The sequence below is a fragment of the Prionailurus viverrinus genome, chromosome B3 (assembly GCF_022837055.1).
Source record: "Prionailurus viverrinus isolate Anna chromosome B3, UM_Priviv_1.0, whole genome shotgun sequence".
Taxonomy (NCBI): domain Eukaryota; kingdom Metazoa; phylum Chordata; class Mammalia; order Carnivora; family Felidae; genus Prionailurus; species Prionailurus viverrinus.
The window spans coordinates 133,964,736-134,036,020 of NC_062566.1; positions in this window are offsets into that span (position 1 = coordinate 133,964,736).

The window sequence follows — 71,285 nt, forward strand, 5'->3', positions numbered from 1 at the left end:
TAACTGGAGACGGGAGGAAAAGAGATGAGGTTTACCTACTGGCAGAACGGTTGGTGAGGTGGTTGCCTGTGCCAACTTGGAACATAAAAACCATAATTAATGGGAGCACCTGGGTGGCTCAGTCGGTTGAGCATCCAGCTCTTGATTTCAGCTCAGGTCATGATCCCAGAGTTGTGGGATCGAGCCCCACATTGGGCTCTGCAATGAGTATGGAGCCTGCCTACGATTCTCTCTCTCTCTCTCTCTCTCTCTCTCTCTCTCTCTCTCTCTCTCCCCCCCCTTCCCCTACCCCGCGCTCACTCCCTCTATCTCTCTAAAAACAACAGCAGCAACAACAGAAAGTACTTAATGAACTTACAGATCTGGCTAAGGAGGTTTGCAGGTGGAATGCTAAAAGTGCCAACTGGCTTCTTTTCGCCACGTGTGAAAAGATACGGATACGGAAAAATGAGCTCAACGTGAAAAGGAACTGTTCAGTTTTCAGACAGAATTTAGAGGAAGTAGAGAGAGCTCAGGGCAATCTGTCCAAAGGACCAGATGTTGTCAAAGTAAGAAATGGCCCCACGGCCAAGATCAAATCAGGAAGATGTCAGTGACAGGTGGTGTGTCAAGGTGAAATGAAGTCCGGGGTGCAAGCAAAAGACCCTTTCTTAGGATATCAGAAAGATTTGGGGCGCCTGGGTGGCTCAGTCAGTTAAGCGTCTGACTTCAGCTCAGGTCATGATCTCACAGTCCGTGAGTTCGAGCCCCGTGTCGGGCTCTGTGCTGACAGCTCAGAGCCTGGAGCCTGCTTTGGATTCTGTGTCTCCCTCTCTCTCTGCCCCTCCCCTGCTCATGCCCTGTCTCAAAAATAAATAAAAACATTAAAAATTTTTAAAAAAGATATCAGAAAGATTTGAGGATATGTAGACCTCTGCTAGACAGGAAAACTTTAAGAATCTTAGGGGGTTCCATGATATCATCTCTGCTAGACAACAAGGTCTTTAAGAATACAGCATTCCCATGAACAGCCCATGATATAGAAGGGTATATCCTAGAAAGAAATGTGTAGTTTATAATATGATAATAGGAAACCCATATAAATTTTAGAGGAAGTGTATCAGCTTGGATGGAGGGATGGACAGTTCAAAATGACAAGACACCTTTTGGCCCTGAAAATAGTCTAGGCAGGAGGAAGCCTGAGAAAGCTGTACACATGGGGCTGTTTTCGATGGAAAAGGCAAGATGAACCAGAGAGCAGAGCCAAGAATCCAGAGTCATGGGGGAGCACTCTCAGGGAGCAGGACTAGGCTTTCATCAGGGAATTGGTGATGTGTACCCAGCTGCATTTCAGAATTGCTATGGACCAGGGACCCCTGTGTATTTCCCACTCCCCCAAAGCCTTATTTCCCCCACCCCTCTGGATTGGGAGTGTCACTGCACATATTTTCTGCCTGTCTAACCATTGTCTGCTGGGAATGGGAATATGAAGGGGCCACATAATTGTCTCTGTAATCTTCCGGTCTTTAGATTGCAAGGAACATTACTTGAGCAGCTGGACCAGAAGAGCCTTGTCAATCTGCTCAGGCTGCTTTAACAAAATACCACAGACTGTTGGTGGTGGTTGGTGGGGGGGTGTTTCTTAAAAACAACAGACATGTATTGCTTACAGTTCTGGAGTTTGGCAAGTCCAAGCAAGGCACCAGCAGGGTCACATTCTGGGGAAGGCTGATAACTGATAACTGAAAGCTGGTAACTTCTCTCTGTGTCATCACATGGTGGAGGGGTCTGTCTGGGACCTCTTATAAAGGCACTAATCCCATTCATGAGGGTTCTACCTTCATGACTTAGACACTTCCCGAAGGCCCCACCTCCACGTATTATCCCCTTTAGGGGGTAAGATTTCAACACATGAACTGGGGGGACACCAACATTCAGACCACAGCCTGATTTATATGGTGGTGTTCTAGACCTTGAGCCTCAATCTGATTCCATAACAGGATGAAAGTTTGCATGTCTTGGCAGGGGAGGAATAAGTTTTGCTTGTGAAGGGATGTGAACTGTCGTGACTACAAACTGGATGGTGATAGCTTGCCTCCAAAGATGGTCACCGTTAATTCTCTTTTTCCCTGTGCGTACGTGCTGTTTTCCCATCGGTAAGTAGAGCCTATTCTTCTCACACCTTGAATCCTATTCGCGCTTTGACTAATAGATACGGTAGAGATAAGGGTCCAGGGTTTAGTCATGAGAAGCCTACTGGGAAATCCTTTTGGGAACCCATCCCTTAGGCTGTGAGCCGGCCCCAAGGCCATGGAAAGGCCCTATGGAGGAGTTCTGGTTGATGGCTCCAGCTGAGTGCTTAGCTGACAGCCAGCATCAGCTGGGGGCCCCATGACTGCACCATCTGGGACACCTAGCCTGATCCAGCCTTTAGGTAACTGCAGCCCAGCTACCGTCTGACTGAAACTGCATGAGAGAGCCCAAGTGACCACTTCTCAGCTGAGCCCAATTCACCCCCCAAATCATGAGTGATAATAATAGTTGTAAATTATTGAGTTTTACGGTGGTTTGATATGGCAATAGGTAACTAGAATGTCTGCTTTGCTTGGTATCATGTAGAGTTAAATTTCCTAGGCTCACTTGCCATTTGGGTTCCTGGTAGTTTGGGCCAATGGGAGGCACTGGTGGGAGACTGGAAGGTGGGAGGAGGGGAGGAGCCAGGGTATTTTCTTTCCCTTTCTCTGGGATATGGGTGGCATCTCCTGCGATGGCAGCATTCTCTCCTTGCCTCTGTCTCTTGTCAGAGAGACCCTCCCTCCGTGGTCCTGGATGCCTTCTAGCTCCTGCCAGCCTGCCCTGGCTTCTGGCTTCTGGGGCGCATCTGTTAGCCCTCTGGCCCCAAGTACGGTAGTGGCTCCCCGCTGTTGCTACACCGTCCTCTGGCTTCTCAGTATTTCCATGACCTGTGTAGTCAATGCTCATATTTGAATCCCTTCTTTTTGAAACACCTAGAGTGGTCTCTGCTTCCCTAAGTGGACCTTGAGGAGTACAGCAGGAAGGAGGACGATGTGATCCAGCCTCACAGGTTGGGCAGGCTTCCCTGGGGAAGGACGGGTCCAGCCAAGGTCTGATGAGTGAGGGGGGTTTCTGGGCATCAGAGATGAACAAGCGCAAGCGGTCGGTCCAAGGGGAAGGCGAGCACTGATGAGTGGTGCTGGAAACGCGGCCAAACCAGGGGTTCTCCATCCTTGCCGAACATTCAAATCACCCCACCCCAGCTTAACGCAATCAGAGTCTCTTGGGATAGGGCCAGCAGGATTCTCACCTGCAGTGTCGACCTGAAAATAAAGAGCCACAGTGAGCGGCAAGCCAGCGTTTATTTGGGATCAAAGAATTGCAACCCAGGGAGCACAGATTCAGCTGGAAACTCAAATAGCGTCTGGCCTGCGGGGTGGAAGCAAGGGGTGTTTATGAGAAGGACAATGGGGGTACGACTACATGACTTGGGTAAAAGGGCAAACAAGGTCAATTAGTATTAAGGAGATGAGCCACGTTGGCTGCACATCAACCATCTGATCTATGGGTGTTGCAAATATTCCCGTCGCGCGTGAGTGAACTAGGCTGCCCTCAGAAAGTTCACAGCAACCATTTTATGGTCAGGGTGCCAGCTGTCCCACTGGCTTAGGAGCAGCTGACTTGTGAAACAGTTGCCGCTTCCGGCCCAGTCCGAAGGTCTTTGTGGCCAATCCAAGAGTTCCTGAACCATTGGTTTTAGAAAGGAAGGTGGAGCTTTTCTCAGAAATGGAGTCCCTCACGTCCAGAGACTTTATACAGTTTCACAGCAATCAGGGGTTAGAGCCAGTGCGCCAGACCAGGCAGGGCCCGGGTCTCCATCTTGGTGAGAGGGAATAGGGAGGGCGGTGGGCTCCCTGATGCTGAGTCGGGGAGGAGGGGTACCCAGAGTGGGCAGTGCGACAGATCGGGGAGGACCGCCCAGCTCCTGGCCGGCCAGCAGTAGGAACAGACAAGAGTCGGTGGTTCAGTACTTGGGCTACGTTTTCTGAACACCCTCGCTCGCTTCTTCATGTCCCCTCATCCTGGTCCATTTTCCCTTGCAGCTGGGCTCTCTGGACTCGTGTCCACCTGCCCTGACAGCCTCCAGCATCTAAGCCCACCCCTCCTCCTCCTGGTTTGCCCCAAGGCCCTGTAGGAGCTAACTTTGGCAGAACCTGGGAGCCCAACTCCTAACGGACCCCATGTGCAAAGTAAGCGAGATGATTCATTATTAGAAATACCAAATAGGGGCGCCTGGGTGGCTCAGTCGGTTAAGCGCCCGACTTCAGCTCAGGTGACGATATCCTGGTCCGTGAGTTCGAGCCCCGCGTCGGGCTCTGGGCTGATGGCTCAGAGCCTGGAACCTGCTTCCGATTCCGTGTCTCCCTCTCTCTCTGCCCCTCCCCCGTTCGTGCTCCGTCTCTCTCTGTCTCAAAAATAAAAAATAAAAAAAGCATTAAAAAGAAATACCAAATAAAAGCTGTGCTGCCTAGTTAACAGTAGGTTTACAAACTATTAGAGATATGTACAACTCCCCCGCCCCCCACGTGCACACACACTGGAGTCCCAAACCCTTAGATACGTCACTTCCTGGTTCCTCTTCCCCTCTCCATTTCATGGGCTTATTTTTCACGGGCTTTGCAATGAGCATGCGCCAGAGACCTGAAGTCCCTGAGTCACCTCAAGGAATGTGCATTGGTTCCAATCAGACTACTTTTTGCCTTACATGGGCATAGGAGACTTCCGGGTAAGGCTGTGACCTCTGTAGTACTCAGCCAATGAGGAACCAGGGGAGGGCTTACCTCTGTAGTGCTCAGCCAATGAGGAGTCAGGGGAGGGGCTTCACGCTAGGAGATAAATTGTCTGCTGTAACCTGCCCTGAGTGTGCCTGTCTTGCAAGAATGTTGATTAAATCCTCCCTTCACTGTGCTCCAAGTCTCCACATCCCTCCTCTGATTGGGTCGGTGGGCTTATTTCTCACACCCTGAAATTTTTCAATCGCTTGAATTTTTATTGTGTCTTGGCAGCTTCGATCAGAAATGTGAAACGCGTGGAATTAGAACCTTTGGTCAGAGAACCCCTGAGTTTAAAGCCCCTGGAAATGACCTCTTCCAAAGCCTGAATTTCAAAATCAGAGGAGGTGCGTGAGCTCTGGAGAGTTCAAGGCAGGCCCCCAGCTGCAGAATTCTGCCTGCTTTCCTTCACATCTTGCTGTCCTAGTGGTTTTTACCATGAATTTGCACATGCTCTGCCTGAAGTTCATTGTGGACCTCTGGAGACCTCACCTCGGCCTCCCAAGGGCCATAATTGCCATAAGAGTGTCCCAAGGATAATCTCTTTGTAAATTTAAACCAATGCATTTTCACTTCCCTCTTTCAGGCAAGTTGCCCTGTAGCTGCTTCCTCCAGGGGAGCCAGAAGGTTTATTGCTCCCAGGCAGGAGAGGCTTTGCAACCCGGTTTGGAAAGCTCCCAAGGAGGGAGGATGTGCTAGGATTCCTTTATCTCCCTCATTAGTATATCAAGGGCAAAGCCTGGAGACTGTCCAGGGCCCCAGCGGTCTGTGTGGGCGGGGTCAGGCCCTCACGGAGAATGCAGGTTGGAGGATGGGTGAAGTAGGACAAAGAAGGCAGCGGGCCCTGGAGGACTGTGGCAGTGAAGGAACGGGGTGTGAGCCAGTGGGTGGAGGGCCCGAGGCTGGCGGACCCTGGCAGGTGTTGGGTCAGTGAGGACGTCAGAAAGGCGAAGAGGAGGCTGACCGCTGAGCCCCTGGTGCCCACCCTCCGAAAGATGCCAAGAGGCTCCGTTGAGGGGCACCCCGAGTTTTAGCACCACCAGAGAGCTTGTCCTGGGCAGGGCGAGGTGACGCTCGAGTCAGTGGGCTGGCTGGAGGAGGGAAGCCACGGGTGATGCCGGAGCAACCCAGGACCTTGAACAAACCCTGCCCTCCAGCAGCTTTGATGCTAGAGCTCAGAGGAGGTCCACCAACGCCAGGGGCTCATCCTTGGGCTCAGGACAGGTCAGGGCCTCTACCCCCATCTCAGTCCACTCAGGCTGCTCAGAGTACTGGGGGGGCTTCTAAACAAGAGACTTTGTTTCTCAGAGATCAAGGGGGCGGCAGATTGGGAGTTCAGAGAGAGCTCACTTCCTGGTTCATAGTCTACTTTCCTCCTGCCTTGTCCTCACATGGCAGAGGTGGCCAGAGATCTCTCTGGGGTCCCTTTTATTTAAAAAAAATTTTTTTTTTTAATGTTCCTTTATCTTTGAGAAAGAGACAGGGTGAGCAGAGGAGGAGCAGAGAGGGAGACACGGAACCTGAAGCAGGTTCCAGGCTCTGAGCTGTCAGCACAGAGCTCAACGAGGGGCTCGAACCCGCGAACGGTGAGATCATCACCTGAGCCGAGTCAGATGCCCAAGCAACTGAGCCACCCAGGCGCCCTCTGGGGTCCTTTTATAAGGGCACTGATCCCCTTTTTTTTTTTTTCAACGTTTATTTATTTTTTTGGGACAGAGAGAGACAGAGCATGAACAGGGGAGGGGCAGAGAGAGAGGGAGACACAGAATCGGAAACAGGCTCCAGGCTCTGAGGCATCAGCCCAGAGCCCGACGCGGGGCTCGAACTCACGGACCACGAGATCGTGACCTGAGCTGAAGTCGGACGCTTAACCGACTGCGCCACCCAGGCGCCCCACTGATCCCATTTTTGAGAGATCCACTCTCATGACCTAATCACTCCCACGAAGACTCCACCTCCCAGACCCATCACATTGGGGATGACGTTTCGGCATGCAAATTTGAGGGGACGGGAGCATCCAGTCTACAGCTCCCCCGACACCTCAGGGATGGTACGCGTCTCTCCCCCACTCACCAGATGTCACCTTAGGGAGACTGCAGAGGCAGAAATAGGCCAGCTGAGAAAACAGGTATTTCGGAAAGACTGAGACGTTAGTTGCAAGCTCAGAACTCTGAAAACTCCAGATCAGATCCCGATAATATTGTTGCCTGCTCACCAGGGCGTGGGGAGAGCTCGGGAGAAAAACTCAATTCATTCCACATTAAGTGAGTAAAAGCAGTTTTGTTTTTTGTTTTTTCTGGACAGCCTGATCTTAGTACAAGTTAAATTTGTAATGCTGATTCGGTAGCAGGATCCCCACCCTCCAAATATGCTTCTTTGGCGTAAGGAATTTTTGGAGCTGATCAGTTTTGAGCGGATTTATTTTGATTATTTTAGAAGCAGCTCTGAAAACCAGATGGGCATTACCCTCTTGTAAGGGGCATTTGTACCTATAAAGAAAACCTGACATTTCCGACGGTCAGGGTGTCTCCCTCGCTGTACCGGGAAGAGGAGAAGGACTCTAAATCCTGAGAAACTTACCAGTGGAGAAGGTACCGACCTGAACGCCACCACAACCTCGCCCTTGTTTACCAGGCTTTTTCACCTCCTGCAACTGCCCCCCACCCCAGTCCAGCCCCCTCACCTCTACCTTTTGTCTTTAACTGCAGATGGTGTTTAAGGTGGCGGCTTGGGCCATCTTGGGGATTTAGTTTCCCTGGGCATCTCCCATAGATTCGCGAGGTAGACGTGCTAATTAACTTCTGTTTAGTCTCTCATTAATCTGGGTTTTTGTTTTGTTCTGTTTTTTATTACAAGAGGTTTCAGCCAAGAAATTAAAAATGTATAGGGGAAATGATCTTTCCTACCCAACCCTACCGTTTACTGAGCGTCTGTTTTTTGCCGGTCTCTGTACCAGTATTCATTGGTTGGTGTAGTGACTGGCAGGTGGACATTTTGGCTTAAATGTCACTGTTACTGACATCATCAGTATCCGTATAATGATGCTTTCATCCTCCCGACGGCTCTGCACGTAAATGTTGTCACTTGGTTTTATTGAGGAGGAAAATATAGTCCAAGTGACTTTACCCAAGGTCACCTGTTCTCATCAAAGTCTGGGTTAAAAACATTCATTTACCTTAGTTTTTTCCAATTCAAAGACATACCCTCATTTCACGTACCGCTAAGAAAGAGAAACAGCTAGCAATTGAACCGTGACACAGGATTCCTGTAGCATTTAGAATTTTTTGGTAAACTTACCATAAGAACTCTTTTAAACTTGTTTAGACACAGACTGACCATTTGTTACCGTTTTGCAGACCCAGGAAAGAAAACGTACGTGAAATAAATTGGTGAAGCGTTCCTGAAATGTCTTCACACTCAGGCTCCAATTCTTTAAGTCGCTTTTCAACTCAGAGTGTTGCATCTCCTTTGTGCAAAGTGTGTTGTGACGGGACATTTTCTTTTTCTACGGAACTTTATATTTCGGAATAATGTCAAACTTAGAGAAAAGGTTCCAGAATAATACAAAGAGTTCCTTTATGTGTTTCGCTCAGATCCCCGAAGGTTTATTTACTTTATTCACATGCTATGTATCATTTTTTTTCTTTTTTTTTTTAACGTTTATTTATTTTTGAGACAGAGAGAGACAGAGCATGAACGGGGGAGGGGCAGAGAGAGAGGGAGACACAGAATCGGAAACAGGCTCCAGGCTCCGAGCCATCAGCCCAGAGCCCGACACGGGGCTCGAACTCACGGACCGCGAGATCGTGACCTGGCTGAAGCCGGACGCTTAACCGACTGCGCCACCCAGGCGCCCATCTATTTATCATTAAGTACATGTGCTCGTGCACCTGGAGCCTGCTTCGGATTCTGTGTCTCCCTCTCTCTCTCTGCCCCTCCCCTGCTCATTCTGTTTCTGTCTCTCAAAAATAAATACCAAGTATACAATACTCTATACCAGGTATACAATTCTATTACCTAGCCTACAGACCTTATTCAAATGCCCCCATTTTATCAATAAAGTCTTTTACCACAAAAGGAAAAAATGCTATATAAAATATTTCTTTTAAAAAATAGGCATTTTTCCCCTCTGTGATTAATAAACATCTTGTGGGCAGGTACTTGGAGACTGTGTAAATATCCTGTTTTTCATTAACTGTTCGCCCCTTAGTTTTATCCTTCATTGACGAGTCTCCCCTGAATCCGCTGTAACTGTAACGGATGGTAAATGGGGAGACGCGCCATATTGGTTTCCTAAGATGCTATGGCAAACGACCACAAACTCAGTGGCCAAACAAAATGAATGTATTATCTTACAGTTCTGGAAGTCGGAAGTCTAAAAACAGTCTCACTGGGCCAGCAGGAAGGTGTCAGCAGGGCTGGGTTCCTTCTGGCAGCTCCAGAGGGGAGTCTATTTCCTTGCTTCTTCCAGTTCTAGAGACTGGCCATATTCCTTGACTCATGGCCACATCCCCCCCCCCCCCATCTCTGTTTCTGTGGTTACAGCTACTTCTCTCATTCTGGCCCTCCTGCCCCCCTTTCACAAGGACCCTTGTGATTACGTCGCGCTCGCCCAGACAAGCCAGACGACCTTCCCGTCTTGAGATCTTCAGCTTAATCCCATCTGCAAAGTGCCTTTTGCCATGGAAGGTAGCATATTCTCAGGTTCCAGAGACTCACATGTGGACATCTTTGCGGGGGGAGTGCATCACTCTGCCTCCCGTATGTCACAGTTTCTTAAGAGGGCTTCGCTGTTGTCTAAGGGATTTGCTTCTGAGCAGCTCACCCACATTCTTCAAGCTCTGACTTTCACAAGCAGGGATGGCAAATGCCACTGGCCACGGTGATTATAAGATGCATCTTGATCTCAGAGATATTAAAATGTAAACATGGCGCCCGGGCCATGCACTGAGGGTGCTGTGAGTCTGTCTGCCATGGATATCTCGAAGGCCGGGGTTTGTTAAACTTTCACCAGTGTGTCTGAGCACCTCCCAGTTGCCAACAATTGTCCTGTCTGTTGAGTGTGCAGAGATGAGACACACAGCCTCTGCCCTTGCGGGAGGTAGGGGGTCTGTCTGTCCCCCACTGAGAGAGACAAAGACAAAAGTCCAATTAAAAGTGAGTCAGCAAAGAGCGGTGGCCTGGGAAGAATGGACATCAAATTTCCTTATTGGGCTGGGGTGGGGGGTGCTCACCTGGGAGGGGCTCTGTGCATCTCTGGACAGGTGGGAAGAGTCAGGGTAGCCCCAGAGAGGCCAGTGTTCAAATCCAGTTTAAATTTTTTTTTTAAACATTTATTTATTTTTGAGAGACAGAAACAGAGAATGAGCAGGGGAGGGGCAGAGAGAGAGAGGGAGACACAGAATCCGAAGCAGGCTCCAGGCTCGGAGCTGTCAGCACAGAGCCCGACGCGGGGCTCGAACTCAAGAACCGTGAGAGATCATGATCTGAGCTGAAGTCGCTCAGCCGACTGAGCCACCCAGGCGCCCCCAAATCCCAGTTTAAACAGCTGGGCATTAAGGAGAGCGCTTGTGGGGACGAGCACTGGGCGTTATATGTAACCGATGAATCACTGGGTTCTTCTCCTAAAGCCCGTACTATGCTGTATGTTAAATAGGGATCCAAGGGGCGCCTGGATGGCGCAGTCGGTTGAGCGCCCGACTTCAACCAGGTCACGATCTCGCGGTCCGTGAGTTCGAGCCCCGCGTCAGGCTCTGGGCTGATGGCTCAGAGCCTGGAGCCTGTTTCCGATTCTGTGTCTCCCTCTCTCTCTGCCCCTCCCCCGTTCATGCTCTCTCTCTGTCCCCCAAAAAATAAATAAACGTTGAAAAAAAAATTGAAAAAAAAAAAAAGGGATCCAAACGGGACCCACTGGAAGACACGGAATTATCAGAGATTCAACACAGGGTATTATAGTTGCTGCCAGAGAGTCTATTCCTGGAAGTCACAGCTCAGATCTGACCTCAGAGACTGTTAAAGGGCTAACCCCCTTATCCCGGCCCTCGATGTCTCCTCACAGCCGGGTCAGCCCCTCTCCCCAACACCGGGCCCCTGGCATCTCTAACAGCCCAGTTCCATCCTACATCCTAGGGCTGCTCCCCTCCCAGTCCGGAGCCCCCTCAGCCCCTCCCTGGGAATACTGCCTCCTTCAAGGAAGGTCCTCTGCCCACCTCTAGGATGAGATCTGCCTCCATAGCCCCAGGAGTGCCCTCTCACGTCTCACATATGGGTAGTTCGGCAACCCCAAGTTCATGCACAGGTACGTTTGAAAGCATTTCTGCTAGAAACGAACCAGAACCGTCCTCTCTGTTAGAAGCAGCTGCCGCTGGGCTCTGTCCCTTCAGGTGCGTCCTAGACCAGTGGGGCCAGCTCATCTTAGATGTAAGTGAGGAGGCTCGGTGCCTCGTTTCCCTCCCGGAGCCAGGACCCAGGCCCAGTCTCCACTCCAAACACTGTTTCCAAGTTCTAGAAGGACGGTATATCCTGCCGTAAAAATTCTTCTAGAGTTTCCTTTGGACACTCCATTGCATTTTGGGGGTGTCTATGTATCTGGAACTTGCAGAAGGATGCAGAAATGAGAATACCAACAGTTTTGGTTATCCTGGGATAGCACGTGACGTGGTGATGACAGTGTCTTTCTCACTTAAGCCCACAGCAGCCCATTCATTTTGTCACTTGCCACAAAGTGGGGAAGTCTAAGGTGCGGATATATACAGTCACTCCCCCAGATCTCCAGAGCCTACCGGGTGACAAACTCCACGATGCATTTAAAATATCAGAGTAAGGGGCGCCTGGGTGGCTCAGTCGGTTAAGCGTCCGACTTCGGCTCAGGTCACGATCTCGCGGTATGTGGGTTCGAGCCCCGCGTCGGGCTCTGTGCTGACAGCTCGGAGCCTGGAGCCTGTTTCCGATTCTGTGTCTCCCTCTCTCTCTGCCCCTCCCCCATTCATGCTGTGTCTCTCTCTGTCTCAAAAATAAATAAACGTTAAAAAAAAATTTTTAAATATCAGTAAATAAAATGAAATACGTCCTGCCCTTGCTCAGGGTGGGAAGTCAGAGGGTGAGGCAGGAAAGACAACAAGATGAGTAGGGCTTGACATGGCGTGGGGGGGTGGGGGGGGCAGTGAGCTGGCAGGTCTTAGAGAAGACACGGGGCCCAGTGCCTTAAAAAAGGCACAAAGCAAAGGCAGAGGGGACCAGGAGCCTTTGGCTCAGACCTGACGGTCATCGGCTGGGACTGCACCAGTGTGGTTTTCGAGGGAAGCCTGCTTTCGAGAATGACGTCTCCGACCAGAGCAAGGAGGTGGTGGTGATGTCCAGCCACTCACAGAGGCCAGGGGCACCTTGCCCAAATGATGGTTTCAAAAGTCGAGCGAACGAGCTCCGGATTGAGAGCGATGGAATCGGCCTCTCGGAATGAAGCGGGCGTCGGGCTTTCTCTGGAAGGGCGCCGAGTCCGGGGCTCTCACCCCAGGGCTAATGTCGTCGGGGATGGGAGGCCCGTGCGGCTAGCCTTCCGCCTGGAACCACACGGCCGCAGGCATTTAAAATCTGGGGCTACAAAAAAGAGCTGGCTCGTCTCCCAAGGCAATCTCAATGTGGGTCAACTGAAACCCTCAACTACCCTAGCCTGCTAACTAGAGGAATAAACCGCCTCTGAGAAACCAATTACGGTTCTGTAATTGCATCCTGGACACGGAACCCCAAGCCGCATAAACCCGCAGGCAGCCTAAGGGAGTTTCATAGCCGATCCATCCGTTCCCAGAACCACCTGAGCAAACGTGGGTGGAGCGCCCCCTAGAGGCTGAGTGCGGTCTGGGGGGCCACCGAGGGATGCTGAACGAGCCCAAGGGGGGCTGACTTCTCTCTGGCCCTTTGGAGCCGGACCAAGGCCTTTCTTTCCCTCCAGCGCTTCCCTCAGCCACCCTCGCTCCAATCTCCTCGTCTCTCTCCCGACGACCTCTCAGCAAACCCCATGACTTTGTTATTAAGCCCAGACGGGTCCAGTTAATTTTTTCATTTTGTTTTATTTTTCAGCTCGGTCCAATTTAAAGTGTCATCCTCGCAATCTAGTTTCCTGCTTGCTTACGCCCAGAAGGCTGCGGGTGGGGCCGGGCCTGCACTGCCCCCCACCCCAAACTTAGGGTAGATCTGGAGGTTTCCTGATACTCTGGAATGAGTACTAGCCTTGGAATTGGAAGCTCAGCCCTGGAACTTAGCAGCTGTGTTACTTTGTGGAGGTAACTCAGCCTCTCTGTTCCTCAAACCCCTCTGGGGAAAGAAAGGGAAAATAGGAGTGCTCCGTCCACGCCCTGGAGCTGTGGGGAGACTGAGGTTGCTATCAGGAATTTGCAAGTCTGTAAATTCCACCTGTCAGTGGTTTTCATCCCTGCTCCTCCTTCTTTTTTTTTTTTTTTAAACTTTTTTTTTTTTTTAACGTTTATTTATTTTTGGGACAGAGAGAGACAGAGCATGAACGGGGGAGGGTCAGAGAGAGAGGGAGACACAGAATCGGAAACAGGCTCCAGGCTCTGAGCGGTCAGCACAGAGCCCGACGCAGGGCTCGAACTCACGGACCACGAGATCGTGACCTGAGCCGAAGTCAGCCGCTTAACCGACTGAGCCACCCAGGCGCCCCCCTGCTCCTCCTTCTGATTGTGGGTTCCGGTGCCTCCTTATCAGAGCTCTGTCTCCTTAGCCGACAAGTGCCCCAACCTTCCTGATTTCCCACCCCACAGACCAGGCAGCACAGCGGTTACCGGCATGGAGGCTGGGATCCGGATGCTTTGATTCGCAGCCCGGGGGTGCGTCGCTTAACTGCTCTGTGCCTCAGTCTCCTGTGACGAGCGGCAAGAGCAGGGGCTCTCCTGCGGGCTGCAGTGAGCGTGGGTGGCTTGTTCTATACAGGTGCCTAGAGCAGTACCCGGGACGTAGTCACAACTTCAAGAGTTCTACCTTTGACTGTTACCAAAACTTGGGTTTCTATCAACAAGGCTTCATTCTTTTTTTTTTTTTTCTTTTTCTTGTTACTAAGTTTAAAATTTTAATTCCAGTATAGTTCACATACAGTGTTATATTAGTTTCAGGTGGACAATAAGACAGTGATTCAACAATTCCGTACGTGACTCAGCGCTCATCATGGTGGGAAGTGGGCTCTTTATCCCCTTCCCTGTGTCCCCCATCCCCCCACCCACCTCCGTTCTAACCATCAGTTTGTTCTCTATAGTTAAGAGTCTGTTTCTGGGTGTGTGTGTGTGTGTGTGTGTGTGTCTCTCTTTGCTCCTTTGCTCGTTTGTTTTGGTTCTTAAATTCCGCATGAGTGAAATCACACGGTATTTGTCTTTCTCTGACTGATTTATTTTGCTTAGCGTAATACTGTCTAGCTCCACCCATGTCATTGCAAACGGCAAGGTTTCATTCTTTGTCATGGCTGAGTAATATTCCATTGCGTATATACACCGCATCTTCTGTATCCATTCATCTCTCCGTGGACACTTGGGCCACTTCCATAATTCGGCTATTATAAATAATGCTGCAATAAACATAGAGATGCATGTATGCCTTTGAATTAATGTTTTTGTATTTTGGGCGGGGGGGGGGGGGGATACCCAGTAGTGCAATTGCTGGGTCGTAGGGTAGTTCTATTTTTAACTTTTTGACGAACCTCCATATAGTTTTCCAGAGTGGCTGCTGCACCAGTTTGCGTTCCCACCAGCAGTGCACGACGGTTCCTTTTTCTCCACATCCTCACCAACATTTGTTGTTTCTTGTGTTCCTGATTTTAGCCGTTCTGACAGGTGCAAGGTGATATCTCATTGTAGTTTTTATTTGCCTTTCCCTGAGGGTGAGTGATGTTGAGCATCTTTTCGTGTGTCTGTTGGCCCTCTGGACGTCTTCTTTGGAGAAATGTATGTTCATGACCTCAGCCCATTGTTAACTGGATTATTTGTTTTTTGGGTATTGAGTTGTATCAGTTCTTTCAGTATTTTGGATACTAACCCTTTATCAGATATGTCACTTGCAAATCTCTTCACCCGTTAAGTAGGTTGCCTTTTAGTTTTGCTGATTGTTTCCTTTGCTGTGCAGAAGCTTTTTATTTTGATGCGGTCCCAATAGCTTATGTTTGCTTTTATTTATTTATTTTTTTCAGGAGACATGTCTAGAAAAATGTTGCTATGGCCCACGTCAGAGAAATTACTGCCTGTGCTCTCTCCTAGGATTTTTATGGTTTCGGGTCTCACATTTAGCTCTTTAACCCATTTTGAGTTTATTTTTGTGTCTGGTGTAAAAAAGGGGTCCAGTGTCACTCCTTTGTATGCTGCTCTCCGGTTTTCCCAACACCATTTGCTGAAGAGCCTTTTTCCCACTGCGTATTCTTTCCTCCTTTGCTGAAGACTCGCCGATCACATCATTGTGGTTTTCTGTTCCGTTCTATTGATCTGTTATGTGTCTATTTTTGTGCCAGTATCATGCTGTTTTGACCACTACAACTTTGTAATGTAACCTGAAGTCTGGAATTGTGATGCCTCCGGTTTTGTTTTTTTCTTTTTCAAGATTGCTTTAGCGATTCGGAGCTGTTTGTGGTGCCATACAAGTTTTAGGATTGCCTGTTCTAGTTCTGTGAAACGTGCTGTGTGTGGAGGCGGGTGGGTGAGGGTAGGGAGGGGGAGGGGACGGAGCTGGAGGCGTGAGAAGGGGGAGCAAAGGAGGGAAGAGCACAGACGGTGCAGGGTGGGGGCCGGGCGAGGTAGGAAGGCACCCGGAGGGTCCAGCCCAGAGCTGGGGTGCTGGCGCCTGGGGACCGGTGGGTGGATCTGAGCGGTCTGTGAGGGAGAAGTGTCAGCCAAGGTCAGGGAGAGGAAGGAAAGGACACTGTGGGCAGGGAGGGGACAGAACGAGGGGGCAGGACAAGTGGGGGTTTCTGGATCAGTTTCGGCAGCGGGTCTTCTGTCATTCACTAAGGTTGGGGGCTCCAGGGGCTGAGCAGACAGGCGGGGAGGAGGACGTGGAGAGAGGTGGTGAGCTTGGTTTGGGACACGTTTGAGGTGTGGCACTGTCCAGCGGGCAGGTGGGCCTCCTGGGGTCCAGGAGATGTGGGTAATGGGCCACTGGATGGGGCCACCAAGGAGAGTGCGTGAGAAGCAAGGGGGAAGCATCCCAGGACAGAGCCAAGAGGATCCCAAGACATGGACCAAGGGCATACAGTGGACCCTCCTTCTTGGGCATTTGTAGTTTAACAGAGGGCCAAGCGTTCAATAAAAGGAGTAAGTCCTGCGTGAGGGCCAATGACCAGGTAAACAGGTGAGGGGTGAACTCAGTAGGGAGACAGGAGCAGGGGGCCAGCCCTTCGAGCTCCCTTGACATCCCACCCAAGGGGCTGTCTGTTCAGAAGACCCAGCCCCAGGGTGACCCCTGTCAGTAGGACTTTGATTTAGGCAAAGTCAGACCCTAGTGGCCTGGAGGGACTGTGGAAGGATCCCAGCAACAGGACCCCCAGAAGACAGCTGAGGCTAATGCTCCGTTCCCCTCCGATTAGCGGAGCACACGTGTCCTCTCGGACCTGTCTCAGCTGAGTCCACCTTCCAAGTCCAAACTGCTCTAAGGAAGATTCAGGAACAGACAGAGGTGTGCTAAGCCCTCCCGACCAACCTACGGGAGCTCGTGGCCGGATTCGGGGGGATTTTGCAAACCGGTTGTTCAAATGATTACTTGAATTTCTGTGCACTCAATTATTGAATTATTAAAACATGAATTCCATATTTTATTCTTACATAATTAAATCACATAAGCTTACAATTGATTTAAAAAAATTTTTTTTTAATGTTTATTTATTTCTGAGACAGAGAGAGACAGAGCATGAGTAGGGGAGGGGCAGAGACAGAGGGAGACGCAGAATTGGAAGCAGGCTCCAGGCTCTGAGCTGTCAGCACACAGCCTGACGCGGGGCTCAAACTCACAAACCGTGAGATCGTGACCTGAGCTGAAGTCAGTCGCTCAACCGACTGAGCCACCCAGGCTCCTCACAATTGATTATTTTAAAAAGCAAACTAATATACATTCAAAACTCATTGCTTTTCTCATCATTTCACTTCACTTTACTCTTTCCTGGGTTCTCGAGGTGACGTACGACAAATGTATCCGTAGGGTAGAAATACGATATGAGAGGGTGTACCTGTGTCTCTCTTCCCAACTCAGTGTTCAGGATGTCACGTTGCCTGCCTGAAATCGGTTGTGCTGGGCATGTGTACCCCACAAATATTGACAAAGAAACCAATGTTTTTTCTTCCTCCGCATGCCATTTATCAACACCACTGTTTATAAAGGTATGCCGAGACGAAGGAGGGTAGCATATATTCCTAGACATTGATGTGCTTTCTATTCAAATGTTAGAAAGGAAACATTTAAGATGACTGCTAGGGGCACCTGGATGGCTCCGTCGATTAAGCATCCGACTCTTGATTTTGGCTTGGGTCACGATCCCATGGTTGTGGGTTCGAGCCCCACATCAGGCTCTGGGCTGAGTGTGGAGCCTCCTTGAGATTCTTTCTCTCCCTCTCTCTCTGCCCCTCCTACGATTCCACTCCCTCCCTCCCCACCCCCCCCATCAAAGAAGATGACTTCTAATCGCTGCTTACAAATAAAACAATGAAAGATTTAAAGAAATATTAGCATCCCAGCAGCATCCAATGCCTTTTTGCATCCTTGCACATTACTGATCTTTTAGAGCTTTTCTGGGTTATCTCTGTCTCTCAGATTGAGTAAACCCGGAGTTCTAGCCTGATCTATGCTGTGGACCCCAGGGCTGAAACTTCAGCCTCTCCTCAGAATCAAAGTTTTACGTGCATAATATAAACAGCGTTGAATTCTAACAGAAAGCCATTATACCGAGATAAAGTTATCAAAGTATAAAAGTATGTGACACAGTCACTAATATGTGCTTCTTAGCTCTAGCGACGAATCTCGTAACGATTGTAATTTCCAACTCGAGCTTTGCAGGCATGATATTTAGAGAGACCAGCAACCACTGTAACCCGACACGAACACATCTGTGACTTCCACTCATGACAAATTCGGTCCTGGATCATACTGTTGCAGTTTGCTGCCTGTATTAATAATAAAAAAAAATTGCTAAATTTCCATGAGGGATTAGAGAAAATAAACGTGTAATGTTTCTCCATCAAGTTCACAGGCAACCCTGAATTCTGTCCACTCAGCCTTTTAAAAAGCAAACTAATATATAATAATATATTAGTTAATATATATAATATTAATATATAATAATATAATATAATATAATAATATATTATAATATTATATAATATAATATTATATAATAATATTATATAATATTATAATAACATATTATAATATTATATAATAATATAATATAATATAATGTTATTATATATAATAATATATGATATATAATATATAATATGTAATATTATATTATATTATAATAACATAATATAATATTATATAATATTAATAACATAATAATATAATTATTAATATATTATAATAGTAATATAATATAAATTATATAGTATATAATATAATAATATAATATATAATAATAATATTATATAATAATAATAATGATAATAAGCAAACTTAGACCCATGCAGGGTCTAAGGACTCCAGGTTCAAACCCTGGCATCCGAGCCTGTGTAGCCCCTCACACGTTTTCCCAAGTGTAGGCGGGATTCTGAGCAGTTTGGCGTCGAAGCTCATTCAGTGTCCCTCTGGTAGGCAGAAGCATTAATCGGGCTTGTTTCGGGGAGCCCTGCTCCCAGTTGCCAGCGCTCGTGATCTCTGCAGAGCCACAGAACAGTCTTTCTCTGCAAGGTGACCGCAGCCGTCCGTGGCGCTGGCTGTGTGGACCCCGGCCGGTGCTCACGCTCGCTCTCGCCTGCTCACCGTCAGGGGGCCGGGGACCGGCTCTGGCTGATGGCCTGTGATTGACGGGACACGTGCCACTTCCAGCAGGTGCAGTGAGAAGCCCCTCCCGACCCCTGCTCTCACCTCCCCAGCCCTGGGAGCCCTGCAGTGACACGTTGAAAGGTGCTTCACGAGAAAGGGCATCTCCCTCGACCGGGGATGACGAGTGACCCACTGGAGCAGAGTTGGTGCAGTCCGTGACGCGTGGGAGCACCAGAGGGACGGCACGTTTGCTCGGTGAGCTGCCCAGGTGCCAGGGTCACCCACGGGTTGCCCGACCCTCCCCACAGTCCTCCTGGATGGGCACAACCCGTGGTCACCTCCTCCCCGAGCGGCCCTAAGTGATCTGCATGCAGGACACGCTCTGCCCTGGCTTGTTGCTTGTGTTTGTCGCAGGAGCCTTGATCCCTCCCTCCTCGTGCTTCCTCGAGGGGAGCGAGCGTGGACCCCACTCCCAGGAGAGAAAGCTGGGGGGGGGGTGGGGACACTGCCCGGCTCTCCGGCTTCTCGGTCACTCCTGCAGGAGGGGAAGGGAGGCCGCTCAGGTCAGTGAGCTGGGAGGAGGGACAGAGTGAGTGTCGCTGCTCCGCAGAGGAACCCCACTCGGATCTCCGCTGTGTGCTGGGCACGAGGGGCCCTGAGTCTCGGGAGGAGGAGAGGCCCGCAGATGGCGAGCCGGTGGTCAGTTGGGTCTGGACAGCAGATTACATCTGGCACTAGGTCACCTGGGTCAATCAAGCTGATAGTTCAATCTTCTCTGTCTGTCTCCTGTTTCCCTTTTCATAGTTGGTTTTGAAGGCAAGAGGAGAAAGCAGAACATTCTTACTTAGTGCCCCCCGGCCTTCAAAATGCCCTTTCCCCACCCCCCTCTTCACCCATGCTAGTCAGTGAGCTCCCTAGAGGCCAGGGGCCCTGCCTCTTTTTCTCTGCTCTCCCGTTGTCGTGACCTGTGGCCTGGCATTTCAAGGGTGAGGCTGTCAGAGTTCCCTGAGGTGCGATGACATCACAGAGCGTGGGAAGCAATTCTGTACGAGCTCCCTCGGTACAAGAGTGCTGACGAGGGTACCCGGGGGTAGGGGAGGCCTCAGATCCCCTCAGCGTGAGGCCTGCCGGCCACCCCAGAGCACCTGCCGACTTTGCAGGTGCCCTCTCTTCCTCTCCAAAGGCAAAACGATTCATGGAACCACCTTAAAACAATGTATTTATTTATTTGGGGGAAGGCACAAGCGGGGGAGGGGCAGAAAGAGGAGGACAGAGGGTCTGAAGTGGACGCTGCACTGACTGACAGCAGTGAGCCCCACGTGGGGCTCGAACTCACGAACCGCGAGATCGTGACCTGAGCCGAAGTCAGATGCTCGACCGACCGAGCCACCCAGGTGCCCCCATGGAACCACTTGTTGCGGGCTCTGCTGGAGGGCCGGGAGGGAGGAGGGTACTTGGTGAGGCGGTCGGCTCCCATCCCGAACAGCGTCGATCCTAACAGTTCGTCCCAGGTCAGAGCCAAACTCTGCCTTGGAGTGCGTTCTCTCTCTGCCCTTTGGTCTCGACTCTGCCTTCTGGAACCACATGGAACAGATCCAAGCTGTGTCCCCATGGGTCTCCCTCAAATCAGCCGCGTTAGCCGGTTCAATTCAGAATAGAATTGAGCTCATGTCAGACCTTTAAAATGGCCTTAAAATGTTTTTTAATGTTTATATTTATTTTTGAGACACAGAGAGACAGGGTACAAGCAGGGGAGGGGCAGAGAGAGGGAGGGGGGCGGGGGGAGACACACAAACCCAAGCAGGCTCCAGGCTCTGAGCTGTCAGCACAGAGCTGGACGTGGGGCTTGAACTTGTCAACCGCGAGATCATGACCTGAGCTGAAGTCAGACGCCCAACCGACTGAGCCACCCAGGCGCCCCCTAAATGGCCGTTTAAAGTATATCTTTCAGAAACTACTTATCAATTACTGAAAGTCTAAGTAATTCAGTGGTGGAAAGACAGGGGGCCCTCCAGGCTCCGAAATTCAATTCCTCAGCCATCTGTGGAGGACCCAGCCTGGGCCAGGCTCTATGCCAGGTACCAGGGATGCAAGGACAGCAGGCTTTTGGGTTGGCCCTGGTCCCCAAGCACCTCGAGGCTCGCCGAGAAAGAACACCTACCTCCGTTGGCCGGGTTTAGAGCACGGCCCAGTTTAGCCCCACCTCCCCGTTAGAGCCGCACTGAAAACAGAGCAGCTGTCCCCTTGCTGTTTGCACAAAGCCGATCATTAAGTCACCTTCCCTTTCTGCAGAGCAAGCGTGAAACTTCAAGCGCTGTACGAGGCAGAAGGAGGACTCGGGGCTGAATCGAAGGCATCCAGCTCGATTCGGTGAATACGTGTTGGGGTCTGCAAACGAAGCCCCAGGACACGACCCCACCCCCAGGGACCCCACCGTCCGCTCATTCACTAACATCAGGTTAGGACGCAGTCAAGAGAAAAGTACAGTGGGTGTAATTCCAGGTCAAGCGGGAGAATTGCCAGAGGAGACAAAGAAATGCTCTGGCGCAGGCTGGAGGAAGGGAGCGGGCTCCTGAAGCTGGAAGAGTCAAAAGCCTCCTGGAGGAGGGTGGCCTTGGCCGTGGGCCTGGAGGGACTTTGAAGGCAGAGACGGGAGGCGGTGAAGGCCAAGGTCCTGGAGGAACAGAATCACCTGTGCACCCAGTGCTGCTGGCTTTACAGGTACAGCAGAGTTTCCCTGCCTTTTTAACATCAACTTTGGAGACTGATGTGAGAATCACTCCTTCCTCAAACACCCTGTGGACAGGCGCCCTGCGCTGGGATAGCCTCTGGGGGTGCAGTGAAACACCCTCACCGTGCTGTGCATTCACGGTCTAGCGGGAGGGCCACATGAAACGGAATCGTCGGGTGTGCTGACAAATGCAGCCGCGGCCGTCGCGCGTGGCCCCCACCCCCGTGGACGGCGCTTCCCGCTCTATCAGAGTCCACACCCTCGGCGCCTGCTGGGGATCCTGCCCCCCCGGCCTCTTCAGGGACCGGCTTCTTACAGGCACCCGTATCTCCCCGGACACTGAACTTCGCCTCCTCACTTGATGGATCCCTGGAGGTTGGAGACCAGCTCGACATCATTTAAATGAAACGAACCCTCCTTTGACACAACGTCGTCCGCCAGCGACTCTCTCCCTTCTCTGCTCCCGCTCACCGTAGGGCTTCTCGAACGAATGGCCTGGGGTTGCTGTGTCTACCTGCCCTTCTCTATACCTTCAGCTGACGCTCACGTGTCTCCAGTTGCCAGCATCCCCTGATGTGCTCTTGACCAGGGCAGCAATGACTCCTGGGGTGCCAAATCCGACAAGAACTTCTGTCTTTAGGATGTGCTGTGTCTTAGCAGCATCTGGCACGGTGAACGGCCCCTTCTCCCTCCTTGAATTTCTGCCTTCTCTCGGCTTCCCCATTTTCCTGGTCTCCTGTCCTCACTGTCGGCTCCTCGGGTCGCCCCTGCCCTGCCTGACTTCCTGTGGCGGGGTCCCCGGGACTCAACCCTCGGTCCGCTCTCTCTTCCGCACTCTCCCCGGCCAGCCCAGCCACGCCCATGGTGTTACACCCCCTCCGGTAGGCCAGGAGCCTCCAAGCTCTGTCTCCTGCCCTTGACCTCGCTATCGAACCTCACACCTGCACCAGCAATCGTGCACGTGACGGCTGCACACGGAAGTCCCACAACACCTCAAATGCCACGAGCCTCAAACAAAACTTCGGGTTCCCGTGGCCAGGCCAGCTCCTCGTCCGTCCTTCCCGAGCCAGCCACCATCCGCCACCCGGTGGATGAAGGCGACACTGGGAGTTACTTTTACTCTTCTCTTTCCCTCAAATCCAAGGCTGAGAAAGTCTTAGAGACTCTGTCTTCAAAATGTATCCCTAACAAAACCAGTCTGCCTCCATTTCCTCCCCTGGGTGCGTACTCCGAGCCCGTGCGCCCTCTCGCTGGGTTACCACCGCAGCCTGCGACCCGTTGTTTCCACTCTTGTCCCCAGTACAACCCCACCCACCCAGTGGCCAGAGAGACTTCCCAGAAATGTAAACCAGACCACGTCACAACGCCATCGCCTCCCCCACCCCCATTTAAAACATTCTGGAAATTTCCAACTGCATTCCTTCGTGGTCTGAGACTGGCTTACCTCTGTGCCCTCATCTCACACACACACACACACACACACACACACGTGCCTCGTCACCCGCCTCCCTGGAGCTCTCTGCTTTTCTTTCTTTTTTTAATTTTTAATGTTTATTTGTTTTGGCGATTGAGAGAGAGAGAGAGAGAGACAGAGTGCAAGTGTGGGACAGACAGAGAGGGAGACACAGAATCGGAAGCAGGCTCCAGGCTCCGAGCTGTCAGCACAGAGCCCGACGCGGGGCTCGAACTCACGGACCGTGAGATCATGACCTGAGCCGAAGTCAGACGCTCAGCCCACTGAGCCACCCAGGCGCCCCTTTCTGCTTTTCTTTCTCCGCCTCTCTCCTGTGGCGGTCTTTCCCGCCTCCAGGCCTCTGCCTCGTCTGTTCCTTTTGTCTGGAATGCTCACGCTCCTTCCCCTCGGCTCACTATCACATGACCACATTTTGATCCTCTGCGTCCTCCGTATGATGATTATTACTCGGATCTTTTCTCTTGCTTGCTTATATGTTTCTTTGCCCCTCTGCACCAGAATACAGTTTCCGTGAAAACACAGAGCCTGCCAATTTGTGTACGACTGAATTCCCAGTGCCTTGAACCGTGCCTGGCCTATGGTGGGCATCCAGGAGATGCGTGTTGAATGAATCAATGACTAACATGATGAGCGCCCTTGCAAATGCACCTCGGAAAGCCTCCGTGGCATATTGTCTGTGTTACAATCGTTCTCCGGCCCGTCTCCGTGCCCCGGAGTGGGCTTCTTCCACCCTGATTCTGGATGTGGGAGATGAGACCGTGGAAAATATGCAAGTGTTAGCCCCGGGGATCACAGAGACTGTCGTGAGATTGTGCCAAGCCAGGCATGGATGTCAGAACAGCCCCGTGGTTCCCGGTGATGGTGGCCTGGCTTCGTGTCCACGCCGTGGGGATGCGTTGAAGAATGCAGCACACGGGCAAGGTGGCCTCAGTGCGACTGTGCACTCAGGGCACGGCTGCCGGGCTCCTGGTGAGTTCCGCTTCCTGTAGCTGGAGATCCATGAAGTGTCTCTCCTGTATCAGCCCACCCTCCAGCTGCCCGTAGATACACGGGAAAGATCAGCTAAGCCGCCAGGATCGGAAAAACTGCCTGGCCAACTCACAGACTCATGTGCTACCTGTAACTCTTAAGCCACCAAGTTTTGGGATGGCGTATTTCACCGCACAAGACAACTGATAAAGTCTCTGATCGTTCCCTAATGGTTGATATCTGGGGAGATTGAAGGTACTTAGTACATACGGCCAAATCACTTTTTAGAAAGCCCGTATCCATTTATATATCCCCTGGCAATATACGAGACTGTTCATTTCACTCCATCTTCCCCAGCACTGGGTATGATTCTAAAAGGCATTTGCAAACTTGATATGTGAAAAGGGGCAGGCGTGGGGTTCAATTTGCATTTCTTTGACTGTTCCAGAGATTGACTCTTTTTGGGGGGTGGTATTTACTGGCCATTGGTGAGCTGTCTCCTCTTCTGCTTTTTCAAATCAGACTTGTAGGTACAATTCCTGTGTCGTGCGTTCCTCTTTCGGGCGGTGGCAGCCCAGAATGACTGCCCTGTGCTTTTGTCCGCTTTCAAGACCGTCCCTTCGTTTCTCCGGCAATTAGGAGCCGATTATCTCCCTAATGCTCTCTTTCAATACTTCCATGGTTAACCCCGTGGCTGGAGGGCTGCCTAACGACATTTTTATAGCCTGGTGCGCTCTGCTTCATTAAGTCCCAGCAACGGCCACAGCGGGGACTCCCTGCTAATCAGTCAGGAGCGGGCAGCGTGGTGAGGTGGCCGTGACCCGGGGTCGGCCGGTCGGGTCAGGAGGAGGCCGTGTGGGTCCCCCGGCACGGGACGCACGTGCTGCAGGGCGGCCAGGGGCCCACGCGGCTGGTGAGCAGTGGAAACGCGGGGAGTCCGGACCCAGGCAAGCCGTGATGACGTGATTGATGGCCTGTTGGAATGCTCTTTTGAATATATTAAAATATAAATATCTTAAATAAATATTTTAAAAATATTGTTTCTGTTTCCTTTTCCTAATGTGGGGCGTGTGGCTCGCATTCCGTGTCCATTGGCAGGTGCCGGTCTGGGTTTCACAGGGAGTTAGTGGCCGTGGCATGAGAGTGTGTGCGTATGTGCGTGAGTGTGTGTATGTGTGAGTGTGCGTGTGCGAGTGTGTATGTCTATATGTATGAGCGTGTGTATGTGTGAGCATGTGTCTTATGTGTGTTTGTGCATACATGTATGAGTGTGCACGCGTGTGTACGTGCGTGAGTGTGTGCGTGTTTGAGGGGATGCAGGGGTGGGGCGGGAGGACTGACTTGTGCACCTGCAGTCTGTCGCCCAGATCAGAGCCTGGGATGCTGTATTCTCACCACTCTGGCACCTGCTGTGTCAGGTACCCCCCACGCACAATCTCATTACATCTGCGGGAAAGCACAACGGGGCGGGCCATCCTGGCCTCAGTGACTGGTCGGGTCACACGCTAGGAAGTGCCGGGGGCAAGATGGGAAGCGGTGGGGCCCCAGGCCCCTGTTCTGCGTCAAGAGACCTTCTCCTGCAGAGGCCGGCAGAGGGTGAGGGGGGGACCAGAAGGGAGGGCTTCAAAGTGAATTTCCAAGTTGCCGCGACCTTGGCACAGGGCCAGCGCACCATCAGCCACCTCCCCCTCGTGTCTGTCCTCACCACCTCACAGCTTCTGTAACCATACCCCGCACTTGGCCCAAATTCGTAAACATCAGGGACACGGCAAGGTTTCAACACACCGTAGCAACGGATGCTTGCGTTATAAAGAAAAAAGAGCCCCTGGGCGTAGGAGGCAGACCTGATCTCAGACGCTGGTTCTGCCTCTGAGCAGCAGTGCGGCCCATGCCTCGGTTTCCCCGTATGTGTGGTGGGGGTCCGCTTGTGTTAGGAGTCAGTGAAGCGATGCTTGTAAAATGCTGGGCACAGACTAGATGCTCAGGATGTGTCACGTTCCGCTCCTTCCTCTCTAGCTGTCTCTGTTGAAAGTTTTCTTTAAAACTGCTCGGCTTTAATCATAGATGATTTCCTAGACAAGTCTAGGTATATGACACGCAAGCAAATGCAATCTCTTAGAAGAAGAATAACTTATCTACAGTAGCTGCTTTATACCCATCTTGCATAAAGCTCTTTACGTTGTTATCTCGTTTGACGTTACAATAACCTAGAATGTGTGCATGCATGCATTTGTGGGCATGTGCGTGCACGTGCCTGTGTGAGTGTGAGTGTGTGTGTGTGTGTGTGTGTGTGTGAGGGGCGGGGAGACTGATTTGTACCTGGTCCAGTGAGGAACCCAGATTGAGGCCCAGCATGTTCTAATTCTCCCACATCATACACCAAGTAACTTGAATCAAGACCAGTAGAATTCTAGAAAGAACTGCCAAAGGACTGGGGCACCTGGGTGATTGAGTCTGTTGGGCGTCAGACTTTGGCTCAGGTCATGATCTCGCAGTTTGTGGGTTCGAGCCCCACGTCGGGCTCTGTGCTGCCAGCTCGGAGCCTGGAGCCTGTTTCGGATTCTGTCTCTCCCTTTCTCTCTGCCCCTTCCCTGCTCATGTGCTCTCTCTCGCTCTCTCTCTCAAAAATAAATAAACATTTAAAAAAAAAGTCAAAGGACCTTGGGAATCATCTAGAAAGAAGCTGGGGATGGAGATTATAAAGAGCATGTGGCAGGTGTTCAAGAATATGAGTTTCTCGTCCTGACTGAATATTCTCCTGGGACCTGAAGAAAATGCAGATAATGTTGCCTCTGTTGACACATGTTTGACAAAAGAGGAATCTCTGAAGATGGGGGTGGGGGGGGTGGGGCACTGCTTCTCAGAAAAGAAAAGAAAAATGTATGTTTTTCCAATTATAACCCAATCAGCTTGATTTTGATAGAAGGACAGTTCTAGAATATATCACAAAACACTGTGAAGCGAAAAGTAGTGGTGTCAGGACTCAAAAGGAGTTGATCAAGAATGGAAACCCGGTGGCACCTGGGTGGCTCAGTTGGTTAAGTGTCTGACTCTTGGTTTCAGCTCAGGTCATGATCTCAAGGTTTGTAAGGCCGGGCCCCATGTGCACGTGTGCATCTGTGTGTGTTCGTGGAAAGGCAAACTTAGATGGAGTGGTCAAGAAATGCTCTCTGAGGAGATAGCATTTTAGGTAAGAGTGGAAGGAAGAGAAGGAGTCAGTCAAGGGCAGAGAATTCTGGGCAGGGAAACAGTGCAAAGGCACTGAGGCAGAAATAAGTGTTGGTGTTTGTAGGCAGCAGAAAGATCGGCGCACCTGGTACAGGATAAGGGAACAAGAAAACAGGTGGGTTGGGGGAGATGAAGTCAGACGGGTGAGATCAGATCACATTGCCTCCCAGGGTGGGGTAAGGGGCTTGGCTTTCTTTTCAAGCATGATGGGAGGGAGTTGAACAACAGACAGTGGTAAGGATTGATCTATGTGTTAATAGGACTGCTCTGGGCACGATGACTCAGGCAGGGACAGAGGCTGTGGCGATGGAGGAAAAGAGGAAGTTCTGGAATGCATTTGCTAAGGAGTCAACCTTGCAGGTACAGTGGAGAGAAGAAAGCGATTTAAGACAGGTCCTAAATCTTCGACCTACCCAAGCAGGTAGTTGGTGATGCCACTTAGTAACCTGGAGGAGGAGCAGTGTGTGTGTGTGTGTGTTTGTGTGTGTGTGTGTGTGTGTGGAGGGGCGCGAGGAACTGAATGCTCCCTGAGAACCCTGTTAGGCATATCCCGGTGGAGATGCCAAGTTGGGCAATTTTGGGGGCTCACTGGAGGCATCGGGGCTGGAGGCGTACATCTGGCATACGATGGCCTCCTGTGTTGCCTGCTCAAAAATGCACCAATTTTTGTATTTCAGTACCACACTGTACACAATCACTTTGAGGCAAGTGGCATTTGGGACACAGCTGCCCTTGCCTACGTGTGGGTGTCCGGGCCTAGAGAGAAAGTCCCAGTGAGCACAGCGGACACTCTTCACACATTCTATCTCCCCAGAGCACCAGAGAATGATTCTACGCACACAAAGGGGACACAGACGATTCTGAGCCGAAAGGTTTTCCCAAAACGTTGGGCTTTGGATGCAAAAAGATTTTAGGAATATCTTAACCAGTCTGACTTATATACTCACGAAATGTGTGCATGAGAGTGAGATGTGGGTAAATATCCACGCCAAAATAAGTCTAAAAAGCTCTCTCGTGCATCAGCCATAAAAACTCCAAATGCAAGAAAAAAACTCACTACCGCATAGTTTAACTGGCAGAAGCCTCACATGTGTTCTTTCTAAATGGCACGTAGTGTAATAGGGTGTCTTACACGTGATTCAGTAAATCGATAGAATGAATAGACTCAACGGAGTTTTGGATTTAAAGCCACAAGCCTGGATAATAATCATAGCAGCTAATGTGAACCGAGTGCTAACTGCGTGCCAGGAACCGCTCTGAGCCCTCTATCCACCAGCTTATTTAATCCTTGGGGGGTGTTGGTGGAGTCCCGCCTGTAACCCTCTCAGCTACACTACGTCAGGGTTCACCTCAGGCCTCTGTGACTCCGCCTGAGGCCCAGACCCGGACCTGTTTCTGCGCGCTCGATCCTGCTGTAGAGTTCACAAGCCACATCGGCTTAAGAGCCGGGAAAGGTGTCCCCCCGCCAGCCCTGTAGGAAACTGGGAAATGCTGTTCATCCTAAGGACTTCCGAAGCGTCCTGTATGGTCTTAAGGAAGCATTCGAGAATTCGGCGGATTCTATTCTGTTAGAACAGGAGTCAGCAGACTATGGCCCCAAGACCAAGTCCAGCCTGTGGCCTGTTTTCATACAGCCCTCGAGCCAAGAATGGTTTATACAGTTTTTTTTTTTAATTGTGGTAAAATGCATGAAATGTATCATCTTAACCATTTTAAGGGCAGCGTTCTCTGGTGTTAAGCGTGTTCACATTGTTGGGTCGCCTATCTCCAGAACCTTCGTACCTTGCAATGTTGAAACTCTATACCCATGAAAGAAGTGCCCGTTCCCCTCCCCTCACCCTCGGGAGACCCCAGTTGTACCTTTTGTTTCTCTGAGTTTGACTACTCTAGACGCTTTATATATAAATGGAATCACATGGTGTTTGTCTTCTTGTGACTGGCTTATTTCACTTAGCGTAACGTCCTCAGGTCAGTCCATAGCGTTGCGTTTGTCAGAATTTCCTTTCTCTTTAAGGCCAGAGTGCGATTCCGTTGTGTGGCTGGACCACATTTTGCTTAGCTCTTCGTCTACCGGTGACCCTTGAACTGCTCCCACTTCTTGGCTATTGCGAATAGTGCTGCTTTGAAGTATGAGTGTGAAGAGAACTCTCTGAGACCCTGCTTGCCAATCTTTGGGGTACATACCCAGAAACGGAATTGCTGGACCCTATCAAAATCCCAGTTCCAATCTTTTGAGGAACCTCCACACTGCTTTCCGCCATTTTGGAAATGGTGGCTGGACCATTGTGTATTCCCACCAGCAGGGAAGGGGGATTTCAATCTCTGCACGTCCCCATCAACACTTGTTATTTGTTGCCTTTTTTGGGTTTTTTTTTTTTTTTGGATGGTACCTATTCTAACGGATGTGAGCTGCCATCTCATCGTGTTTCGATTTGCACTTCCTTCATGGTTAGAGTTGTCGAGCATCTTTTCATGTGCGCACTGGCCATCTGCGTCTCGTTTCTAAAAAGAATGTCTTGGGTCCTTTGCCCATTTTGAAACTGGATTCTGTTGTTGTTGTTGTTGTTGTTGAGAACTTTACGTTTTTCCTTAATTTATGTTTCGAGAATGTTACAGTTTTAAGTGGCTAAAGGAAACAAAAGAAGGGGCACCTGGGTGGCTGAGTCAGTTGAACTTCCGACTCTTGATTTCGGCTCGGGTCATGATGCCAGGGTCGTTGGATCGAGCCCTATATCTAGCTCTATGCTGAACATGGAACCTGCTTGAGATTCTCTCTCTCTCTCTCTCTCTCTATCTCTCTCTCTCTCCCTCCCTCCCTCCCCCTCTGCCCCTCTCCTCCTGCCCACAATCTCTCGCTAAGATAAAAAAAAGAAAAAGAAAACAAAAGGATGTTTCATGACTTCAGATGTTAATGTCCGTAAGTATGTTTTATTGGAACACAGCTACACTCATTTGTCCACATTTTGCCTAGAGTTGCCTTCGAGCTACCGAGGCAGAGGTGAGTATTTGCGACAGAGATCATACGTTCTGCAAATCTTAAATATTTTGCTCTGCCATACAGAAAAAGTCTGCTACTCCTGTGCCAGGATGTGAGGGGTTAAGCGAAACCCAGTAAGGTCCAAAGGGAGGGTGTGTTTGCCTCTTAGAGACAGTTGGGGGCAGCAGAGAGCTGAGGTGCTGGAGATCTCCATAGCGGTCCTCCAGAATCCAAGGATGCACTCTGTACTCCGCACCAGGGCTCGTCAATTTGGAGGGGGCGGTGGAAGCCATGAGAATGTGTGTGAGACTGACCTGGGAGAGCAAAGAACTTTCCTGGATCTCCTTGTCTCCCCTCTGCCTTCCTCTCTCTGCTCTGTGTGGATGCCAGCCTGCTCTTCTGAATGCGCAAACCAAGCCCTGCCCCTTCCTGCTTAACCCCCTTCATTGGCTCTCTCTCTGTCCTCCTCGAGGCTGAGGAGCCTCTTCTTTCTGGTTCCCAAGGTCTTCTCTCTCTGCCTTTCTTCCTTGGGCTTCATTGCTTGGATCCAGCAGCCCGAGATGACCCCACACGTCATGCTCCGATAATCCGAATCCCATCCTGCCGGCACTCATGGGCTTTTCTTCAGGCCTCTGCTCACACCTTCTGATGGCATGCTCTCACACTTACCCCTCTCCTCTCCACCTCTTTCTCCCTGATAACTGCTCCTATCCTTGGGCTCACTCCGTCTCCTCCAGGAAGCCTTCCATGACCACTTACAGACACAGCTAGGTCTCCATCTTCCGGCTCCTTTCTCTGTGTCTACTCTGCCCCTGGTCCCTCAACCATGGCCACAGGTAAGAGCAGGACCAGGGCCTTGTTATTTTGGGGTCCCCAATGCCTATGGGAAGTCCCGGTTCACAGCAAGTACTCAGCAAATGTTTGGAATGAATGAATGAATGAATGAGCATAAAGTCCCATCAAGAAAGGAGTGAGATCTTTTCCGGTCTACAGCTGCTTAGTACTGTCCTTCATTTTCCTGGAGAGGTTGGACCTCGGGAAGAAGGGACACTACAGTTTCATCGGCGTGGATGTCTGGCCCCTGCAGATTTGTGAGCTGAACCAAATAAGAAATGTTCCTGCTGCTGCTGCTGCTGGAAAATTTCACGCAATGAGGTTGACAGCTCGAGGACCTCCCTGTCCCTCCATGTCTTAAAGGTCTCGTGTATGGGGCATTCGGCACCCGGGACGGACTGGTTCCCATGGGGAGCCCAGTGGACATGCTTCACACAGCCCTCGAGAGCTGAGCAAGGTGGTAAGGTTCTGTGACAGCCCGTGAGCTCCCATTCCGGCTCAGGAGGAAGCCAGAATAAGCTTATTCAGAGGCAGAAGAAGCCAGTGGGTTCTTTTCCCACCTCGCCCCCTCCTTGTCCCACGGTCTACGAGCTTGGGGTGGAGAGGACCCAACAGGGCCCTGGAGTGGGCATCAGAAGACCTGCGAGCAGTGGCCGTGTGACTCTGGGAAATCCCTTGCCCTCTCTGAGCCCCGGCTGCGACCCTCTGGACTCACCAGAAGACCACAAGAAGACGGGTCTACGAGGCCTTTCCGCAGTGGCCATGGCCCTGCAGATACGCAGATGCCTCCTGGGCAGGCCACACGGGATGCAGCCATCACATGCGTCTTTATCGGCCCTCCAGAACCAGCTGAAGGAAGAGAACCTTTACAATTCCAGCCGGTTCTCGGCTGTCCCTCCAGCTTCCTGAATGCTGCTGGCGCAGCTCAGCCCAGAGGCCTCAAACTCATTTTAGAATTAGCTGGAGGAATTACTCGCTACACAAACAGACTCCTCTTGTCAGATGCAATTTGTAAATATCATTTACAAAAGGAAGTCAATTAAAACTCTCCCTGCTGACTCAGGGCCTCCCGTCCCCACCCTCCGTGGCGCCCAGCAAAATGTTGTTGTTTGTAAAGCGGCATGTGCCTTTTAGGGCTAATACTTGGAGAATTCTCCTTTCCTCTATTAATTAGATAGGCTCTGGGTCGGGTAGAAATCTTTTAAGAGGCTGCGCTCTCGCCGATGAGTCATTTTCCCTTAGAAATAAATGAAATGTGGGTTTTTATGGTTCCGTTCACTCGCTCAACAAATGGATACAATCTACTCCCTTCTTTGGAGTCCGTGCTCAAACTCCACCTTCTCCCTGAGGCTTTCCCAACCACCTGTCCAATGCTGCAACCTGGTCCCCGCCCCCCCCCCCCCCAGCACTTGTGACCCCCTTTCCCTGCTCCGCCTTTTCCCCCTCAGACCTCAAGAACTTCGAACATACAAAATAATGTACTGATTTATTATTACATGCTTTTGGTTTACTTCCTGTCTCCTAGACTAGAAATCAAGCCCCACGATGGCAGAGATCTCTTATTCACGCATCTACCCAGATGCTGGGGCAGTGCCTGCCTGGCAAGTAGCAGATGATCAACGAGTAATTTTTTAGTGGGTGAGTGACAAGCCACAGACTCGTAGAAGACCTGAGCATTCTGTCTAAGACAGAGAAGATAGTGACACAGGCCAGTGTAAGGAAGAAGAAAGGAAGCAATATGTATTGAGTGCTCTCTATGAACTGAGACTTTGTTTTTTTAACTGAGACTTTCATGTAAAAGGTCTTTGGCGCTTCATCTGTACAGCCACGCTACAAATTTAAGCGGCTGTTCTATTTTTGCCCAAGGAAACGGCTGCCTAGACAGGTTAGGCTGTTTGCCTTAAGGGCACATAGCTGGAGAGAGGGCCATCCAGGGTTGTCTTGTTTTAAAGCTCTGTGCACTGCAGCACCCACGAAGAAACGGTAAATGCACCGGGGCTTCCCGGAAGACTTCCTGGAGGAGGTGGCGTCCACACCACCTTGAAGACAGCACGTGGTACGGACATGCGGGGATGATGTATAGGAATTGTTATTTGCGATGGTGAAAAGGGTGACCGGCCAGCCGGAGAGGGGGTTGTTCAGGGAAGGAGAGCCCAGCAAACCACTGCATAAGAAAGAACGTGGTGGTCAAGAAGGTCGGAAAGGCAGAGTGGGGTCAGGCACCAGTTGAGACGCAGGTTCGAAGCTATTCCTTTAATTTCTAATTTGCAAGGCTTTCATATTTGCTATTGAAAGATGTGTCATGCTCTCCAAGGCCCTTAAAATAGAAATCAGCATTTCTCTGCTTCACATCCCCTCAAACGACGCAGATCCAAGATGTACTGAAAGAAAATAGAATTACCTTTTGAGTCATATGGGCCAAACAGGTTATAAAAAGCCCATTCAGCTAAAAGTCCAGCTGTTGCCAAAACATTAAGGGAAACATTTAAAAGACCCTCAGTTCTAATGAATGCCTACTCCAAGCAAGACGTTTCGGATCTACCGTGTATGATTTAAGTGCTCTGCGGCAGGCAGCACAATGGCCGTTTTTATAAGAGGCTCAAAGGGATTAAGTTCCTTTCCCAAAGTCACAGGCCTAGTGAGGACAGGGGCAAAATTCCTGAGTCTATGCCCACTTCCTTGATGGCCTCTCCCCGAAAAAGCATGCCATATTCTTGGAAACGCTGCTTTAGTGGCTACCGACAGGGTGTCTACCGTGAAGAATAATTCATTTTAGATCGCTGTGCCTCGTTCTTTTAGGGAATGGTAGAAATGGTCCCCAGGAGCTCAACTTCATCCATTTAGCTGGGAACCTCCTGCAGAGTTGAGCAGATGAAGGGAGCTGGGGATCCACACTTCTGTCAGCTTTCTCGTTGGACGGTGACAGTCTGGGAAAGCTAACACCGAAGGAAGCATCCCTTACGATTCCAGCAATGTGTGCCCAGCTTGCCCTGCCAGGGTCAGAGAGACGCCCCATCACCCATTCATCCAACTCAGAGCAAGGCACTGAGCTAGGTTCCGGGAACATGAAGGTAAGATGACAGTCTGCACCATACCTTCAAATAGCTCCCAGCGTAGACGGGAAAACGGACAGAGAAAAAGAGTATTGTGACACAGCTTTTTTTTTCTAATTTTTTTTTAATGTTTTATTTAGCTTTGACACAGAGAGAGAGACAGAGCACGAGCAGGGGAGGGGCAGAGAGAGGGAGACACAGAATCCAAAGCAGGCTCCCGGCTGTCAGCACAGAGCCCGACGCAGGGCTCGAACTCACAAACCACGAGATCGTCACCTGAGCCGAAGTCGGCCGCTTAACCGACTGAGCCACCCAGGCGCCCCAGACACAGCTTTGCCCAGGCCGGGGAGCAGTGTTGAAAGATACTCCAAGGGGAGGGGTAAAAATTTTAGAAAACGGGAAGCTTTGAGAGCGCCCTCCACTCGTTCTGGCTCTGACCCTACTCCGAATGGCCCGACAAGGTAGCAAGATGGGTTGAATTCCTTCCCAAACTACCGTTTTGAGAACAACCTGATGTTCCCCGATCAGTTTGTTCCTGTCCACCCCATGGGCTCTTCATCACAAACCTTACAGTCTCCTAAAGGTGTGTGCAAGTGGCTTGGGGTTGATCTAAATCCAAAGTAGCTCCTGAGCACCGATCATTCCGCACGGCGCTGCCTATTGCTCTGATTTGAGAGGTCATTCAATAATACCTCTCTTTCCCAGCGTGAGTTCAGCAGGTGAAGAACAAAATACCACCTCTGAACATTAGTTGTATCCTGCATATCAAGACACCCCCGAGTCTCAGTGGCTTATGACAAAAAAGAAAAACAACCAACCAAGCAACCAAAACCTAGTTTTCTTACTGATGGGACCGTGTCCACCAAGGCAGCCCTGCTTTGGGCTGCAGGCAAGGCTCATCTCTGCTCTGTGTGTCTCTGATTCTGGGACTGGGGGGAGATGTTGCATGCTTTTCTCGTGGCAGGTAACAGAAGTGCATGAAGGGGTAGGGGGTCACACGTGATGCCTCTTAACATCTCAGCCCAGGGCTGGCACTTTCCCGTGCTTTCCACTGGCCAAAGCAAATCACATGGCCAAGGTCAGCCTCAGTTCCATCCACAGTGAACCATTCTGAGGACAAGGAGGGAAGAACGGGAAGGAAATCATACACTCTACGTGTGGACGTGGCTTTGGTGCTTGGAAACAAAGGAGACATTGAACCCTTTATCAGAAAGTCTCACCCACTGCTCACGGGCACAGTAGACCCCCTGCAGCATTCCCCACATGGGGACCTGCTCCTGTAAACTTAACACCGGGAAAGGCAGCCCCAAATATACATTTCCCGTGGGAACCTTGGTCCCGGAGGACAAGGAGGGAAGAAGAATGAGCTGGGAATGCCCACCTCCTCTTCCTCTGATCAGAATTCAGGAGTGAGTGAAGGGTTGGCAAGAGGCCAAGAGTGTTACGCTAATTGCTGCCCTTTGAAATGGAAACATGGCGAGCAGAAAGGAGGTTCCCTTCTGGTATCCACATGTGATACATACTGGGACTTGGCCCTCCCTGGCCCCCTGGTGTAGGTAAATGCTGTCAGTGCAAGCCTGGTGCCCTACAGGCTATTTGTTTTCAAGGAAAGACAGGATTATACTTCAGTGCTACATAAAATGCTCCTTATGTGCAAACGAAAATTTTGTAATTATTTTGAAGATGTTAGTCCCTTACAGTCCAAGGCAGTGGTTCTTGAACTTGGCTGCAGTTGGAATCACTCGGGCCCTGGGGGGCTCTCTAGAATTTGGATGTCTAGACTGCACCCCATACAGATTCAACCAGAATCTCTGGGGATGGGGCTCAGATGTGGGTATTTTGTAACCCCCCCCACCCCCACCGCCCTGCAGGTGATTTCAATGCGCAGTCAAGCCTGAGAACCAATGATCTAAGTCAGGGGTTTTCTCAAAAAGGGCCAGATAATAAATATTTCAGGCTCTGCAAGCCATCCAGTCTTGGTCACAAGTACTCAACCCTTTTGTGGAGGCATGAAAGCAGCCGCAGATGATATGTCAATGAATGAGTGTGGCTAAATAAAACTTTATTTACAAAACACTCCCGCAGGCTGGTTTTGGCTCCCATGTGTAGTCCGCGGATTCCTGGTCTAAAACGTGCTACAAAAGAAGACCTTTAAGAATAAAAGCAGAGACCTTCCCAGGAAGCACAGGCCATGATGTCTAAGAACTGGGTGCTGAGGATCTGACTCGGAGGCCCAGCTCGGCCACAATGGCCTGCGTGCCTTGGATAACTTCTCTGTGCCTCTTTTCCTTAGCCATGAAACAGAGATAATAAAAAGTCCCTACCCCCAGAGTTGTTTGAGGATGAAATAGGAGGTAATGAATATAAGAGCTAGGCACAGGGTCGGCTGGATGCGTAGTAAAATTCTTAGTAGTATTAGTATTTTTGTGTGTGATTATTGTCATTTTTCATAAAGGAAGAGGACCCTGTAGCTTTTCCCAGGCCCCTCAGATATATGCCCTTTGAGGAGATGCTGATTTGATTTTTAGTGCTAGCAGCCAAAGCAACAAGGAAATGCGTTGTGGGGAGATTACTTCTGTTTTCTGACAAGTGAAAGCCTGTGGAGTCAAAGTAAATTTAATTACCAGGGGTGTGATTAGCATGTTAATCGAGGTTTCTCGCTCTCTTTTCCCTTATTTTGAGAACCTCCACAAAGGGTGAACTCTGGCAAGAAAAACTCAGGAGCAAAACGAAACCTCTAGGGCCAAGAGGCCTCTGCCCAGCTCCTCCAGGGAGGCGGGACCATGGGCTGTGCTCATGTGCCATGGGCTTTCCATCCTGTATCTCATCATCTGTCAGAGGCTTCCCAGAGAGGGCCCTCCTGCTTGGTTTGAATGATCTTTTTTTAACTGTCATTATAATGTAAACAGTGACCATTGATTTCCTTAAATGACTCTCACTGCAGAGGACTTTCACCCCCCCCCCCCACGCTGCAAAGCCCCCAGTTATTTAAAAATATCAAGGTGAGGTTTAGGCATTGCCATGCTCCGCGACTTGAGAAAATGTGTTGGTATTAAAGACCTTTTCTCCCTCTATCTGAAGCGAAGCCTTCCCCCTTCTCCCCCGCAAGAGTGTAGATCAATCTGAATGACTTCACCAGTGGAGTTCCAGCCATATCTCACTTTCCACGTGGTTCCAAGAAAGTCAGCGTCGTTGCTGTGGCTATTTTTATCATTGCCCGATATTTCTGTTTCCTCTGGGGTCTATGGGGATGGGCATCACTTCCCAGTGACGCACAGGCCTCGCCGAGTTCTGGGGAGTCAGCATGTTTGCATAGCTCACCCCATCCTTCTTGCCTGTCCTACCCTTGAACTTTCTTCCCTGAAGCCCAAGCCCTATCTATTCTTGAAGACACAAGTCCACCAGTGTCCCAACTGGAAGCAAATGCCCCCTTCTGCCGGCCTTCTGCCATGTTTTGTCTGAATCTTGGAGGACAGGGAGCTCTCCCCCAATGGCGGTGCTGAAAGTCTTTCAAGGTCAGAAGGATCAGGCCGTCCTCCTCTTGCAGAAGGATGAGGCAGGGGAGAAGAAGCAGATGCTACAGGGAAAAGGGGATGTCCTTTGGAATCGGGTTCTAAGTCTGGCCAGGTGACTTTTGAGTGAGGTTAGACAAAGGGTTGCACCTGTCGGTTGCACCTCCTCTGTAAGCCAAGCACCAGAATCCCAACATCGGAGCTTGTGGGCAGGAGGCAGGAGGTACTCCGTACTCCGTACAGCCCTTGTGTGGCTGGCACAAGGGCTGGAGTGGGTACACCAAGATGTACTGATTCATTGATGTTTCCTCCTGCCAGAGAGGCTGAAGGCAGTCATGGAAATGTCTGTGGACAGACGAGAGGAAGGAAAGGAGAGAAAGAAGGCAGCTGGAGTGTTGGGGAAGACAGGGGAGCAGGTGAGGGTCAGACGTCCAGGCAATTTTTGTGGTTGAATCATGGAGGTCTGGGTCCTAACTGCCCACCTGGGTGGAGCAGAGCTCTCACTCAGTACACGGCAGGCTGGTTCCGAGCTGTGCTGGGCTGAGCTCAGTCAGACAGGACGTTGGCCTGGCCAGGTTGGCCTCCTGTTGGCTTTGAGGGAAGAGCCCTTGTGGTCTGGAGGCAGCAGAGTGAGGTGACGTCATCCCAGATCAAAACCCCTGGGACTGGTTCCCCAGACATCGTGGCTGTGTTTTTTAAGGTCCCGAAGTCCATTTGCCTCATTCTTTCATGGGGCATTTATTGAGTGCCCACTGTTTGCTGCGCTAGGTGCTGAGGATGTCAAGGTGCACAAGACATTGTTCCAGACTTAAAGGGTCTTCTGAGTCAGCCAGGGTCATGGGCAGCGTGAAGCAAACAGCATGCTCCAGTCCAGTGATAGGTGCCCTGCTGTAGCTGAGTCAGGGCATGCATGGGCAGGGGCGGGGGGTCAGGGGACGCAGAGGGCCCCAGCTTAGCCCTGAAGTGCAAGGAAAGCTTCAGTGAAGAGGTCACATCAGAGTGGTGTCTTTTGCTTGGCTGAAAATGATCAAAGGGTGTTGCACTTAGAAGATGTAGCACAGCTGCCCTGGGGGCGTGAGAGAGGCCATGGGGCCAGCAGCTGGGATGTGCTCTTGTTAGGACAGCAGGGGACGCTGTGGGTGAAGGTGCATGGATGCCGGGCTAAGGCCTTGGTGTTCTAGCGTGAAGGCAGGGAGGCGCCAGTGGTAGGTGGGTTTTGACCATAGGAGTGACTTGGTCTGGTTTCTTCCCTTCCCCTCCCTTCCCCTCCCTTCCTTTCTCTTCCCCTCCCCTCCCCTGCCCCTCCCCTTCCTTCCCCTCCCCTCTGTTCCCTTCCCTTCATTTCAAGCTTTTAAATTCTAATTAGTTAACATTTATGGGAAACTTGGTTTCAGGAGTAGAATTCAGTGATTCATCACTTCCGTACAACACCCAGTGCTCATCACGAAGTACCCATCCCCCATCTAGCTCCTCCCCCACCCACCTCCCTCCATCAACCCTCAGTTGTTCTCTGTCATTAAGAGTCTCTTGTGGTTTGCTTCCCTCTCCCTCTCTCTCTCTCTCTTTTTTCCCCTCCCCTACGTTCATCTGTTTTGTTTCCTAAATTCCACATGTGGGTGAGATCATACGGTATCTGTCTTTCTCCGACTGATTTATCTCACTTGGAGGCATCACAGTGGGAAGCTGAGAGTGGTCAGGACCACTTCTGGGCCTGGGGACCAATGAGGAAGTGATGAGAGCCTGCTGGAAGGTTCTACATTAGAAGTGGAAAGGAGGTCATGGAGAAGAGATATGGGGGCGGGGAGCAGAACTGGCCGTCTTTGGTGACCCAGTGGCTGTGTGCAAGAAAGAGAGAGGGAGATGGGGGGGGACACAGAGGCTGCAGGGGAGATCCGATGGGAAGGGGGCGCCTGTGGGGACGGAGACCAGCCGGAGCACATTAGTTCGTTGGGTCAACACATGCTGCTGGTCTGAACTGGAAGGGTGTGGACGGAAGGAAGGGCCATATTTCCAAACTATTTAGGACAACTTTCTTGCCCTGTGAGCTAGAAACCGCCTTGCACTATAGAAAATGATGCAAATCACACAGCCTTCATTTCCCAGGACCCTTTGCGCCCAGCCCACGGGCACATGACCAGCCTTCTGCCCTTTGAATCAGAAGTTTGTGAAGAAGCCGGGACGTGCTGGCGAAGGGGGTGGTGGCAGCAGCGACCCCTCAGGATCTCCGGGTCAGCAGCCGCTGCGGCCAGGGGTCAGCACTGGGATGACTGTGCCAGGCAGTGTTGGCCATGAGTCTGCACCCAACCTGGTCTGTGGGGTGGTTTGGGGTTCGGGCCCGGCTGTGTAGCCTCCAAGTCCCCCCTAGGAAGGCGACCTCCCCAGTGTCTTTCTTAATTTTTTTAAAAAATCGTGGTAAACCACGCATAACAAAATTTACCATTTTAACCATTTTTTTTTTATAAAATTTTTTTTTCAACGTTTATTTATTTTTGGGACAGAGAGAGACAGAGCATGAACGGGGGAGGGGCAGAGAGAGAGGGAGACACAGAATCGGAAACAGGCTCCAGGCTCTGAGCCATCAGCCCAGAGCCCGACGCGGGGCTCGAACCCCCGGACCGCGAGATCGTGACCTGGCTGAAGTCGGACGCTTCACCGACTGCGCCACCCAGGCGCCCCCCATTTTAACCATTTTGAAGGGTACGGTTCAGCGGGACGAAGTGCAGGCACACTGGTTTTCAGCCGTCACCACCATCCCCCTCCAGCACTTTTTCATCTTCCCCGACTAAAACTCTGTGCCTGCTGAACACGAACTCCCGTTCCCCACTGCTCTTCCCTGCCCCGGCAACTTCTTTCTACTTTCTGTCTTTTGTCACTGGCTGATTTCACTGAGCATCGTGTCTTTGAGGTTCAACCATATTGTGGCATGTGCCAGAATTTCCTTTTTCTTAAAGGCTGAGTAATATTTCATTGTGCATATATACCGCATTTTGTTTACCCATTCATTCATTCATTCATTCTTAAAATTAAAAAAAGAATTGTTTTGTTTATTCGTCCATTTTGAGAGAGGCAGAGAGCACGAGAGAGCAGGGGAGCGGCAGAGAGAGGGAGAGGGAGAGAATCCCAAGCAGTCTCCAAGCTGCCAGCTCAGAGCCTGACTTGGGGCTTGAACTCACGAACTACGAGATCGTGACCTGAGCCGAAAACAGAGAGTTGGATACTTAACCAACTGAGCCACCCCGGTGCCCCTCATTCTTAAAATGTTTAAGGAAACTATTTATTTTGGAATAATTTTAATTTCTAGGAAAGTTGCAAAGAGAGTACAGAGTCCTTCCATGCATCCCTCTCCCAGGTTCCCCTGCTCTGACATCTTACATGAACACAGGGCATTTGTCAGAACTAAGAACCAAGATGGGGGTGTTACCATCAACCAAAGCGCAGAAGACTTTACTTGGATTTCACCGGTTTATACACTAAGGTCCTAATTGTGTTCTAGGATCAATTCCAAGATCCCATATTGCATTTAGCTCAATGCCCTTTTAATAAGATAGATCAGGTTTCCGTTGCTTGCAGCAAAATGCCCTTCCTGACGGCGATGCCACTCAGGGTTCAGCTGGCTGCGTGGGCTGGGGGAGAAGTAAGGGTCGAAGGCGATGCTCGGGCTCCGGGCTTGGGCAGCTGGGTGGCCAGTGGGCCACATGGAGAGAGAGGGAAGGCAATGGGGGGAGGTTTGAGCAGGGAGAGGGACGGATATCCTTTGCAGGGATGTGATTCTTCCCTGATCTCTTCGCATGTCTGAGCCTGGCTGGAGGCAGGTGCAGGGGCAGGTCCTGGGAATTATTCTAGATGCTCAAAGCATCCATTCATCTGAATCCCTCTCTGTCAGGGACTGGCCAGGCTAGAGAGGAAACTCACACCCCGGAGTCTGGTCTTGCCCGTTAGACGATTGATTCTCCCAGGAGCAGACCTCACCTTCTTCCCTCCCCAAAGCCCTCTTCCAGGAATAAGCATCACCTCCCTTTGGTCAGTTCCCATGGAAACGCATTCATGGCCCCTCCTCATCAGCATTCTGCCTTAAGAACTGCCTTAGCCTGCCCGGGCGGGGGGGGGGGGGGGGGACAGTTAGAAAATTCTTCAGTGATGTCCCTGCCTGTCCTTCTCTCTTTAAGGAAAACCTTTTCTTTGGACGCTGCGAGCACTGACTTGGGAATGAAGATGGCCCTGGTCCAATCCCGGCTTTATTTAGCTCTCAGGGTGATCTGGGTGCAGCCTTCCCCTCTCTGGGCCTCAGTTTCCCCATTGGTAAAATTAGAACGCTGACGCCCCAGCCTCTCCCCCACCAAGATGTTCTCTGTTTGCTACCCAGAGAGGCCACACTCTTGAAAGATGTTGTCTGTCAGGTACAGCTTCTTTAATAGCATTAGGTTTTGCATGTATTATTAAAGACATCCATAACTTCCAGCCCCAGCTTCCGGTCACAGTATCAGCAAATTGAGTTGATGTGATTTCATGCTAATGCCGGTGAGGCCTCATCTTGGCTGGGAGGGCAATGTTCCCTTTGGCATTTAAAAATACTGAAAAGTATCCTGTCCGTTCCTGCACCTGGGGACAAAGAATCCGTCCCCCCACCCCTCCCGCCCCCATGATGCGGCAAGACCAGGGTAGGGTGTCTGCCTTTCAGAACCATCTCTGCAGTTCTGTGAGAGGGAGAGCCTGCACACCCCGTGGAGTCAGAGACCTGAGGGCGTGGGGCTTTGTTTATGTTTGTGTTTTAAAGTTTCAAGCCTACTGCTTAACCGAGTGTGATCTGTGATCATGGACAGCGTGGCCAAGCCCACAAGTGCCTCTACACGCCACCCTTCCAAAGGTGCGGCTCTATCCCCCGCCCCTTAAGTGTGAGCCAGACTTAGGGATCGAACCGGAGGTGGGGGAGACGCTGGTGTGTTTGGCCTGTGATGCTAGATCCTAGAAAGCATCGTGACCTCCTCCTTGCTCTCTTTCTTGGGTCACCTGTTCTGGAGGAAGCCAGTTGCCAGGTCGGAAGAACACTCAAGCAGCCTACAGAGGAAAGCCTAAAGCAGCCTAAAGAGGAACCGAGGACCGGCTCGGAAGCTGTACGTGTTTTCCGTGGCTGCTGTATGTAACAAGTCACTTCAAACCCAGCAGCTGCCAACACCACAAACTTATTTTTTTTAAGTTTATTTATTTATTTTGAGAGAGAGAAAGAGAGAGCACATGCAGGGGAGGGGCACCAAGAGAAGGAGAGAGAGAAGCCCATCAATGCAGAGCCCGATGCGGGGCTCGAACTCACAAACTGCGAGATCGTGACCCGAGCCGAAACCAAATCGGATGCCTGACCAACTGAGCCACCCAGGTGCCCTCCAACATCACAAACTTATCTTACATTTCTGGGCTAAAGCGAAGGTGTGGGCAAGGCTGTGTTCCTATGCGGAGTTCCTGTGGGAGAATCAATTTCCTGGCCTCTTCCAGGTTCTAGAGCAGCCCATGTTCCTCAGCTTGTGGTCTCCTTTCTTCCGTCTTCAAAACCAGCCACGTTGCATCCTTTTGCTGTCATCTCCCTTATTCTGACTTGCCTCTCCTGTCTCCTTTCTCTTGTGATAACACTAGGCCACGTGGATAATCCAGAAAAATCCCCATAAACTGGTCAGCAACCTTAGTTCTTGCGGCAACCTTCAGTACCCTTTGCCACGTACCCCGACGCATTCACACCTTGCAGGGATTCGGCCCCACATCTTTGTGGGGCCACTGTTCTGCCTTCCTCAGAAGTGTATCCTCCGACCCCGGTCAAGCCTTCTGATGGCCGTGGGTCCCATCAACACCTGGACCGCAAACGGATGAGAACTCTGGGCCAGAAGCATCCAGCTAAGCTTCTGCCTAACCCCTGGTGCACAGAAATGGTGAGAGGGCACACGTCTGTTGGTTTAAGTTACGAGGTGTCGGAGTAATTTGTCAGGCAGTAGGTGGCTACCACAGGCAGCGCACTTAACGTTTCTCAGCCTCTCTCATTTCTAAAGTGGGGGGTCTTTGCCCTGTGGAACTGTTGCTAGGACTGAAGAAGTTAACGTTGGGAAAATATCTGGCATGTGGCAGAGATGTTCATTAACGTTAGCTATTCTTCTCTTAGTTTTTCTCTTCCTTTCCATAGGGCAGCCCCCCATAGTGAGCCCGGGGCACAGAGATGGAAAAACCACAGATAAACTCTCCTTAGCATATTTGGCGTTCAGGGGTGCCTGGGTGGCTCAGTCAGTTCAGTGCCCCTCTCTTGATTTTGGCTCAGGTCATGATCTCATGTTTTGGTGAGTTCGAGTCCTGCCTCAGGCTCTGTGCTGAGAGAGTGGAGCCTGCTTGAGATTCTCTCTCTTTCTCTCTCTCTCTCTTTCTCTCTGCCCCTCCCCACTTGCACTCAGTCTTTCAAAATAAATAAAACATTGAAAACAAACGAACTTGAAAAAGAATATTTGTCTTGTAAACAATGAGGCAGCTGTGTCACACACACAACTTGGGAGTCACATTCTCAGTGGTGTGGCAGGGGACGAGGGTATATGTTAACAGGCGGAGAAGAAACACCTGCTCTGCAACTTTGAGGGGTTCTCAGCATTCGCTACACCAGACACAGCTTCCCGAGGTGAGTAAATGAGTTTTCGTCTTCCTTGGAGGCTCAACAACTTATGATATCAGTACATTCCCTGGGGTGAAGATGTTTAGAATATCGAATGTCATTATGGAAATTTTTTAAAAAGTGGTTCCTGAGCCTTCCCACTGATGGCAAATTTCACAGAGCCATGACAGAAGCGGAGCTAGGGCATGGGTGTGAATTTGTCCCCTTGAGAAAATAAATGGGCTATCTTAAGTCCTTTTTATTAAAAGGACTTAATTTTATTAAAATTTTTATTAAAAAAATTTTTTTTAACGTTTATTTATTTTTGAGACAGAGAGAGACAGAGCACGAACAGGGGAGGGTCAGAGAGAGAGGGAGACACAGAATCTGAAACAGGCTCCAGGCTCCGAGCTGTCAGCCCAGAGCCCGACGCGGGGCTCGAACTCACGGACCGTGAGATCATGACCTGAGCCGAAGTCGGACGCTCAACCGACTGAGCCACCCAGGCGCCCCCTTAAGTCCTTTTTAAAGATGCAGCACTGCTGAGAGGAGCGGCTTGCTCCCTGCAACTGTAGCAAGATGTGCAGGCAGGCACTGGGGCCCTGGGGGGCCCTTGAGGAAGGGCCGAGATGACCGGACAGACTCAGGAACTCTGGTCTGGGCTTGCAGTGGAGAGCTGAGGGCCGGGCGCAGGAGAAAATGCCAGAAAGATCCAGGGTGGCAGACCCCCGGCCCTGGGGGAAGTGTTGTAAGAGCGGCTGGTGGGGGGAAATCACAGGGGAGGAGATAGCCCCCCTAGGATTCCCTGCCAGGAAGAAGAGGGGCAGAGAAAGGAGGACGGCAGGGGGAGACCCGTGAGAAAGGCCGAGGTGTGAGATGCGCCAAGCAGCCAGGCCAAGGAGAGAGGAGGCCAGTGGTTCTTGGGACAGACTGCTTAGGGCTTGGCGGTCACCCTCACGCTGGGGCTCACAGAGCACTGGCTGTCTGCAGGCCAGGGAAGGAGGGTGGGGTCAGCACCCCCCGCCCCCAAAGATGCCCACAGTCTAATCCCCAGGCTGTGGATACCTTAGATTGGTGGCAAAGGGGAATTAAATGTGCTAATCAGTTTTCCTTTAAGTAAACAACATATCCTGGCTTATCCAGTGACCCAATGTAATTAATTAAAAGGGTCCTTAGAAGTGTTCGAGGAAGGCCGAGTTAGGCTCGGTGGGAGAGATGTGGGAACGGAGGCAGCATCGGACTCATGCGGCGTGAGGGCTTCCCGCATCTGTAGACTCTGTAGATGCAGCAAAGGGGCCACAGCCGAGGGGCGGGAAGGCTCCAGAAGCTGGGAGGGCAAGGAGGGGGTTCCCTCTGAGGGCCTCCAGAAGGAGCACAGACGCCATGACCCTGATGTTAGCCCAGAGAGATCCGTGCCCGACTTCCAACCTACAGCAGTGTCACATAATAGACGTGTGTGCTTTAGAGCCACTGAGTTTGTGGTAATTGTTACAGCAGCCATAAGAAATGTGCCACGGGGTGCCGGGTGGCCCAGTCAGTTAAGCATCTGACTTCGGCTCAGGTCATGATGTTGCGGGTCACAGGTTCAAGCCCCGCATCAGGCTCTGTGCTGACAGCTCAGAGCCTGGAGTCTGCTTTGGATTCTGTGTGTGTGTGTGTGTGTGTGTGTGTGTGTCTTTCTCTCTCTGCCCTCCCCCATGCTCTCTCTCTCTCTCAAAATAAATAAATAAACAGAAAAATAAATAAACTTTAAATTAAATAAATAAACTGATAAATAAAGTTAAAATTAAATAAATAAACTTATAAATAAATTGAAAGAAAGAAAGAAAGAAAGAAAGAAGAAAGTGTGGGCAGTGGAGCGGGAAACAGAGTCAGGGAGCAGTTGCAAAGGCCCAGCCCCTTGCTAAGAAAGAAAGAAAGAAAGAAAGAAGAAAGAAAGAGAGAGAAAAGGAAAGAAAGTGATTTGTGGAACAAATGAATGAGTGGACAAGGGAGATAGGAAGACGCTGGCTGCATCAGGGGTCCTTAATAAGTACTGTGCAATCAATGAGTAAATACTCTAAGAAGATGGGGGTCTGCCAGGGGAGACCAGGTCCCTGGAGAGTCCTTCCGGGGCGAGGTGGGTACCAGGCACGCGTGGCCCTACGGCTCACCTCTGCCTTGGGGAAGGGGTGTTGCAGGTCTGTTCCCGACAAGCAGGCTCACAAGGGGCGGTCGTGGGCGGGAGGTGTGTTGGGGGAAGGAGAGGAGCAGGGCGGGGCGGGGCGGAAGGGCTGCCCTGTGGTCCGGCTGCACCAGAGGGAGCTCTGGATGGTTCTCCGGAGTCCTCCTGAGTCAAAGCAAGGGGCTGGGCCTTTGCAACTGCTCCCTGACTCTGTCCCCGGTTCCGCTGCCCACACTGACTGTGATCAGGCTGCCGCCAGGCGGAGGACGTGACCTTGTGAAAGGGAGGTCCCTGGGGCTATTCCTGGGGAGCGACTCAGCCGGGAGCCGTCAGCACCCAACACCTTGGCCGCTGGAGTTTGAGGGCCTCATCCCGGAGGAGGATCTGGGAGGTCACCCCAGCATCCACCGTGGGGACTGAGGGAGGAAAGGGCCCCGGATGACCTCATGGACGGCAGGGGTGCCCTTGTGCCAGCTTTGGAGGAGCAAAGGGGAGAAGGGATTCCTAGGTGAGCAACTGTGTCGAGGCTCCGGAAGGTCTGGAACAGAGCGTGTGCCAGAGGGGCAGGCGTCCGTGGACAAGGATGCTGGGAAGGTCAGAGGAGACCAGATGGTGAAGGAGCTTGCATGCAGAACACGGGGGTGGCCTTCATCCCCTGGGGTCAGCAGGTGGCAGACTACGGCTTAGGTTCACACGGATCCTCCCTGGCAGCCTCCAGGGGCCCAGACTGGGGTGGGAGGCGGGGAAGCTGGGAGGGTCTGCCGTACGGCCTAGGTGAGGGTGGAGGGCTGCCGTGCCTGGCTCATTGCTGCAGCCTGGAGCCAGGGGGGTGTTGGCAGGGTCCCCCTGGGCAAAACTTGTCCACAGAGCTCCTCTTGCAGTTGGAGGGGGGGGTCAGGGCCTGGGATATCTACATTGTGTGTGTTCGATGGGGCCCCTTGAGTGGTGGAAAAGGGAGAAAGGGGAAGGCCAGGACCGGCTGGGCTATTGCTGGGACAAGTCCCCACCCTCCCCGACAGCCTTGGCGGATGGCAGTGATGAGGAGCCCACCGTCATGTTGGTGACAGTGCCCGGATTGTCAGGCTCGGGGGGTGGGAACCAGGGGAAGTGGCCAGAGGTCCGAGATGGGCGTTAGACGTTCCCCACCAAGCCAGGGTCACAGGAAAGCCCAAGACATTGGAGCCACACAGCTCAGGGGAGTTGGAGGTGCAAGAAGCAGAACCAAGGTCAAGGGTAAAAACCCTCCTATTTCGACCCCCCCCCCATTTTTTGACCCTAAGGATGCTGCTGCTTTTTTTTTTTTAACGTTTATTTATTTTTGAGACAGAGAGAGACAGAGCATGAACGGGGGAGGGGCAGAGAGAGAGGGAGACGCAGAATCTGAAACAGGCTCCAGGCTCTGAGCCATCAGCCCAGAGCCCGACGCGGGGCTCGAACTCATGAACCGCGAGATCATGACCTGAGCCGAAGTCGGACGCTTAACCGACTGCACCACCCAAGCACCCCAGGATGCTGCTGCTTTGACCTCACCATGCAGCAAGATCCCCATGGAGTTTGAAAGAGAGAACAACCTCCTAAGAAAACCCACCCAGCAGGAGCCACGATAGGGGTGGACAGGTGACCGAGGAATCCAAGCTTTGTCGCGCCCTCCAGCTGTCCCGGGCAACAGCTCTGTGCACAGGCCCCGTGAAATTATTTCAGAAAACTTCTGATGGGAATAGGAAAAACCGGACCCCGTTCGGACTCCGTGGAAAATTGATTCAGGGCTTCAATTAGCTCCGCGGAGTTCATGGCAAAAATAGCTCTTGACCCCAAAAGTCATGTTCTCTATAATTTTGGTCTCAAAGTTCTTATGTGTGAACAGGAGCTGTGCTGCCTCTGAGGTCCCAGTGGGAAGGCCACGGGGTCAAAACGACCGGGTCAGAGTGTCCTGAACTTCAAAACAGAAGCTGGGGTTTCGTTTGGAGCAGACAGCATCGCTCCGAGACGGGGCATTTCGGGGTACCCCACTGGAAACGATGTGTCTGTGGTCTGTGTGATCTCTGACCCCACACATCTCGGTAGCACAACATAGAAAAGTGGAGCAGTCGTCAGAGTAGCCATTAGTGAGCACTTACTGTGTGCCTGAGGCTGTGCTCAGGGGTTCACAGCACGTTGTTTCTCCAATAAGGAAACAAGGGCACTTCGGCAGCTCGAAAGAGAGACCGGGACTCAAACTCAGGCCTGCTGGGCCCCAGAGGCCCCAATCAGCCCCCCACTGGGCTGTGGGAGAAGACACATATGTGCTATCAAGACACCAGTGTGAGAGTCTGACCCTTGTCCCCCCTGCCCCCCCTCCCACCTCCTGTCGCCGCAGCATGGCTCGGCTGGAGTATTGCCAGCGCCCCCAGTGGATCGTCTGCATCCATCTTGCCGTCTGTTCTCAGAGCAGTCAGCAGTCTTTTCCAGGTCCCTGTTCTGCTCTAAAGCCTCCAAGGCACTTCGTATGAAGGTCAGAGAGAAAGCCAGAGTGCCCTGTGACCTACACGGCCTTGACGCCATCCCCACCCCGCATCCTTTTCTACTTTCCCACCTGCTCATACTGTCCTCCGGCTTTTCCTCGAACAACTCAAGCAGCTCTTGCCTCGGGGCCTTTGCACGTGCGATTCTCGGCCTGGAATGCTTTCCGCTGCCGTATCCGCCCTGCTGTCTCCCTCTGCTCCGTTAGGTCTTTGCTCCAACAAACCCTTCTTAGTGAGGCCCCTCCTGACCACTGATCTAGAATTGCAGCCACTGCCTTCGTGTCCTTCCCTCATCTCCAAGCACCTGTCGCTTCCTGACACACCAGGTACTTTATCTCTGTACAGGTGGTTTGTCTGTCTACCCTACCGGAACGTCAGCTCCTCCGGGCCAGGGCTTTGTCTGTTTTGTTCACTGCTGTATCTCCAGCACCTGGAACAGAGTTTAATCCATAGTAAGTGCTTAGTAAAAAAGAAAAAGGAAAAGGAAAAGGAAAAGAAAAAAAAAGGGAAAGAAAAAAGAAAAGGAAAAGAAAAAGAAAAAGAAAAAAGAAAAAGGAAAAGAAAAAGAAAAAGAAAAAGAAAAAAGAAAAAGGGAAAGAAAAAAGAAAAGGAAAAGAAAAAGAAAAAGAAAAAAGAAAAGGAAAAGGAAAAAGGAAAAGAAAAAGAAAGAAAAAGGAAAAGGAAAAGGGAAAGAAAAAAGAAAAGGAAAAGAAAAAGAAAAAGAAAAAAGAAAAAGGAAAAGGAAAAGAGAAAGAAAAAAGAAAAAGGAAAAGAAAAAGGGAAAGAAAAAAGAAAAGGAAAAGAAAAAGAAAAAGAAAAAGTCACTGAATGAATGAATGTTGACATTTGGGCAGAGAGATGGTGACATCGTTAAGAGCCTGTTCCTTTCACTGTGCTGGCCAGTGGGCACACAAGTTGTTCCGAAGCAAGCCAAGTCTAAAGGGCCCCCAGCCTCCGGGGGAGAGGGTCGCTCTGGGCACAAGGATGTCTCTTCTCACCGTCTTTGGGGACCTCGTTCTCTCCAGGTATCAGCCACACTGCTCGCTGTCGGAGGCCAAGTTCCTGGTTGGGGGGGGGGGGGGGGCGGGGAGGAGGGTGTTATCTCTTCCCTCCTTGTTTGTGCTTATTTTCAGAAACTTGTGAGCTTGGGAAAGGAGCTTGGGAGTTATTTAGATCCCGACTCCGTGTGGCTCTGGGGGATGCCCACCACACTCTGACCCTCAGTTCCTTCATCTGCAAAATGAGGATCGTATTCCTATCTTGTGGAACTAACGCGAAGTTCAAGCAAAAGCACTGGGCCTTGAGATAGTTATGTTCTCATTAGGCAGTTTATTTTACTGCCCGGCCCGGGGGCCACCTCAGTGGGCTTCTGTCCCGTTACGTTGCCGGTGCAGGGCTTCCCCGGCCACTGTCGCTGGAGAGTCTGTCTCCCAGCAGGACAGGACCAGACCTTTCCTTCCGGGGGTCTTTCCAGAACTGTCTTTCCGGCTTTCAAGGCTCAGATCCCCGGGCTCACGCCTGCCAGCCCCCGGGAGAGGCATCATTATCATATAGATGAAAGAAGTATCCTGTAATTACAGGGCCCAGTCACCTCACTGCCCGCCCAGTCCCATCCCTGCAGGTTGCTGAGCCCGGCTCGGCTCACCCCCACCCTTCCACCGTCAGGACATGCTCCTGGGGGGCAGGGGTGGGGGCTGCATCCAATACCCGCATGCACTCATTTATTTTTCCAGTTCAAAGACACTCTAGGAGCACCTGCTGTGTACTCACATAGGCATCACGCACCAGACCATTGACATCGCTTCCCGGGCACTGCTGTGTCCCAGGCACCGTTCGAAGAGCGGCCTGATGTAATCGGTCCCTGCGCGACAAGCCCACAGCCACCTCCGGGAGCAGGCTCTCTCGTAACCCCCACTGATTTTGCAGCTTGTACCTAAGAACGGGAACAAGAACTCCACAGTGTCATCCAACATCCAGTCCGTTCCCAGCGTTCCCCAAACGAGGGACTGAGAAGAGTTGACTCACAGTTCTTCCCCATCTTATGCAAAGTTACCCCCCTCCCCCGCATATCGTGTCCTGTGTTGTCCCTGGATGTTGTCTTTCATGAAATCAACACCCCCATGCCCTTTTTAATTTTAGACCCTTCGCAGTCTAGTGGGGGAGACAAAAACAGAAAACAGAAAATTAAATGACTGGGGTAGGGGGCTGTGATGGAGGTCAACCTCGGGTGCTCCGGGAGCACGTTGAAGAGGAATCCAGGCCGGCTAGGGTAGGCAAGAGGGGTTCTTAGGGGAAGGGAGAGCTGAGCTGGACCCTAAGCGATGAGAAGCAATGATGGGGAGAAAGACGATAAGGGGGGCATTCCAGGCAAGAGGGGACAGTAAGAGGAAAGGCAAGGACACATCATGGTGACATGCGGAGAAACTCAAGCAGTCTGGTGTTACCGGAGTGTGATATGAAAAGCAGGGAGTAGTGAGAAATGAGGCTGCAGAGATAGGGAGGGGTCAGATCATAAAGGGCCTTAAAAGTAGGGTGAGGGAGGTTGAGTTTTATCCCCAAGACGATGGGGAGCTGTGAAAGGCTGTAGATAGGCAAGACTGATGATTTGTGCTTGGCATATCACTCTGATGGCTGCAATTTGTAAGCACTATTGTGAAATTCATTCATTCATTCATTCAAATGTTTATTGAGTGCCTTCTGTGTGCCAGGAATTCTTCTAGATGCTGGGAAAAGAGCTGTGAAAAAGGTAGCCTAGAATTCCTGTCATCCTGGGACTTAGAATTGGGTGAGGGAAGGCAGACGGCCAACAAATAAATGTAAAGCATGCCCGAGGGTAATAAGTGTTAAACAGAAAAATAAATAAACAGGGGTAAGGGAGGGTCCAGCCAGTGATGTGTAGGGTGTGTGTCTGTGTCTATCTTAAATCAGGTAGTCAGGGAAAGTCTTACAGAAGAGGTGAGTGAGTGAAAGAGGTGAGGGCAAGAACAATGCAGTCGTCTTGGGGAAGAGAGGTCCAGGCCAAAGGAGCAGCGAGTGCAAAGGCCCTGTGGTAGAAACGTGCTTGCCATGTTTAAGGGTTTGTCGGGAGCCACCGTGGATAAAGCAGAGGGGGCAAAAAAGTAGGGGGATCAAACTGAGAAAGGACGAGGGGAGGGGTGGATCACAAAGGACCCCGTAGGTCATTGTAATGACTTTGTAATGACTCCGAGTGAGACCCGGAGGAAGCCGTTAGGAGTTTTGATCCAAGAAATGGTAGGGCATGACTTTGGTTTTGAAAGGATCACTCTGGTTTCTGTGCAGAGATTCAAAGGCAGGGGGGGCAAAGTCAGATGCTGGGAGGCCAGGTAGGGGGAGAGAGCGCGTCCAGGTGGCAGAGGGTGGCAGTGTGGACTCGGGCTGGCAGGGAGGGAAGTGTGCAGAAGGGGCTAGGCTCTGGTGCCCGTTTGGAAGCTGAGCCCGCAGACTTGACGACGGATTTGGACGGGGCGTGCAGTGGAAAGAAAGGAGTCAAGGCGGACTCCAGGATTTTTATCTGGAGCCACCGGGATTGCGGGGATCTAAGGGGAGCAGGTTTGCCGGAGGGTCGCACAGGAGCTCAGCCTGAATACCTTCGCTGTGAGACCCCCACTGGACGTCCCGGTGGAGAGGCGGGGTCGGCGGTGGGTGGGAGCGCCTGCACTTAGGAGGAGGGTGCCGGCTGGGGTCCTTGGCCCGTGAAGCCCGGAGCTTGGTGAGCTCACCGAGGAAGCCAGTGTCGATGGAGCGAAGACCCGAGCCTGAGCTGCTCGCCCTGATGTGCGTGGCCAGGAGACGAGGAAGAAACTAGAAGCAGGAACCAAGAAGGAGCAGCCAGAGAGATCAAAGGACAGCCAGGTGGGTCCCTGGAGCTGAAAACGATCCAAGGACGGGGCGGCCAAGGGTGTCAAATGCTGCTGGCAGGTCAGAACTGCGCTTGACTTTGGGCCGCGTCACCAGCGGGCCCAGAGCCTGGCGGGCTGGGGGCCGGAGGGCACGTGTGGAAAGCTGGGGCCGGTGCTGGATGCTGCCTTCCCGCTCAAAGCCGGGGGCACGGAAGTGTAGCAATCATTTCATTATCTGTCTGGGTTCCTGAGGGTCAGGGGCTTGGCCGGGCATCATCTATCTGTCACGAGGCAGAAAGTCCCTCCGAGGCTGGAGCCGGGACAGCTACGGGCTGGCCAGGGGGTCTCCCTCCATCTTTCGGGCCAGGGGTTCGGGGCCTCTCCATGAGGTCTCTGTGTGCACGGACTTGGGCTTCCTCACAGCATGGCGGCCTCGGTGCAGCCAGACCGCACACAAGAAGGAATGTTCCGGTGGGTAAGGCGGAAGCTGTGTGGCCTTTCATGACTCCACTTGGAGTCGTATGTCACTTTCGTCCTAAGCGGTGAGTCAGAGTGCTCCCAGAAGCCCGCCCGGTCAAGGGAGGGGCATAGATCCTGCCTCTCTTCGGGAGGAGTCTCAGAGAATCGACAGATACGTTTAAAAACCACTCCGAGAGCTGAAGTTCTGTAATAAGAGGGGACAAAAAAATGGTGCCACCACTGGAGAGAAGAGTTGGGTTGAGTTTGTCGTTTTTCAAGGCGGAGGGGGTCACTCGGTTGATCACAGACGTGTGTGACGTGTGGGCCGTGGATGTATATGTGATGACCTTACGTGTCACAGACGGAGGACCTGGCCGATGGTCAGGAACCCCGAGTTCCTCGCTTCTAAATAGGGACCACAGAAGACACGGGGGATGGAAGGGGTCCCAGAGAACGTTTGGTCCCATGTTTTCTTAGAGATGGGGAAACTGAGGCCCAAGCCGGTCACGACGTGCCCAGGATCACGGAGGAGCAGAGCCAGAATCGCTTCCCGGGCCCCCAGCTCCCGGGCCAGTGGGCCTCGCGCAGAGACTCCCCCCTCCCCACCTGGCTGGGGTTCCGTGAGCCCCCCTGCCCTCCCTCAGGCGCATTGTAGCCATAAGGCCTTATTATGAGAGAGTCCTTCCCCACGCGTGGCTCCCTCGCTTGGAAGGAGGATGTGGCCAATGTGTGTGCGGCAGGTGGTGTGGCCTGCTTCGCTTGACGTGAAAAGTGGGACCCTGGGAGCAGCAGAGGCAGGTGCTGCAAAATTTTAATCTCCTAATGGTACCAGGGTGGTAGGAGCCTGGGGCGAGCCTTGTGAGGCTTGAATTTAAATAGAAGAGACAGAGAAGCCAAAGGAAGGATTCTAGGGCATTTGAAAGGTGAGCCCCGTGCCAAGCAAGCTTCCAGAGCAACACCGATTAAAAAAGAGTGGGGAGCGGAAATGAGCTGGTCGGGATGCTGAGCGAGAACAGAGCTGCAGTATCCCGAGACTCGGCGGTAATGTGAGGCAGGGAGCAGGGGCGAGGAGGGCTGGGCACACTTCGCCCTGCGGGGGCCACGGGGGCCTCATCCCTGCCCCTCACCGCCCCGTGAGCCGGGTTTGATTGACGCCATTTTACAAGTGGGGAAACTGAGGCTCGGAGACTCAAAGCCTCGCTACTCAAAGTGTGGGCCGCGGCCCAGAAAAAGGGTGGGCGTCATTTGTTCGTGGCCTGCGGGCACCCAGGGAAATGGGTCTTGTTGTAGAGGAAATGGAAAATTGGTGAGAAATGTAAAATCTTTGGCCTTGCCCGGACCTTCTGACTCAGCTGCAGTTTGAGATCGTCCCCCACCATTGGAAGGACCTGCCCGAGGTCACCCAGCTGGATGCGGGAGGGGGCGGAGGGGAGGGTGGACAGCATCATGAGAGCCCAAGGTCTCCCTGACTCCAAAACAAGACTTCTTTCCATTTATGTGGTTTTGCACCACAAAAGACGCCCCCAGAGGAGACGGAATAATGCAGACCTGAATATCACCTCCCTGCTGAAAATCTTTCCATGGCTCCCTAGTTCCTTCAGACCAGGCCCCAGCACCTCAGCATGGCACTCAAGGTCACAACAGGTTAGATGACTGAGCCAAGGTCACACCGCCAGACTGTCCTCCCACGGGCAAGAGGTTCACTGGGAATGCGGAGGCGGGCGAGGAGCTGCCGAGCAGTCCACGCGGTTATCGTGACTCCCTGACAGCAGCCTTGCAGGGTGGGACTCAGTATCCCCATCCGACGGCCCAGGCAGGGCCAGCACCTGCCTCAAGCCACCCAGGCAGCAATGATGGTCGCGGTTTCTGCAGCTGTAGCTTCAACCCTTCCTTGGGATTTTGTCATGTTTTCAGAAGCCGCATTCTCCGGAAAGCCTTGAATTTCTCCGTGCAGTTGGGAGGCTTCTTAGAGAAGAAACACCATGCTGATTTAAGAGAGATATTATATTATTTGCCAAAAACAAAATCATCCTGTGGGTGTAAGAGACGCCTTTTTGGTTCTGGTACTAATTAGCAGGCAGAGGGACCCTGTAAGCACAGAACAGTGGGCAGAGCCCTCTCGCTGGGCCTGGGCTCCCACCCACCCAGCACCCCTCCCTCTATCTCCCTCCACCCCCCACCCCCACCCCGGGACAGGCAACCCTTTCCAGCTTCATTCCCTTTCGTCTTCTGCTTTGGGAGTGTGGAGAAGCTGCCGTTTTATTATTTTTATTTTTTTCTTTTGAACATGGACATGCTTTCTTTCTCCTTCCTTCCTTCTTTCCTTCCTTCCCTCTTTCCTTCCTTCCTTCCTTCCTTCCCTCCCTTTTTCTTTCTTTCTTTCTTTCTTTCTTTCTTTCTTTCTTTTCTGTTTAATATAATTTATTGTCCAATTGGTTTCCATACAACACCCAGTGCTCATCCCAACAGGTGCCCTTCTCACTGCCCATCCCCCATTTTCCCCTCTCCCTCGTCCCCCCATCAACCCTCAGTTTGTTCTCTGTACTTAAGAACCTCTTATGGTTTGCCTCCCTCCCTCTCTGTTTGTAACTTTTTTTCCCCCTTCCCCTCCCCCATGGTCTTCTGTTAAGTTTCTCAAGTTCCACATACGAGTGAAAACAGACGGTATCCGTCTTTCTCCGCCTGACTTATTTCACTCAGCATAATACCCTCCAGTTCCATCCACATTGCTGCAAATGGCAGGATTTCATGCTTGCTCGTTGCCAAGTAGTGTTCCATTGTGTATATAAACCACATCTTCTTTCTCCATTTGTCCGTTGATGGCCACTTAGGCTCTTTCCGTCACTTGGCTATTGTTGAAAGTGCCGCTATAAACATTGGGGAACACGTGCCCTGTGCATCAGCACTCCTGGATCCCGTGGGTCAATTCCTAGCAGTGAAGCTGCCATTGTAGCATCACACTCTCGGGCTCTTGGTTCAGGCCGACTCGGGCTCGGACCACACGCCCTGAGGGAAAAGAAAAAGGGCCGATACCTCCTGGCCCTGGCAGAAATCCATTTGGGGGGCCCGGCCCCCTGAGGATCTTCCATTCTCCGGTAAGACTTTCCCATCGGAGTCAGACTTTCCTTTAGTCTCAGGGAAGCCACTAGGCACACAGCGTCGAACAGGCAGATACGGCTGTATTCTAAGGCAGTGTTTGGATTTAGGCACAATGAGGTATTTGAGAGGCGGGAATATGATCGGTACCGGGGAAGCGTGTTTGTGTCCCCCCCCAAAATTCACATGTTGAAATCTTAAACCCCTGGGTGATGATATTAGGACACTGGGGGGGGGGGGGCTCTGGGACGGGATTAGGTCACCAGGGTGCAGCCTCATGATACGATTAGAACCCTCATAGAAAGACCCAAGAGCTTGCCTTCTCTCTCTTCTCTACCACGTGAGGTCACGGCCAGAAAACGATCATCTGCGTCCCAGAAGAGGGCCCTCACCACGACCCAGCCATGTAGGTACTCGGAGCTCAGACTTTTGGCCTTCAGAGCTGTGACCAACAAATTCCTGCTGTGGGTAAGCCACCCCGTCCCCAGTGTTCTCTGGTAGCAGCCGGAGCCAGCTCAGACACCTGCTGAGGCACTGTCCGTGCTCAATGTTGAGGGGCTCTCAGGTGGGACGCCGGCCCTGTGGTAGAGCTGATATGCCGCAGTGCAGGTATGTTAAAGAATGGGGGGGGGGGTGTCTGTCTGTCTGAATTAGCCAGCAAGGCTGTCTTCTGTGGCCCAGTGCCCTAAGCCTCATTTGGAAATGGCCTGTCATTTACTTTTAAGATTAACAGCCCTGAAACGTATCCAGAGGGCAGTGGGACGAGGAAATATGGCAGCGGCCTTCGAGCCAGACTTCTGACTCCGCTGGCAAAACTGAGCCCTGGGACCACGGCTCCCAAATCGTTCTGTGCTCGGGCAGGAGTGGCGCCTCCTGCCAGGGATACCTGTGCAAGAGGGAAGGCAGCGGAGGATGGCATCGGGGCCGGTGACCAGCCGACGGTCGATGGGTCAGGCTCTGCCCTGTGTCGTCGAGGCCGTTGGCACCTGATGGATGAAAACCAGGCTCCTGTCTCAACGGTCCTTGCACTCGGCTTCTGGAAACGGCTGAGCTCGGTAGATGAGCCAAGGGGCTGGAAAAGCGTTGTCAGTGTAAAAACGTAACTTAGAGACAATTGCATAAAACGTAAAGACTGCTTAGTGAATTATGTTAAGATGAATACCCTTCTTTCCACCCTGGTCCCTCCAGAGGCCCCGAAGGTCCGTCTCAGGCACGGCTCCTGCTCACTGTTCAGTAAGAACATGGCTCCCTTGGTGTTCGTGGACCGCACCTGATGAATGGAGAGGCTCAGTGTGGTACATGTGTACAAAGGAATAGCCTTCAGCTGTAGAAAGAGAAAGAAGCATTGGCCGAGCTACAACACAGATGAGCCGTGCGAAGTGATGGTCAGTGCAACAGGTAGACCCAAAGGCCACGTGATGTGTGATTTTACCTATAAGGAAGGTCCACAGCAGGTTGGCGGGTGCTGGCGGCTGGGGGGAGGGTGGAGTGGGGGGTAACTGCTAACGGGCATGGGGCTTCTTTTTGGCGCGATGAGATGTGCTGGGACTAGATAGTGGTGATGGCCACGCAGCCTTGTGACTGTTCTCAAAATCACTCAGTTGTACACTTTAAAATGGCAAATTGCATTTTCGCTAACAAATAAAAAGGTGGGAAGCTCAGCAAATACACAGCGGAGTTTGGAGGGCTTCGGTGAGCTTCGTGCGGGCTTGGGCTTTGCAGGCTGGCTGACCCGGGTCTCAGGGCACTGCTGTCCTCTCCCCTGAGCCCCATCATTGTTGTTCCAGCCAGTTCCACAGCCTCCAGCCTGCCTCCTGTGTCTGCTCTTGGCCCTCTAGTTCCTCCTCCACTCAGCAGACAGAGGGACCCGTTCAAAATGTGCAGCTCATCTTGACATCCCTTGAGACCCTTGGTTTACAAGAGCCCGAAAATCCAAATGCCTTAGAAGACCCTCCATGAGCTGCCTACCCCAGCTTACCTCCACCAACCACCCCACACACCACCTTTGGGCCTCATGCACAGCTGCACCTGTTCTGGACTCACCTTGCTTATTTCTGCTTCAGGGACTTTGCAGGTGCTGATCCCTCTGCCACAGATGCTCTTCCCCAGATCCTCATAAGACTGGCTCTCTCTACTTTTACAGCCATTCCCTCTTGAGAGGAGAGTTTCCTCACCACCCTGCATCCAGAGGCCCCTTCCTTCACCCCTGCCATTCTCCATCTCACCATTCTAGAGTCTTCTTATTAGTTTCACTACCCTACATTCTCTTGTTTATTCATTCACTGTCTGAGTCCCACTAGAATGACAGAAAACTCTCCAGAAAGCTGGGTTCGGGTCTGTCTGCTCACCACCATGTTCATAGCCCCCGCGATAGTGCATGAAACACATTAGGCATCAAAGTGTACAGTTGGATGGATGGATGGATGAGTGCATAGATGGATGGATGGATAGATGGATGGATGGATGAGTGTATATTTGGGTGGAGGAATGGATGGATGGATGGATGGATGAGTGCATAGGTGGATGGATGGATGGATGCATGGATGCATGGATGCATGGATGGATGGATGGATGAGTACATAGGTGGATGGATGGATGGATGAATGGATGGATGGATGCATGGATGGATGGATGAGTGCATGGATGGATGAGTGCATGGATGGATGAGTGCATGGATGAATGGATGGATGAGTTTATGTTTGGGTGGAGGAATGGATGGATGGATGGATTGTGAATTAGTCACAGGTATGTGGACAGGCAGGAAAAGCCAGTGAGCATCTGTGGAATCACTAGGACACTCATGAGCCTGTGGCAGCAGGGTTCAGGTGAGGTTTGACCAGAACTGCTCAGGGACAAAGGGTTAGTGGGTTGTAGTAATCTTTCATTTTTTCCAGTTAAGTTCCTGTTTACCCATGACTTCATTGGAGATTTGATTAGCTTGTGAAAACCAGAGTTACCTCATTGGTAAGGACAGCACCCCCCTCCCACATTAGGAAAAGAGTGACCACTCTGTGCCTTTACCTGAAAGTTGCCTGTCCATTTCCTAGTGGACCATAAAATAATAAAACCAATTCCTGTCAAGGCAGGCATGATTACTCTTCTTTTCAGGTGAGGAGGGACCATCTCAAGTGAGAGGAACCATCTCAGAAGATCGGGTCAGGTCTTCAAAGCCACACGGCTTAGTTTGAACCCAAGTATTTCTCCCACACACTGGCCAGCCACTCAGATCTGTGGAGAACAGCACCAAGCAAATTGTTACATTGGCACATATATTGTCCTCACTGTCTAGGATTTTTCATCCTAAGAAATGGAAATACTCAAGTGCTGCCTACATGTGCGGGTCTTTGTTTTGATGAACCCAGCTCAGTGCAAGAGGCAAATGCTTGCCCCTTTATTCTAGCCAGGCTCTTAATGCCCCTGACGTTGGGACAAAAGCTGGGAGTTTAAACATCCCCCCTTCATGTCGCCTTAATAATGAGTAAGGGACAGTGATTACCTTATCAATCGGTCACTCAAATTTATCTCTTTTATCTCTTTTCAGAACTGCTGATGGGCTGTACTGAACGTGGAGCAGGTTATAATTTGTAGGAGAAAAATAGAGAGAGAATTAGCAGAGAGAAAAAGAATAGTAAGGAAAACAGAGGAGAGAAAACAGGAAAAAAATCTTTAGAACCTACAGCTAGGTGAAAATTTCCTAGACTTGACACCAAAGGCATGATCACTAAAGGAGAAAAGTTGAGAAACTCGGACCTCCTCGGAACTGAAAGGTTATCTGTGAAAGATCCCATGAAGAGGATGGAAAGGAGAATCAATACAGGAAGAAGACATTGCGTGCCTCACGCCCGAGAAAGGACAAGTATCTAGAATATACAAAGAATGCTCAAAACTCAGCAGTAAAAAAATTTAAACAATGCAGTTAGGAAGCGGGCAAGAGACACAAATAGATATTTCACCGAAGAGATACAGGGATGGAAAGAAAATAAACACATGAGAAGATGTTCAGCACCGCGAGCCTTGAAAGAAATGCACATTCAATCCACAAGGAGAGGGGCGTCTGGGTGGCTCAGTCAGTTGAGCGTCTGACTTTGGCCCAGGTCATGGTCTCACAGCTCGTGAGTTCGAGCCCCGCGTCAGGCTCCGTGCTGACAGCTCAGAGCCTGGAGCCTGCTTCTGGTTCTGTGTCTCCCTCTGTCTCTGCCCCTAACCCACTCGCATTCTGTCTCTGTCTCTCTCAAAAAGAAATAAACATTAAAAAAAAAAAAAAGACCCCACAAGGAGATATCGCTGCACACCCATGAGAATGGCTATGATTAAAACAAAATAGCGACACCACCCAAATCTGGTGGGAATGTGGAGACACTGACCACTCCGACGTTGTGGGTGGGGATATAAAGCCGTACAGCCTCTACGGAAAACACTTTGGCCGTCTCTTAAAAAACAAAACACGCCATCACCATACAGCCCAGAAATGAAAACATGTTCACACAAAGCCTGTGCACAGACATTCAGAGCTTGAGTCATAATGGTCAGAAATGGGAAACAATAGAAATTCCTTGGCCAGGTGAAGAGTTAAACAAACTAGGGAATCCGTGCCATGGAATACGATTCATCAGTAGAAGGCAATGAATTTTTTTTCTTTTTTTTTTTTTTTCAACGTGTATTTATTTTTGGGACAGAGAGAGACAGAGCATGAACGGGGGAGGGGCAGAGAGAGAGGGAGACACAGAATCGGAAACAGGCTCCAGGTTCTGAGCCATTAGCCCAGAGCCCGACGCGGGGCTCGAACTCCCGGACCGCGAGATCGTGACCTGGCCGAAGTCGGACGCTTCACCGACTGCGCCACCCAGGCGCCCCAGAAGGCAATGAATTTTTAATACACGCCCCAAAGTGGGGGAAGCTCCAGGGAATTATGCTGAGTGAAAAAAAAAATCAATCCCCAAAGATTACATGCTATACAATTCTATTTTTATAGCCTTCTTAAAATAACAAAATGGTAGAAACAGCAACTCAGTGGTGCCTATTGGGAGACGGTGAGGGAGGCGGGGGGGTGTATCTGGCTGTAAAAGGGCAGCGCGAAGGATCCTTCTGCAGGAGGGAACGTTCTGCGCCTTCGCGGTGGCGGTCGCGCCAACGGACACGTGTGAAAGACTGCACAGAATGAAGCGCACACACGAACAGATGAATCGTGTGAAACTCGGGAAAGGTGGGCGAGGTAGACTGCGGTGGCCTTTCCTGGTTGCGACATCACCCTTTCGCTCCGCAGGATGTGACCCGGGAGGAGCTGAGTGGAGGGCGCGTGTAGTATTTCTTTCAACTACACGCACGACTACAAATGTCTCCGAATAAAAGTAAAAAAGAAAAAAAAAAAAAACAGGGACAGAATGTTAGCCTTGGCGTTGATATCAATACTGTGTTATTTTGACCCATTTCAAAATGGGGAAGATCCACACTGGCAGAACTGGTCCGAGGATGGTTTGCATTTCTTGAAGAAAATGCTGCTTTCCACCGTTGAGGGACCGATCACACCGCCAGTGATCTTCGGACTATGAAGGGGACCAGCGTGTTCAGAGAACAGAGAGCTAGCGAGTGTGAGTGGGGACGCCTCTTCATTCTCCCGGTGGGACCCTCCTGCCCTCTCTCCATCTCCCTTTCCCCTTGGGAGGAGTCTCTGCCTGAGTCACGAATTTAGAAAGAGGCCGGACAGGCAGAGCACAGCCCCTTCTTCTGCCCTGGGCTGATGTCACACGGTGCAGGGCTGACAGCCTGCAGGAGCCACCCTCCCTGGCGATTCCTCCCACGGGGCTGCCTCAAGGCAGCTGCCGTCACTTTCCAGCCCGGGAGAGCCACATTTAGTGCTGTCACTCCGAGGACCGAGTTCCAGAAGACTGAAATAGATCTCTGGGACGTCTTCTGCAAGCACAAAGGCAGAACCCCAAGACACCAGGAGGCGGTGGAGAGAATTGCGAATTCTCAGGCGGGGAGAAGGAGGGTGGACGAGATGGCTGGTCTGCGGTTGCAAAACCAAGGTGATAGAACCACGCGGGCTGGGGCTGGGCCTTCGCTTCACTGTCTTCAAGTGGGGAAACTTTGGGTTCTAACTCAATCTCCCTGCACCTTTGGTTGCTTAAGACAGTTTCCTCTTCTGCAAAATGGATGGTTAGTAACAAAGGCATCTTCCTAGAATGTAAAGGTGATCACGTCACTTGCCACCTGCTCCATAAAGAGTGTTCGTGGGTCTCTCCTCCACGAGGCCACGAGCTCCTTGGGTGTATGAAAAAACTAATGAATGAATGACATTTATCAAGGAATCTAAACTTGACTCTTGTACTTCATAATCCACCTGGGAATGCCTGATCTGATTCCACAACTGGATCTGATTCCACAACTGGGGTCCATGCTGAGTGAGGAGAGGCCATAAATCTGCCTGTACCTTCTTGAATCCTCGGGCGTGATTCCCCTCCGGGTCGGCTGGGGTAGCTTCTCAGCCCATGTGACTCTGACAACGATGACGGCTTGTAGGTTCTAGCTTCGACTTGTCCAGGATATACTTACTTCCGCTAGGTGGGTTCCGATCTTTACTGCCCTCCGCGTAAACATTCCTTCAGTTCCTTTAACTTCCACTTCTCCGCATGTCTCTCTGAAGTTGTCATTTTTCTCGTCACCTCTACCTGTTCTCATCTCCGCCCGTTCTCTGCCTGTGTTTCTTTCGAGAAGGCCAGTTTCGTGAGATCCTCCGCTGGCTCCTTCAGAGAAGGCGTACAGATCCTTCCTTCTCTGAGCTTTTAGGATGACGCCTCCCGTCCACCTTGCCATCAGTGATTTCACGAGGACCGTTACAATAAGAGGAAACAAACTCTTCTTTATTCCTTCTCAGGTAGAGCACGTTCTGCCCAGACCACTGGTGGATTGCCTCTGGAATGGTCCAGATGGGTGTCAGCCCTGTTTTAGAAGTGATTCTGAGTGATTCTGGCCCAGGCTCAGATGACCAAAGACATCTTCCCTTTCCTCTGCGTCTCTGATGCCCTGTGCAGACGGAACACGTGGGCCACATGTGTCCACCGGCATCGTTCTTGTTTCTGACTTCCTTTGGGACTTTACCTGGGGACAACCCATCCAGGATGTGGATTGCCGTGCCCTCCACGTCCCGCCCCTTCCTCCCAGCTGTTTTCTGGAGTTGCTGAGTCTGAATGGTCGTAGAAATGTGTCAGGGAGGGAAGAGGAGAGGAGAGCATTCCTTATCTCCGGGAAAGTCAGTGTCCAGGCAGGAGAGAAACCGTGGTAGATATTCTAGGGGTAGCTTTTCCACCCCCCACCCCAGAGCCCTGGGACTTTGGAGGGGGGTGGAGGGTGCCATCACCTGTTCTTTTTTCAGGCAATTCCTGGGTCACGAAGCAAAGCCTGGTCAGAACATTCTGGACTCAGCTCCTTTAGTCTCCAAATTCCTGGAGACACCCTGCTTCTGGCATTAGATTTTCGGTCAGCTTTAGTTTGGGATGGATGGTATTTTGAGTTTTCAATGTGTGCCGTGTCTCTAGAGGCACTTTAGGAGGCAATTAGGAAAGAATCCTCCAGAACTGTCAACCAGCTGCATTTTAAAGCTGGACATTCTGGTTCTTTAAAAATAATTTTAAATATTAAATGTCTGTAAATAAAAATGGGAAACGATTTAAAAATTAGAAAGAAGAACAATTAGTAGTTTTACCGCTCGGTGAAAATTGCTGTTGACTTTTGGCCGTATTTCTTTCATCGTGTTTTTCTTATTCACGTTTATATATAATTAAGATCCCGTGGCTTTAAATCCTGCTTTTTTAAAGCCCTAATGTGTCACAGGCTTTTTGCATATTACTAAGATCTTTTTGGAAAAGGCACAGAACATCTCACGGAGTGGCTTTACCATAATTTCCTTAAGCATCCCATAAAGTTTTTGATTTAGGCTTTTTCTAATTTTTCACTATTATAAATAATGTTGCCATAAGGCCTTTTTACTGAAGTCTTTGCACTTAGGTCATTTCTCTGGGATGGATTCCCAGAAGTGGAATTACAGGATCAAAATGCAGAAACATTTTAAGGCTCAGAATATATGTGAGTCCAAGTGAAGAAGGGAAGGATCCACCATGGAGCATGTCAACCGCAGTTAAGCCTGGTGGAAAAGCATCACCTTGACCTTTTTGGAGAGGCCCCAGTAAGGAAATTCTCAACTGCAGCGAACAGAAAAATCTATTTCAGTTGGGCCTGTGCAACTTACTCACCATCCAGGTCAGAATCCTCCTTGAATATCAATCTGGAGTCCACCCCAGTTCTACAAAGTTCTACAGAAACACCAAGTAACAGCCTGAGGCATCGATGCCGTGTGGACCTGGCTACGGACAACGCTTCTGAACCACAGGTCCTGGGTCATGGCAGATCAGCCCACGGGAGGCTCCAGGGCTGAAAGCTCAGGCAGAGGAGAGAGATGATGCCAACAGGCATTCCGGTCGGGCGTCCGAAGGATTAGACAGGTACGTCAGAGCAGGTGTTCCACAGATGAAGCCTGGAGACATCATCCCATGATTTCATTCATTCATTTGGTAGGTATTCGCTCGGAGCTGGTTTCTGATGGTGCGTAAATGAAAGGCATTGTCTCTGTTCCTAGGACCCTCGCAGTCCATTGGGGAAGACAGACAGGAAATCTCTCCCATTTGGTGTAATAATCCGAGCGGCAGTGACGAGGGCACTTGCTCTCACCCATAAACCTCCACCTTCACCACTGGCCTTTCCCAGCCGACTCTTACCAGCCTCCCAGTCCACAGACGTGAAAGAACACATCCTGTCCCAGTAGTTAGGCTTCACTTTCCTGTGACCTCATGGTTTGTTGTTTGCGTTGTGACGTTTCTGTAGCCTGGTGGTTTAGGAAGCACGGCAGATGCAGCAACCAGACTACAAAAATGGTTTAGGAATGGATTTTTCCTACCTCCTCTTGCCCCAAGGAATAGGGGTGAGCTTCCTCGGGGCTCGGGAGAAAGCCCGAGAGACCAGAGCAAAGGCAAGGGGCCCCAGGGGCTCAGGGACCTGGACGTCATTCAAGATGCAGGTCTGAGCAGGGAGTTGAAGGGAGTCGTCCTAGGCTTTCAAAGGCCGGGGCAGCAGCCATGTTTAAAATGGACCAGAGAGAGGACATACGTGAGGGAGAAGATTCTGGAAGCTCTTGAGAAAATCCAGATGAAAGTCAGGGAGGGGCTGTGCTGCTGAGCAGCAGAGAAATGGAAAAGAGTACCACAGACATCCCCCCTCCCCCAGAGATGGGCAGGGTCTCCTGCCCTGGGGGACATACATCCCCCCCTGGATGGGCTCCTCGCCCCTCCCCCCCCCCCAGCCTCCCACACCTTCGGCTTTTCAGGTTCAGCAAAGCTTTCAGGCCAAAAGCAGCTGCTGGTCTCCGTTCCCAACCCCAGTGATGGTTAATCTTATGTGTCCCCCTGAACGACAAGGTGCCCAGAGAGCTGGTTAAACAGGCATTTGCGCCCACCCTCTCTTCCCTGGATGGAACACCTTCAAGTCAGATGCTGAGATTGGCTTGATCCTCTAATTACCTCTTTCCTCTGATTTTCCTTCTTTTTTGGCTTTTCTGGCTTCCGTTCCATTTTCCTCATCTCCCAGTTGAGGAGTTTTTCCTTCTGGTTGTCCAATTTTTTCCCCTTTAACCTAAGACTTCTTCCTTTTCCCCTTGTGTACAGCCTCCTGTCCTTGCTGTGTGTGTGGGCCTCTCCCTTCTTGTCCTTCTGGGGATATTCACCCTGAGTTTCAGAAGTTGTTTTTTCTTCCTTGTTTTAATTTTTTCAGGTCCTTCCTTCCTTCCTTCCTTCCTCCTTCCTTCCTTTTTAAAAAAGTGTTTTATTTATTTATTTTGAGAGAGATAGAGAGCAAACGCATGCACACACACACACACACACCCACACCCCCCACACACACACACGTGAATGGGGGAGGGGCAGAGACAGAGAGGGAGACAGAGAATCCCAAGCAGGTTCCACATGGTCAGTGCAGAGCCTGACTCAGGGCTTGAAACCACAAACCATGAGATCGTGACCTGAGCTGAAATCAACAGTCTGACGCTCAACTGAACCACCCAAATGTTCCTCTCTCCCTCTCTTTCTTTCTTCTTTTCTTCCTTCCTCCTTCCTTTCCTTCCCTTCCTTTTCCTTCCCTCCCCTCCCCTCCCCTCTGCTCCCTTCTCCTCCCCTCTGCTACCCTCCTCTCCCCTCCTCTCCTCTCCTCCCTTCTCCTGCCTTTTCCTTCAATTAATTTAACCACTCTCTGTCCTCTGGGTGGTCTTCCTCCGTCTCTCTGCTCCCGGGTGGGCTGTTAATTTTAGGAGCAGACGCTCCTCATGTGGGTGAGGGTGTCACCTGGGAGCTTCGTAGGCAGGAGATCGGATGATGAGTACAACTTCTTGCTGGGGGATCCCCGGACGTCAACAGGCCCCCACTGTCAGGTGCTCTGGAGACACATCTTTCCCTGCCTCTCCTGGGTGGGGGCTTAGGGACCTGCCTGTGGCGGGGGAGGGAGCAGAGGTTTCCAAGTTCAGGGTATAGGTTTCACTAAACGCCCCACCCCCATTTTCAGCTGGGGGCCCGCCCCTTCCCTCCTCTGCACCCTGGTGTCCTCACACCTGGACAGGTACGGTTTCTCCACACCATCACCCGGTGTCCTAGGAGGTGCGGGCAGAGGAACGTGGCAGGTGGGGGAAGGGGTGTGGGTGGTCTAACCAGTCACCTTCCACCGTGCGTTCAGCATCAGGCCTTCTTGGTCCCAGCACTTCCAAACCCGACCCTCCCTGGGAATCTCTGTTCTTGGCTCCCCTCCCATCCGCCCCCCTTCCCCCATACCTCCCTCCTCTTTCCTAAGACTGCTCCCCAACGTCTTGGACCTCATCTGACACGGCCTGAGCTCCCGTCTCCTGCTCCCTGTGAACCGACAGCTTTTACTTCCCCCCCTGGTGTCATTTCCACGGGGTTCAGGGAGCAGAGAGCGGATCCAGGTGAGTGTCATGCTACCATGTTTGGCCAGAGTCTGCCCCAATTGCGGGGCATCGGGGGCGGAGCTGAAACTCAGCGCTGGCTGCTGGGACTAGAGAATTCCAGGGGAGGAGGAGGGGAGAGGATCTTCAGGGGGGAAGCCCGAGCAGAGGAGGAGAGGGCGGCAGAGGGGAGTGGATCGTATTTACTCGGATGGTGGCTGGAAAGAGGGAGCTGAGGACTGGGTCGGGAGGGCCTGGCCCCGGTCTGGATGCAGAGCAGGAGGAAGCCGGCATTCAGGACGTGCCCTGGCAGGGGCAGGAATGAGCGGGCACGGAGCAGGAGGGGAAGGCCGGGGCCGGGATGAGAGGTGCCCAGCTGGGTGCTTCGGGAGTTTGGAGCAAACGTGCAGGTGCCTGGGAGTGACACTTGGGTTGGTTATCTGGTCTGGGAGAAACCACCGGCGGGGGTGGGCCTCCCATCCAGCCGGGCTGCAGGTGCTAGAAATCTCTGCAGAAGTATTTTCTGGCTTCTCTGAGCAGCCCCTGTGGGTGCTCACGCACGTGCATGCACACATACACACAGACATTGGCGTGCACCTGTACACGCACGCACACACACATGCATCCTGCAGCTTGGACCTTTCCTTCAGAGCCGCCCCTGACCCAGACCTCCTCGCCATGTTCAAATGAGCATCTCCTTTAGGGTAGCGTAATAGAACGTGGCATTTCTAGATAAAAATAGAACAGGTCTACTGCTGCCCAGGACCTGGTGGGCAGGCTCACAGCCTCCTTCTTTCTCAGCTTTCCATGCTACTAAATTTTACCGCCAAGAGACAGCTCCACGGCTCCGGGCCCCCAGCCACAGCTCTGCTAGACTGGAAGGCCTTTCTCAGCGTGATCCCCGGGCCCCAGAGCTGGGGGAAGGCCCGTCCTCCTGCGCGACACCGCCCCCCCCCCCAGCTGGGAAGGAGCCGGAACCCCGACCGGCGGAGCCAGTTTCCTACAGCGGCCCTAACAAGTCACACAGACTGATGCCTGCAAACACTTGCTTATTTTCTTACCGGCTCGTGTCAGAAGTGTGAAATGGGTCTCAATGCGTTTAAACCAAGGCAACTCTGGGGGAGAATCCACGTCCCTGCCTTTTCCAGCTTCTAGAGCTGCAGCCATGGTCAAGATGAGCGGCAGACGGTCTTCACCTCTCTCCCTGCTTCCAGACTCATGTTTCCAGGCCAGGACACCAGTGTGGCGTGTGCCCCACCCCCTACCCCCAATAATCCAGAATCGTGTTCCTGTAGCAGCATCCCCGACTTAATCACACCCGCGGCCTCCATTTGGCCATAGAAGGTGAGGCTCACAGGTCCGAGGGACTAGATCCTGGGCGTCCTTTGGGGCATCATTCAGCTGCCCGGCTCCTGGCGAGCGTGACCCCTGCCGGCTCTCGGCCCCTCTCCGCTCTGTGTCCCGTGTTTGCTTACTGTGCCCGTGCTGCAGGCCCTCCAGACTGCAGGCTGCTTGAAGGCAAGACAGAGGAACTGACCTGGTCCCCCCCTTCACCTCCAGATCCGGGACAGGGTTTGCTCCTTGTGAGTAGACCCTGTGATGTTTGTTAAAAGAGCGAACTGATGATCGGTAAGAGTGACCAATGCAGGGAATAAATAAGACAGCGGCTACGGTTTCAGAATTTCAAGTCCAAATGCCAGCTGGACACCAGCCAGTGGCTGAGGGCTGTGTGAGGAAGGATGGACGGATCAGGTCAGGGTCGCCCGGGACAAGCCACCCCAGGCCCACGCCAGGAGCCAGCGCAGTGGCAGCTTGTAAGAACCCCCATGGCTCCTGCAACCCGCTCCGACCTCCTGACTGGAAAATGAGGCCAGCCGGTCCAGCTCGCAAACCTCGCGCTCCGTGTCTCTCAGAGCCGTGCTAACCCGCAACTATTCGGGCAAAGGAAATTCTGGAGAATGTGTCTCCAGCCTGGCTAAGCGGACACAGCACAAACCCACACAAAGTCAGACGTCCCTGGTTTCAGGCTGGGGAAAGAAACAGCTTCGGGGCTCGGAAATGACAAGTCCCAGTGGCCACAGCACCTGAACTTGAAAGGTATCTGTTTGCTTCTTCTCCGGGGCTTTCTTGAGGTTGAAGCAAATCATTATTCTACAGTTGCTTAAAGTCACTTTGTTTTATCTGTTTTTATTTTTTTTTCTAATGTTTATTTTTGAGAGAGACAGAGCATGAGTCGGGGAGGGGCAGAGAGAGAGGAAGACACAGAATCGGAAACAGGCTCCAGGCTCTGAGCCGTCAGCCCAGAGCCCGACGCGGGGCTCGAACTCACGGACCGCGAGATCGTGACCTGGCTGAAGTCGGACGCTCAACCGACTGCGCCACCCAGGCACCCCCCCGACATGGTTTTTGACCACAAACTTTCTAACAAATGCAGTTTCTACAACAAACGCCCTGATCTCAGGTTATAAGGCAATAGTCCTTGGGGCTATTACAGCAGACCTGTTACTGGAAAGCTCCCTGCCCCTCCTCGCAAGCGGTCTGGGGGACTCACTCTCTGATGGCAGGACACAGAAGAAGTGCGGATGATTTGTGTCTTAGGCCCCTGGTGCTCCAGCTCTCCTTGCTGTCTGACAGGATGTCAGGGCCAGCGTGGGGAGTCAGCCCGGACACCTGCACCTGTCATTTCCCGTCCCGGTTTCCAAGTTTTTAATGATGCTTCCGACCGAGGTCTGTCCAACTTTCAGCCAAGAGTGACTTATAGCATATGGGGCACCTAATCGCCCATTTCCATCCTATTCGCTTTACTCTCACGAGCTTGTGGGCTCCACCTGCCCAGCACCCAGGCCAATGCCCATCTGACTTCCATCGTGGCCATAGAACGAGAGACAACAATGACACTAATAATACAGAAGAATGTTCGCCATCCATGGAGCATCTGCGAGGTGCGTCTGTCTCCTGTGCGTGATCTCTCGTTACTAAAGTAGTTTCATTATCCCCCTTTTATAAATGACACATTGAAGATCAGGCTGATTAAGGATTTGTCCGAAATTAACTTACCACTTGGGCACCGGAGTGGGAATGACAACTCAGGTCTGCCCGTCTCTCCAGACGTCCCCGGCCGTACCACGCTCCCCTGGCACGCCTGAGGCTGCGGATGGAGGCTGAACTTGAGACAGACCCTCACTAGACTCAGAAGAGCACAGCGAACAGGGGCTCGTGAGAAGCCCCATCCCAGAGGAGAAAACGGAAGCCCAGATGGAAGGTTGCCTTGTCCAAGGTCACATGGCACGTGGCATTGAGCTGCCCTGGCTCCCGCCTCCATACTCTCTCTGCACCCCGTGCTGCCTGTTTGCTTGCTATGCACCTGAAATCAGCAACGGGAAGTTCTGGGAGGTCACGATCTCACCGCTCGTGAGTTCGAGCCCCGCGTCGGGCTCGGTGCTGACAGCTCAGAGCCTGGAGCCTGCTTCAGATTCTGTGTCTCCCTTTCTCTGCTCCTCCCCCGGTCACACTTCCTCTCAGAAACAAATAAACATTAAAAAAATTTTTTTTTTTTAATAAATGGGAAGTTTTGAGTGTATATGTAGAGTCAAGGAAGGACAGGAGCGGCAGTAGGTTTTGTATCTCGTGGTTTATCTCTCCCCCACATTCTTTTTGGACTTAAAAAATTTTTTTTAACATTTATTTATTTTTGAGAGAAATAGACAGACACAACATGAGCAAGGGAGGGGCAGGGAGAGGGAGACACAGAATCCGAAGCAGGCTCCAGGCTCCAAGCCATCCGCACAGAGCCCAACACGGGGCTTGAACCCACGAACCGTGAGATCATGACCTGAGCCAAAGTCAGACACTTAACCGACCGGGCCACCCAGGCGCCCCTCTTTTTGGACTTTTTATGAGTCTTAAGTGGAGAGCAACCTGGAGCTGTACCAGTCCTTAGTAGGTTGTGCTATTCCGGGGAGGTGACAGAGCCTAATTGAAAAGATACAGCAGGCCAAGAACTTTTTCTAAAAAAAAATCAGTTGAG